This window comes from Alligator sinensis, unplaced genomic scaffold (assembly GCF_000455745.1).
Source record: "Alligator sinensis unplaced genomic scaffold, ASM45574v1 scaffold379_1, whole genome shotgun sequence".
Taxonomy (NCBI): Eukaryota; Metazoa; Chordata; order Crocodylia; family Alligatoridae; genus Alligator; species Alligator sinensis.
Genome location: NW_005842001.1, coordinates 1,773,999 through 1,846,087, shown reverse-complemented (window position 1 = coordinate 1,846,087; position 72,089 = coordinate 1,773,999). Strand labels below are relative to the sequence as shown.

Genomic DNA, 72,089 nt, shown 5'->3' with positions numbered 1-72,089 from the left:
GGTGCCTGCACCACTTCTGGAGGGAGTCTACTCCAGGTCTTGGGGGCTCGGAGTGTAAAGATATTTTTTCTTATGTCCAACCTAAAATAGTCTTGTAGGATTTTATGACCGTTGGTCCTTGTATTTCCTTGGGGCGCTCTGGTGAACAGGCGTTTCCCCAGATCCTAATGTACACCCCTTATGTACTTATAAGCAGCCACCAGGTCCCCCCTGAGCCTGCGCTTTTCCAGACTGAAGAGTCCCATGGCTCTCAGCCTCTCTTCATAAGCCCTATATTCTCTTGTCCTCTGATCATGCGCGTGGCTCTCCTCTGGACTCTCAAGCTTTTCGACATCCTTCTTGAATTGCGGAGCCCAGAATTGGATGCAGTGCTCCAGCTGGGGCCTCACAAAGGCCGAGTACAGCAGGAGAATGACATCCTGAGATTTCCTTGAGAAGCATCTATAGATGCAAGTCAGGGTTTTGTTTGCTTTACAAGCTGCAGCATTACATTGGTGTTCATTTTGTGGTCAATCGTGACCCCCAAGTCTCTTTCAGCAGTGGTGCTAGCAAGTGTAACACTGCCAAGCCTATAAGTATGTTGTGGGTTTTTTTCCCTCGAGGTAGAGCACCTTGCATTTATTGGTACTGAATGTCATCAGGTTTGTGTCCGCCCACTTACTAAGTTTATCCAAGTCAGCCGGGATCACTAGCCTGTCCTCAGGTGTGGACGCTATGCCTAAAAGTGTAGTGTCATCTGCGAACTTAGCCAGTGCACTTCTGACACTAATGTCCACATCATTGATAAAGATGTTAAAGAGAACTGGTCCAAGGACAAAGCCTTGGGGGACGCCACTGGTCATGGAGCACCATAATGATTCGCTGCCATCAACCACGACTCTCTGGGTCCAACCTCAGAGCCAATTCCCCAGCCAGTGGATTCTGGTGTGTAGCCGAGGCTGCAGTTGTCCAATGTTTCCATGAGGAGATCATGGGACATCAGGTCAAAGACTTTTTTAAAGTCCAGATATGACATCAATCTCTTCTCCCATGTCCAGGTGATAAGTCACCTGGTCATAGAAGGAGATGAGATTGGTGAGGCAAGACCTACCCGCGGCAAATCCGTGCTGGCTGTCCCACGGGATGCTGCTCTCAGCCAGCTTATCCAGAAGGGTTTCCTTGATAATTTTCTCAAGAATCTTACCAGGGATTGGGGTCAAACTGATTGGCCTGTAATTCCCAGGATCTACTTTCTGCCCTTTCTTGAAGATGGGCACCACATTGGCCTTCTTCCAGTCTTCAGGTACTTCACCTGAACGCCATGAGTTTTTGAATATTTTTGCCAATGGTTGGGCTATGACACCTGCCAGCTCCTTGAGTACCCTAGGGTGTAATCTGTCAGGACCAGCTGACTTGAAGGTGCCCAGCCTGTCAAGGTGTTCCTCTACTAGATCAACACCGATGCTGGGTATAAATACGCCCTCACCCTGGCCATCCCGCGTCTTGCTAGGCAGGGCGGTCCCATTGGACTGATAAAAGACTGACGCGAAGTACCCATTAACCAGGTTGGCCTTTTCCTGGGTGTCGGTTGTCAGTTGTCCCAGGGGTCCAATGTTACCCTTGCTTTTTTCCCGACTCCCTACAGTAGGTGGGTTGCCTAGATTCAGAAACATTCTTTCCAATTCTTTGACAAGTTCTCGCACCACGTTTACATTATATATCATTGATATTTGGCAGGGAGAAGGCCCCCAGGCTACTAAAGAGCCCTTTCTTAGTCCCATGGCATTTTGTACAGGTTTTGCCGAGCTATCAACTGCCAAAACCCACCATTTTTCATCTCTTGCTTTCATTCTGCAAGAACATTTTGACAGCTTGCCAAAATATGAATTGACCCCTGCATGTGCTAAAGCCAGGCTCATGCTGCTCCCTACGTCTAAGTATCATCATCAGGCCCTATACAGGAATATGTAGGAGCTACTGGAGCAAGTGTGTATGGGTTATACTAAGCTCCCCGCTTTCTGCACCCAGTAGTAGTGTATACCTTCCTCCAGATGTACCAAAGCATTTCAAACCACTTTACCAAGACGGTTCCAGGTGCAGAGTATTTAACAGGCAATTGAGAAGGAGAAAAGACAGATGCACAGTGCTTCTTTTTTATCATAGTATTTGTATCTCAGTTTATTTATGTAATCACTGTCATGCCCTTCCCTTTTTTGTTTATCAGTAGGAGACTGTGGACCAAATTCAAGCATCCTATAAACATGTCACCCTAATTAACTTCAGCTTACAATACATTCATATGTATTAGCACACACACACACACATACACACACACTTTTTTCATATTAGATAGTGGCAGAAAACTTTGCTATCAAGTTTGCTGGGAGTTGATTTACACTCCCAATGTCATTTCCGGGCCTCTAGCCGCAGCAGGCAGGGAGAACGTTCTGGCAGCATTTAACTCTTTGGAAATCATGGCAATCTATCGCTGCTAAAAATCACTTGATTTTTTTTTCCTCTCTTCTACTCATTTACTGGGTGTCTTAATTGCAACCGATATCCCAGCATTATTTACGTACAGTGTGCTTTCCCTTCATGCAACTCTCAAAATACCAGTGCTGCTCTTGTACATCAGTGGGTCTGAAGCAAGCACTGCAGTTAAGGTTGCAGGAGAGTTTCTATTTATAGTGAGTTGAATTTTTTCTCCCTGTTCTGTTCCTTCTATTCTCTTTTCAGCCCATCACCTTCTAATTCTTGTTTTTTACATCCCAGTTTGTTGACACGGAAATAGTAGAAAGTTCTGCATATAGATTGATTATGCCTTTGCTGGGGAGAAGACCAAGTGAGTGAAAAAACAGACTTTGTGGGAGAAATCTGTTTAAAAATGACGTCTCTCCAACAATGCACCGCAAAGCAGGATGCATTTGATTATAGCGAAGAGCAGAAGATGTTTTGACTTGTGTTACAAATGTAGTCTTTCAAAGACATCTGACACATGCTTTTAAAGGCTATGGTTTAAATGAGTAACAACAATGAATAATACTAATAATATCATGGTACTTCAATTTAATAGTGTGACAAGAACCCCTCAGATTGTGCTCGAGTCCCTCCACACTTGTTTACACAGAAGTAAACACCTGCAAGCTGACTCAAAAGCAGTGTTAGTTAATTAGGGCACTGCTTTGTTACTGCACCACTAATTTAAAGAATCATCCACTTTAACTTTACCCTTTTGCAGTGGTTTTAGTACATTTAACTAATAGGTCATCATCATTGTGCTAATGCTTCTGTCTCTTCCTTACCTACTCACAAAGTTGGAGGGGGAGGCAATGGTTCTGGGGTGGAGGCCCTATTTACTTTTGGCTAAATAAAATATATAGGTTTTATCAGGGTGGGTTTCATTTAAATCAAATTAATTTAAATCTCTGGTCAGATAGCCTCAACTTAATCATTTTCTACAAAAAGTGCATTCTTGTTGTTTGATATAACCTTCATACATATTATTCACAACTCAGAGATAGATATAGGTTTCATTTTAGAAGGTATACACTATACATTTTAAAGCAGTGATTTATTTGTGATACGTTTTCAAATTAATTTTGAAGCTACATCAGAAAACTGAATTATGATTTGGTTATTTTATTTACCAAAGCTAATTGAAACAGATACTTGGGAAGTCACTGGGAGGTGAACTGTCTGCAGTTCACTAAATGAATCATAGTTATTTGGGGGATATTTTTGCCATGCTGTATTAGGAAGACAACAATAACCGTCACCAAAAACAACAGACTTTTAAATTGTTTTATTTAACTAAAACAACAAGTTTATCTATTTTGGATATTTTTTTCAACCACAAACATTATTATTTTAACAAAACAAGCATATGTACTTAAAACTATTTTAGTTATAAATGTGAAATGTGTTTTTAACAAAAATTCAATAGATTATTTCAGCTAGGTCAACATGAGAAACTTAAACGACTAGGTTATGCAGAGAGAGATCGTACTTTTGAAAAAAACATCCAGATATACCACACAAAGAATTGCTGAAATACAGAAAGAAAATCCCCACGAGTCGTACACCATTGGTTATGGCATACCATCCTTCCCTGGAACCTGTATGGAAAATCCTCAAACAATTGCAACTCATACTAGACAATGACCCAATTCTTAGAGAGACCTTCCCAGAGCCACCCATCCTAGCCTTTAAACAAGCACCAATCCTTGCCAACCTCATCGCCAGAAGCAAACGTCCTATGGCCCAAAGCACACTGAATGGATCCAGACCAGGCTGGGACAAGAAAGGTAAAACCTGCTAACACATCTCCATCACCCCGCAATGACTACACCCCACAACACAACCGTCACCATTCCTGGATCTTATACCTGCACCTCCAGAAATGTAATACATTTCATCCAGTGCACTAAATTCCCTGAAGGAAAATATATAGGAGAAACCAAAATGACTGCGTACCAAAATGAGCGCACGCCGAAAATCTATCAAAGACAAAAATACCCAATCACCTGTGGGTGCACACTTCTCACAAGACAACCACTCCCTTTCCAATCTCTCAGTTCTGTTCCTCAAAGGCAATTTATAAAACAGATTTTGTAGATGAGCCTATGAACTTCTCTTCATAAATTTACTGGATACAAAAAATCACGGACTAAATATAGACAGTGGATTTATGGCACTTTATAACCTACCTGACACGTGATAACCCCAGGTAACCTGTCTGCATTTTACAAGCTACATTCTACCACTTTCTCCCTCTTCCCCCCCAACTACTTTCTCACACCTATCATCTCCCATTCCCTCTGATCCTCACTGCCACACATTTGCATTTTCACAGACCTGCATTTGGATATTGGCTTCTGTCCTACCCAGGAGAGCACACGTACACCAACAAACTCTTCCTACGCCTGAAGAAGGGTGTTTGTGCCTGAGAGGTTGGAAAGAATAAATTTTCCAACTATTTAGTTGGCCTAATAAAAGTTATCACATCTACCCAATGAACCTTGTCTGTCTGGGTTATGCAGCAAACTCAGTCTTCCTCTTCCTTTTCCTGTTTATTCATAGTCTGGAAAAGAAAGGCAAGCTTTCCTGCTTTTTCAGTTCACAAGCAATTTCTCAATTTAGAATGAATTAGTCCAAAGTGTCACAACCCAAGGGTGTGATTTTTGTTTTGTGAGTGCTTCGGCTCTGCTAAATTGTTCCCGCTAAATTGCAGCTTCCTTGCACGGTGGAGTTTTCTGCTGCAGAGGAAAACCCCGGTGCAAAAGAATTCCCGCCAATTTGTAGCTTTCTTTGCAGGGTGCATTTCTTTGTTGCAGCACAGAAATGCACGCTGCAAGGAGTTCCCGCCATTCGTATTCAAATTTGTGCCCCACCATTGGCTAGTTCTAAATTATTCCCACGTGGCGGCTAGTGATTGGCTTGCTAGCCATATAAAAAGCTTGAGTGGTTTCCGCCCAAGTTGGAGGACTCCGCGAACACCAGGAGGAGGAGACTTCACGTCCCGTGAAGGTCTCTAAGCGCTGCGGAGCCTATCGGACCCAGCATGAATATCAAGAAGGCAACAGGGGTCTGATCAGCCTCTAGCCTCTCCCCGTCGCCGAGCGCAATCCTCGACGTATCCCTCTTCCCTGCGCGCACAAGTTCCACGGAGCCTAGCAAACTTCGTGCGAGTCTATTCAGAGCTCTTTTCTTCGAGTACTTTCTTCGGTTGGCGCGATGGGCTCGTGGTTTAGAGCCTCCAACCGGATGGGCTAGAAGAATGTTCACGGGAAGGAACTCTAGTCCGCCTCTCTTCTTTTCTATCTGTAACCGCAACTCAAGCAAGTTTTCCTGCCTGCACCGCGACCATCTTCGGTGTAAGTAAATAATCTTAAATCAACCATTACGCGTCCATAGCTAATTCTAGCGTGTCGCCTGTTTTCTCTGACCCAGCGTGCCCGGGCTGCTGGCCACAGCCCGCGTGGCGCGAAAAAGGGCCCGGATCGCTCCCGGCCCGCACACAAAGGAAGAAAATATTGTTTCTACGTCTGCAGAAGTTAAAAGCTGAATTATCACTTCAATAGTCTCTGATGGATCCAGGTGCTTATGTGACTTCCACCAGTTCACTGGTGTGCCTTTCTTTAAAACCTCATCAGCAAACACATATTTCTTGAATGGTTCACCCTTAGCCCTGAAGTTTATCGTAGTTGGTATTATGGAGGGATGATTGGTGGATGCCCATGTCATAGCCAACTCCTTTTCTTCAGCAGTTAAGGATTGACCCTGGTACTAAGTATTGAGAATATGAGCAAAAAATTAGCTGGAGATTGTGCTTAATCCATTCATTTTTTAATGCCTGTAATTTAACTCTGTCATTGCATGTTTCTCTTTTCAAGGTCTCACTCAGTTCCTTCCAAATTTCAAAAGCATCAACAATAAAACAGCGATTTCCCTCCACTTTGTTCAAAGCTATGGAAATAGGCTTCAGGATAGTCAGCCTACGTTCTGCATTTCTCTCTAGCCCAATGTGGAGAACTTTGGCTATGACAGTTCCACCTATTTTGTTGCAACTTTGTCCACAAATTGTCATCAGATTAGGCCACTTCTCAATATATTGCTCAGAATGGTCCACTACTGAGTTCCATCGCATGTCTTGTGGGAGAGTTAAATTGGTTCCTCCTGCTTTCTTCAGAGCAGCTGCTGCAAAGTGGTTGTTATGGAAGTATTTTGCAATTTCAATCTTAGCCTTTATTTCTGGAGCACTGAAGTCTTTGGCTAAGAGGCGCATCAGTTATAGCTTTTACTGCTACTTTTGGTAAGAATTCGGCTGCATGCCCTTCCTGATGTATCAATCGTTTCTGTAAGGTAGACAGTCCGTTCTTCTGTTGTTACACAAGCACATATTACCGGATCACTGTGGACATTGCTCCACCCATCAAGACTCAGGTAACCTATTTTCCCCTCTAGCCTTTTTGCACACTGTTTATTTTCTTTCTCATACACTTTATACAGCAATTTGCAAGCTATATCAGCTCTGTTGGGCGGACTGTATCCGGGGTGTAATGACTAAACCATGTCAGCAAAGTATGTGTTCTCAACCGTATGGAAAGGAGAGTTTGTTGCATAAATAAACTGAGCCATTTTTTCATCAGTTACCTCTTGCTGTAATCTGCTGGTTCTTATTACAAACTTACCTGTGGTTGTTTTGGGATGATGGAGATTTTTTTCTTTTTGCTACAGGTGATATACTATGTGATGTACGTTTGACTGGAAGGCTGGCATCGTTAGTAGATAACTCTGAAACTAGACAGTAATGTTGATGTTGGAGATGGATAGTCAGAATCCTGTAAATTGATGATGGACCCTCTTGAACAAAATAAGTCAGTGCAGTCACTACAGTGCTGCTCATTTAGTATTATTCATTGCACTCAGTACTACATTAGAAGGGAAACTGTAAAAGGAAGATCTGCATATTTCAGTCATTATTTTATAACACAACTGCATTTAAATAAGATAGTTCCATAAACTAACAATTATAGTTTTGCTCAAACATTTTTATGAGAATCCAAGTAGTCCAGAAAGATATGGACAGTGAAGACAGGCAGTCCTTAAGAAAGAAGTATGGAATAAGAAAGTTCACTAACCTGGAGATCCTGCATGTTCAGACATACTCTATTCATCATCTTCAAAGCAGCTTCCTCCTGAGAAGGAGCATTCCTCATGATGTTGTTTCATTCAGGCAACCAGGCCTTGTATTTTTGTTGCACTTTTTGCATTTTGCATGCATGCCTGTCTTACCAATGGGTAGAGGAAACTTCATTAAAATACTAGCACACAGGGTCTCTTTTATAGCCTGGCAACCTGCTACCATGATAGGTTTTCCCTCCTACCATACCATTCCCTCACTAGATCTCAAATCAATGGAGAGGGTATACTCAGAAACTTATCCCTCAAGACTTCTGGAATATTCTGCTCAAAATAGTTATCTTTTGTTTCTACTGCTCCTCCCTCCTTGTATTTATATCCAAACTCTTCTTGAAACTTTGTACTTTAGCATCTGCACGGGTCTACACGTGACCAATAGCTACTTTGCTGTAGTGATGTGCTCCCCCGGTATAGTGCACCGCTACAGTGTAATTGCTAAAAATAACTGTGCACCATGGTGCAGTATGTGGTTTATTGTGCCGTCATTTAGTACTTACAAAAAGGCCATGCCCTTAGAGCAGGGGTGGGCAAAATATGGCCCGGAGGCCGGATCCGGCCTGCCAAGCCATTCTATCTGGCCTGTAGGACCCCCAAAAAAATTAGAAAATTCATATTTATTTGCTCCTAGCTGCCTGTCAAAGATGACAAGAGCCAGGGGCAGTAGGACCCAGAGGAAACTAGTGGCAGGACCCAGCAGCAAGGTCTGCTCAGCCCTGGCCCCCCAACCAGAAACTCCTGCCTAGCAGAGGCTTCTAGCCTGGGACCATAGGGCTGTTCCTGCTTCCCTGCGCCAGAAAGGGAAATGCAGCCCCCAACAGTTTGCCAAAACTCAGTAAGCGGCCCTAAGCCCGGAATAATTGCCTGCCACTGCCTTACAGAGAGGTAAGGGATTGACTCTGTGTACCGAAACTTGCAAAGAGACAATAGGGCTGATGGGTAGGTAATCAGGTCTGTTATCTCATCTCCATATACTGCTGTTAACAAGGATGTTATCTCTGAAGACAAAAATCCACAGCTTGAGAACTGAAACTAAGCAACCCATTAATGGGTTAATGGGTTGTTTTAGATTGAGCACTGAGTCCCATTGGGTAGTGTTTTTCTTTAATCTTTACTAATCTATAGAGGAGCTTCTGGGAACCCCGTAAGATCTGTCCCCTAATATCGTCCATGGCTTGTTGTGACCTATTGATAAAACTTTTCTAAAAAGGTTACATAAGTATATTGTCTCAAGTACTATATAATTGGAACTTATCATCCCTATTCCACGCTGATATCTTTGATCTTCAACATATCTTGAATTAAAACTATCTTTATATAGGGTTCGGTTTTTTTAAAGCATCTTTAAAAAATATAATTAAATAAAAAAATCTGATTTAAATTTTAAAAATCTGATTTTTTAAATTTAAAAAATGGTTGATTTTTATCTACCCTGGGTTTTATAAAATAAGTCGCAGCATAAGAGTCATGAAAAATGTATTCCGTGTTACTTATAGAGGTCACTGAGAGTTCTGCTTATGTAAGGAAGGGCTGCAGGTTTTGACTCAATGGGTTTTTTCTTTCCTTGTCTTCACAGGTAGCAAGATTTTACTATTGGCAGGATTTACACTACTAGTCCAGAAAGCTTTGCAGTCATTTGTAAGGTACTGAACTGTGCAGTCTTGAAGGCTGAGTAGTATATGTATTTTATTGTTATAAACCATTATTTGCCTGGTATCTGTGTTCAAAGCTCCAGGGTGGGACTGGAAAATAAATAGTGCCTAACCATATTTGCTTGTAGGTACTCCTGCTTCTCATGGTAGGAAGAGAACGGTAGCTGCCTGGCTGAATTTGCCAGAACTGAAAATGTGCAGAAAAATCTGCTTTGTCCTCACCCTGTGGTTATATGTAGGATAGGTACAATAGGGAATAACGTGATCTTGAACATTTTTAACCAGACAAGACCAAAAATACATTTGAGAAAAATACGTGGCTAGGACTCGATCACCCATCTCTCCCTCCATATGTAAAACATGAACGACTCCCTAACAGTTGCTAAGGATATAGAAGCTATATAAACCATACATATCAAGACTTGAGAGGCCCACTATAATGGGGATATGTGAATCATAGAGAAGGAATATGAATTATTATGGATCTGGCAGGAACAGTTCATAAGGTGAGAAGCTATTTAAACAGCCGGTAACACTGTAATAGCAGGAACCAGTGCATTGACCATAACCCATTGGCCATCATTACTGTCTCAACAGCTGATATATTTTGTGTTGCCTGTATAAATATGAGAAGAGGATAGTAGGGATAGCTGGATTCTGATTCAAAAATGTTCTGGAAACAGATGGCAGTGGTGCTGTAGTGTAGACAGTCTAGTTTACCAATGGTGGTTACACAGTCAGCTGAGGTGGGGGAAATAGCACAGACTAGTATTTGCAGTAGTTACTATACAGTGGTGTATTAAGATTTATTGGGGCTCTGGGCAAACAGAAAATTGGAGGCCCCCCCCACACTCCATTATGAATATTAATTTATTAAAAAACGCTGCACCACCATTTTTAAGTGCAGGGATGCTGATACATGAGATGCTGTGAGTGGCTCTCAGAGCTGCTTTAATTAAAGTGCTCCCCCAACCCCTGGAGCACATGTCAGAGTACCAAGGAGCAGCTGCCTGAGCCTGCCCAGCAGGGCTGAGGGGGAAGGTGTGAGCCTTCCTGGCTGCCCGGCGCTGGGTGGTCTCTGGGCCAGGTTCCCTGCTCTCCTCCCTCTGCCCAGGGCAGGGCCACAGGCCTGGACAAACCGGGCCACTCCATGCAGCCAGGCCCCAAGTCCCAGGAGCTGGACTCTGTCACAACCCAAAGGGTGTGATTTTTGTTTTTGTGTGCTTCGGCACTGCTAAATTGTTCCCGCTAAATTGTAGCTTCTTTGCACGGTGGAGTTTTCTGCTGCAAAAGAAAACCCTGGTGCAAGGGACGAGTTTCCCGCCAATTTGAAGCTTTCTTTGCAGGGTGCATTTCTTTGTGGCAGCACAGAAATGCTCGTTGCAAAGAGTTCCCGCCATTTGTATGCTAATTTGAGTCCCATTATTGGACTTCACGCTGTGTGAAGATCTCTAAGTGCTGCGGATCCTTACGGATCCAGTGCATTTAAAACAGGCAACGGAGGTCTGATCAACCTCTAGCCTCTCCCCGTCGCCGAGCACAATCCAGACGTATCCCTTCCCGCGCGCAAAAGAACCGGACCCACGGAGCCTAGCAAACTTCGTGAGAGTCCTTGCCGGACGACTCCAGAGCTCTTCTACCCGGGTTCGAGTCCTGCAGGTTTATTTTCCCGTCGCCGGAACCCTTTGCGACGTACCCTCGTGTTCTGCAGGTTCGAGTTTTGTTTTCTTTTCTGTCTGTAACCGCAACTCAAGCAAGCTTTCCAGCCTACACCACTGCCATCTCGGTGTAAGTAAACAATCTTTTAAACTACCGCTATGCGTTTGTGCCTAATTCCAGCTCGAAGGCCTTCCCTCTCTGACCCGGCATGCCCGGGCTGCTGGCCACAGCCCGCGTGCAGCGCGAAAAGGGCTCGGGTCGCTCCCGGCCCGCACAGACTCCAGCAGGGGGACGGGCCCCTTCCCCTCTTGGTGCTGCTGCTGCCAAGGGCAGGGAGGATGGATGTGCCAGGCTGGGGGTGGAGTGGCACATGCCCACCTCTCCTTCCTGCATCCCTGCCATGGCCAGAGCAGAGCCAAGGGGCGTGACAGCAGATGCAGGCTGCCCGCTCTGGGCTTGGGGTATAGGCAACTGGTGCCACCTTAGTCGGGGGGCATATGCCCCCCCAGTGACCAGTCAGTGACGGGGGGGGGAGTCCCCCTGCGGCCAATCTCACCAATGGGCAGGGGGGGTCCCCCCACAGCTGATCACAAGGCAGCCGATCACTGCAGCTACTTCCAGCAGGCACTCACAGGGCAGGCACCAATGCCCCTGCCTGCCCCCCCGCCCATCACCTAAGCAGCAAGCACGGCACGTCAGGGGGTTTACATGCACCCCCTATGCATTGCCACTGGCTTGGGATCTCGGCTTTGCTGCTTTTGCCCTAGGAGCCCCATGCTGGCCGTATGCCCCCTTCCCTCCTGGCAGCAGGAGGCACAACTCCCTGCCCCCGTTGCTGCCGGGTGGGCAGGGGGCATGTGACTGGTACGGGGCTCCTAAGGAAAAGGCAGGAGAGCAGAGAGCCCTGAGCCCACAGTGAGCAGCCTGCATCTGCCCCGTGCACAAATATGGAGGGGCACATGGCCCCCCCTCCCCCAGGGGGTGCATGCAGTGGGAGGGAGATGCTCTACCCACACCTCCTGAACGAGGGCTCTGTCCTGCTCCCTGTCCCAGCCCTAGATCCCATGCACTGCCCTGGCTGGGCAGCACCCCCAGGCCCTGCCCCATCCCTCCTTTACCGTGGGGGCCTCAAGGGGAAACCCACCATTTCCCGAGGGAACCCAGACACCCAGGGGACCCCTGACTGGCAGAGGCCCACAGGCCCGTGCATAAATCCACATCTGTTACTATATAAACTGATGGTACATATTTAACCTTGAATGTGATACTCAGTTTCTGTTGTTTCATCTTAAGAAGAACACAAAGTTTCCAGAGAAGGGCACTAAAAATGACAAGAGACTCTTGTGCAATAGATTCAAAAGGCTAGGAGAAACGGGGTGCTATATTCCAGTCCCTGGAATAAGGAGCCCCTTTAGCAACCTTTGTCCCAGGCGCAACCTTTAACAAGTGGTGGGCCAGAACAACTTAGCTCTTGTCTGATGTGGGCTAAGTGGTTTCAGTGGTGAATCAGCAGCAGGGCGGCTTTCCCTGTGCCCATGCTGGGGCCAGGCAGCTGTGCTGCACCACCACCACTTCCCCCAGCTCTTCCAGCTAGTGGGGAGTTGCACCAGGGCCAAACAGCTGCAAACTGTGTCTATACTGCTGCCTTTTCTCCTCATTAACCCCTGCCTCTTGGCTGCGGCACAAGCACACCTGGAAGCTGCCTGGCCCTGGTACAGCTCCCCATTGACTGGAAGCTGCACCCACACTGCAGCTGTGGGAGGGGGAGAGGCAGGGAGAAGCCACGGCAGCACAGATACAGCTGCTTCTGCCCAGTCCTACATGATGCAGGCACAGGCAAAGCCCTCCAGCTCTGCAGACTAGATCCATTGGCACTGTGGGCTGTATGTTGCTGACCTCTGGCATATTTTTCAGGAATTTCATATCCGGATCTGAGTAAAAAGGTCCATCTGATCCACTATCCCCTTTCTGACACTGGCAGGCCCTCAAGGCTTTGGAGGAAGGTACAACATTAAGCAGATGTGGGATTATCTGCTTCTCACATTAGGTCTTCTCTTAAGCCCTAATAGCTGATATTAGCTTAATCCGAAAAACATGCGGTTTGTATCAGAGTTCGTGCCATGCATTCTTACACCTAATACTATGAGGCTCTGATGCTGTTTGGGTATTACTGAAATGAAAACAATATTAATTCAATTAACTAATAGGGAAGCAACAGTAATCTGTGTAATGAAAACCAATTAGCTAATGTGTTCCCATAACAATGAGTCAAAAGCAAGAGATATAAAATGAACTATCATTTTGAGGCATATACTAGGGAGCCTCGTTACAAACTTGGGCTTTTAGTCATGGAAGACCTCTGGCTTGGCTTTAATGGGGCTCTGCGTAGATGCAGAGATCCACTCATATGAATTAGCTTGCAGGACTGGAGGCTTGATTACCATGGTTTGAAGTGTCCTGCACTCCAGATAAATAATAACACAATCATTGTAGTAAATTTACCTGGCTTGTATGATCACTAGGACATGGACCATATTGCAGTTATATTGTTGTACATAAAACAATGTCTGGAGCCTTTAGGACTGGTGCAATGAAGTACCATATGCTCTTATGTTCTTGCATACAGCACTCCCCAGAATATAATACATACCTTGTTTTTGAAAGGAAGAATGAAGTGGCGGGGGGGAAAGATTTCTTCAGAGTTATGGTTGCATAGCTCAGGGACAGAGCTTAATCTTTGTTTTAATTTCACCTTCCCCTTCTTGCCTAACTAAAGCTGAAACCCTAGCTGCTGCTGAAGACTGATCTCCATAGATAGATATACGATCTTGAAAATAGCTAAAAAATCTCCAGGGCTGGGAAATAAGGAGAGAGACCGGGAATAGCTAGTCAATAGCAAAAGTTGCCTCAGAAAAGTTAGCTTGATTGATGGAACATGAAGACCATTAATAAGGAGAGAGGATGTTAACACCTAAGAAATGAAGAACAAAAAGCCATGAAGTGAATTGACTCCCTCAGCTGCCCAAACAGTAATGCTACAGGTGCTGCACAGTGGAGAAGGAATCAAAGCAGGATGCTTCTATCCTGGGCAGAAAATCAGCTTCCCTGTTTAATGCATACACCCCAATTTAGCGGGCAGATTTTTTGGAAAAAGGTGTGTTGTATGGGAAGAAATATGCAAGATAATAGATTAAAGGAGTGTGAATGGTGAATAGTGTTGGCCAGATGGTGCTGTTTTGATTCTGCCCCAAGCTGCAGTGGTGATATGGACCCACCAACCCAGGCAGAACTCAGGTGAATGCCAGTGTTTCCAGGAGGCAGCATCCTTGTTTGAACTTCCCAGCGTAGAGTGCACCTGTACAGCCTGTTCCCATGCATACTTGCTCTTCTCTGCATGTGTGTATGCAGAGGGAAGTGGCTCAATCCCCTTCATCTGCCTTCCCCATTTGCACTGAAGTCGATAGAAAAGCTCCCTAAGATCAAACAGAATCAGACTCTCAGACTAAGGTAAGGTAGGTATAAAGGACATGGTTAATAATAAAAGGACAAATAGTTATTTACTAGAAGTATTTTATATAAAAAGCATATAACTTTCAAAAAATTACAAGTTTTTTTTTAAAAACCGTCAAAAACACAACGAACACAAATAACTGCTACATTCTGCATTCAAAGTGGAGGGAGGGGACAGGACAAGGTGAGCAAATGAGAAAGATCAAATTCACCACTTGAAATGGTAGGTATATCTTTCTATTGATCTTCAAATTATTCTTTTCAGATATTGCTTGATAGTGTTTCCCCAGGATAATATCTCTAGAAGCACATTTCTAGATACAGGGCAATAAAATGAGATTCAGTGTACTAGTCCTTGTGCCATATTCTCCCAAAATGGAGTAGCATGAGAATATATACATACAGGGTGCATCTAACAAGACACTGTCGCCAGAGCGACAAGCTACAGTGACATAGCTCATTGCTACAGTGATGTAATGTCGACAGGCACGAACCATGACTCCGACGCTACTGCGCAGTAGCAATGAGCCTATGCACAGTAGCATCAGAAACGACCCATGCAGCACCAGGACTGCTCAGTAACACCTGCACAATCCAGTGCACGTGTAGAAAAGAGGGGTTTTGTGGAATCAAAAATTGAAATGAGGAAGGGAATTTGGATTACAATTCTGCAAATTATTGTTGTATGAAAACTGAACAGAAAAAAGACTGGAATATAGTTTGAAAATGAGCACAACCTTTACTCACTGCGAATACCTTTTAAGGTCTTGATCTTCCACCATTCAAGTTTTTCCATTGTTCTCAATGGGAGCAGGCTTCAGCCCTCACTCTACAATCCATGTCATTAACATCAAAATGAAACAACCAGCCATCACATATACTTAGCTTCTGTGCATTGCAAGCAGTCCTATTTCAGGATCAGGGTGTACAATACAATGTAATTAAAGCAAGAGTGACAGTCTGGCTTATAGGTAGCTACATATCTAGGTTATGATTCTGGTTTCATGCAGGGTATTAGTCAAGAGTGCATCCACCAGTCAATAGTGACCAGTGTGAAACTGGTCTAAACTGAACTGGTGGATGCACTCTTGACTGCAACTGACTGTGTTCAAAGTCAGAAAGTTATCCAATTAAATAATGTTTCAAATAACAAGCTGGGACTAGTCTTCATACAGTCTGTATGGACTGCATAATGTGAGAGTCATGAGTACAATGAAAGCAGAGGTATTATAAGCAATAGAACAATTCACAGAATTGATTACGACTAAAATTTATACATTTTGCTCCGTATGCAAACAGAACGGACGCGTGTGTTTATACTTCTCCTTGCATTTGCTTCATTGTTCTAACTGGTAAATGCTTTTCTTGGTGCTCAGGGACAAGGAAAACAGTAAACAGCTGGTATACTTACACTTTTGCCTTATTATAGTAAATGTAAGTAAGATGGTTCACGTAAATTCATTTCCTGATCCAAAAACAAAGTAGCAGGATGAACATTGCACATATTTTATCATGTAGCCCATAAGCCAGGTAAGTACGGTGGTTTTGTGGCTTCCATCATTTTATGGCTCCTAAGGCAACCTTATTATATCAAAAAATATAAGACGTGCTTATTCTCTGCTCATTTAATTCTATTAAGTTACATCTGTAGAGAATTTGATTCATATTATCTTCCTTGCCTTACTGCTTTTTAACTGCTGCTGCTTTTAGAAATACACAGCATTATCACTGAAGAAGAGCCGGAACAGACAGAATAAATTGATATAGCTCCACTTAAGTCAGTGCAGATGCTGATGATGACTTATATTAGCTGGCCATATTGCTTACTCCTGGAAACGTTTCACAGTTCTAATCACGTAGCTAACAAATATAGTTTTCAGTTCCAGTAAAAAAAATAAATGCTATGAAGTCCTCGCATGTCCCTATAAAACAAAAAACGAAATAAGAAAACCCTCCCCCTCCCAGCAAATCAACAGCATTAGCAAAAAATCAGCACAGATAGTGATGTGTGTTTTGTCTAGGACTGAAAAGGTTCTCCTAAAAAATCAGTCATCAGAATGCATTTCTCGTCATCACATCCTCGCACGCGGCTGCAGACCGATATACGTGACAAACTCTGTCGCACTCAGTGGACACTTTTACACACGATGCTACATCGCTGTAGCAACCCACTCTGGCAACGTAGCGTCTGCGGGCAAAAACCATGACACCATTGCTATATCGCCGTAGCAACGCACTCCCTCAGAATAGCACATTGCTATGGCAACATAGCAGCTAAAAATAACCGCGCACCACCAGCGTGGCACAGTACGGGCTGTTACTGCGCCATCATTTAGTACTTCCAAAAGAAAGTACTAAACGGCGGCGCAGTAACAATGATGCCATAGGGACACATATAGGTGGGCCCACTGTGTGCAAAATGATACAGTTTTAGCAGAATGCAACATTTAAAGGAAAAATACCTTCATTCTGGATCAAATACTCACTCTCACTATGTATGATTGCAGTTGCTCAATTGAATATATGGTGATGTGGCAAAAGATCTGCAGTCCAATATGCAGCCACAAAGCAATATATTACCATAATGTGTTGGGAACTCAAAATATTGACTGATTTTTGTGGCTCTGCCGTGTCATTACAACATTGGTTATTTGTTTCCTATCCTCTGTACAACATTCGAATGAAGGCACGAGTAATCTGTGTGGTCGGGCTGTGATCCTACAAAGCACTTGTGCACATGTTCAACTCAGCACATGAGTAGTCCACTGATTCCAACTGGGCTAGTCAGAAGCTTCATGTTAGGTATGTACTTAAATGCTTTGGTGGATTAGAGCTTCACTGAATATAAAATGCTGCTGTGTTCTACATTTTGGCTTATCTTGAACTTCTGTAATATGTAGGGCTGCTGTGCAAACCCTTACTTATGACAACTATCTCCTTGATACTAGAGGGACTGCTTTTGTAAGGAGACTTACAGCATATGCCTGGTAGGCTCCCACAAGATGACCACAAGCAACATCCATTTTCCAACCTCAGTCTAATTGCTATGCAAGTAGCCAGTCTCAATCTTGTCACTATGCAAATCATGTGTATATGGACTGCCACAAATAACAGCCGATGCTTTGGTAAAGTTGTACAAACAACTGTGGACAGTGCCTACCTGCACATGATCTGGTTCTAGCTGAAGGTATTAATCTTTGGCATGTTAAAATCCTTCCAACTCAGTTCACTGGCTGGAAATGAGAGATCATGTTTGGGGATCTGCTTGGCTCTTATACAAGTTATGGTCACATGCAGCTTCAGCCATCAGCTGCTCTTCCTTATGGACTGTAAGGACCATTTCTCAGTGCAATCAGACCTTCCACTGACAATGGGGAGTCTCACATTGTCATGACTGCTTTGGAATACGAGGCTTTTCATTCCCTTGTTTAGAGTATTTATAGAAAACTAAGTCCTGAAAATGAAAACCTGATTCATTTGGGGTTTGCCTTTGTCTTAAGCATTTAGCTGATCAAAAAGGCCCCAAAAAAGCTTGCTTCTTTGTCCATGTCAACTATGTCCTCATTACTGACAGAGACAAAAATCCTGTCATTCCTTTTTAGTTGAAACACTCCTCCTTGGTATATGGAGTAAAGTCCATACTCTGCCTTTTTAGACCAGCAGCTACTTCTTGCACTTTTCAGAAGAAGGATGGGTTCTGGATAACTGGTCAGTTTGTAAACATACTGGACCATTTGTTTAGGGTTTCTGATTTGCTCCGATAAATCTGAGTCTGAATCCTCATCCTCTGGTTCACGGAATCGGAAGTAAGTTTGACAGTAGATGTAATAAAACCCTGTTTTGGGTATGATCAACTCCCCGTTTCTCAGTTCCACATTGTAGAGAAAAGAATGGCCTTTCCTTGATGCTTCCCAAGAGTATATTTTCTTTCCGTATCCTCTTCTGAATGAGGAATCTATTTAAGAAGAAACAGAAAAATACAGGGTTAAATAAAGTCCCAAAGCACCAAAGACAGCAACAAACACTGTCCTTTGAAAAAGCAAGTCTGAGCACTAGGCCAGATCGTGGTCCACATTGCCTTCTGATGGAACAGCATTGGGTAGCAGGTTTTTTCAAGACGTTTCATAAGTAACAGCTTGTGGGAATCTGTCCTGCTCATCTGTGTATTACATTTCTAACATGCTTATCATCGTAGCATCTGGGATCTTGTACAATAAATATTTTTCCAAGAAGATACAGCAAAAGGAGAAAGAGAGCAAGGAAGAGGGAAGGGACTTGAGTGAACTCAATGGTTTTTTGTTTTGTTTTTTTTAGCAAAATCGAGGAAATCTTTTTTTTCCTTCTTTTTTTTTAATAAAAAGCTGTTTCCTATTTTCTGACCAGACATTTCATTAAGTCCTTGACAACTAAAAAAAAAAAGTGCACTATAAGCATCATAGGCGACACGTAGGGGGAGCACGGGGGGCATGTGCCCCCCCGAGTTTGGCCACTGCTCAAGCTGCTGCCAGCTTCTGCGGGCAGTCACTGCTTGCACCTGCCCCCCCTCACTGCCGATGCGGCTGGTCCAAGCTCACCACCCCTCTCCCCCGCCACTGACACTGCTGATGGCAGTGGTGGGCGGTCTCCGCTTGCCAGCAGTGGCTACGGGTGCTCCTCGCTCGCTGCCACCGACACCAGCAGGAGGTCCTCACCACCGTGGTGCCCTCCCCGCTCACCGCCATGATGCCTCCCCAGTCGTGGGAGGCAGCAGTTCATGATAAGCATCAATTTGGTTTATTCATTTCTGGAAAACCACACAGCACATAAAGTCCATTATCTTTCTCCATTTTAAAATATTTACTTCCTTTTCCAATGTAGCAAAACGTCTTACTTTGTGTGAATGATGAACTCATCCTATTGCTGTTTCCAGTTATGTGAGCTGCTACTCTGTGCACGGGAGTCTGAGATTCCTGATCTTCAGTTGTTGAAAGACTTAGCGAAGTTTCAGCTGCATGAATAAAGACCACAGTATTTAATCTCAAATTAGAATAAAAGAAATAATAAAGACATTTATTATTTCTGGAAATATAAATGTCTGTCAAATTGGACAGCGTTTTGAAGATACTTTTGTCAATTTTTTTAATTGAACATTAGGTCAGTAACAGACTTAGCTTTAATGGGTGATCAGGTCAAAGTTTCCCCTAACTTTTCTCCATATTCCCTATGAAATATCTTTAAAGGTCTTTTAAATTACATGTTAGCTTGGAACATCTGTTAGCTAGTACCAACAGCCCAAACCCCACTGATAACCTTCTAACAAAAAACTGTGGCTTATAAAGTCCAGGGCTATAAGACTAATTCTGTACTCTTTACTCAAGCAACATTTCCACTGATTTCTGAGGCCAGAATGCTCTTTAATGGTCCTTCCTTGGGCTAAAAAACTGCACCAGCTTCAAAGCAGACCTCTGCTTAGCTTTTGATTAAAGTAGCTCAGTGACAGTGGAAGTGCTATTTGTTTTCTGAAGCAGAGAACTTGAATGTATTGAATAGCACTTGAATATATATATAATCTGGGATTTCTTCCTGACTCCTGGCCCAATACTCTACTTGACACAGTTCGTGATCATCAAGTCCATCTTAAAATGTCAGCAAATGCTAACGGTTATCCATTTATCATGCTTTGCCATGGACAAACTATGAACGGGCAAGAAATCAGGAAACACTTTCTACATCTGGAATGCACGTGGGCCACCCCTGTCCATATACTACCAACACAACTTGTTTTTTATAGGGTAAGGAAATGTGTTGTACTAAAAAATACCTTTCACTGCAGACATGTTTTCTTCATAGTATCTTGACATGATCTGCAAGGATATGTAAAGAAAACTGGTTACTTCAGGTGGATTCAGTATAACCTTGGCAAAAATACAGGAAAACAGCTATTTCAGTGTTGTGTACTATATAAATGATCAAACATCTGAATCTGAACTTGACCATCAAACAAATTGTATTTTGTATCTGAAATTTGACCTTAAACAGAAAAGCACAATTAATTGATCATAATCAAACTTTTGCAAGAAAGTAATCAGCTGGAACATTTTTTAATGGAGCTCTGCTTACAGTTCTTTTGAAAATCTGATCCTGATGCAGTCCCTAAATAAGAAGAAATGTGGAGTCACAGTTTCAGATTCTGTTTGTAATGAGTCCAGTGTAAATCTGGAATAATCTGACTGTGGAGTGAGTCACTGGAGCTTAACCAGACTCCAGTTTAACTGCTAGGGCACCACTGGCCTGTTGAAACGAATGGAAAGACTGCACGTGTTTTAAAGCAAGCGCTACAAACAATATGGACACATACATTTGGAGCTGTTTCAAAAGGGGAAGGTTTCAAAAGGGCAGCAGCTGTTACTTTCCAATTATTATATATGTACAAGCTGGCAGCCATAAAGACTGATAGCAAAACCTCTCTAACACCGAATGAAGTAAATGTACATGTGCCCATGCCCTATATTCACTGTAGTAGCTCATGCCCTGTAGGTAGCCCACAACAGTACCCGCTACATTCATCTTGGGCTGAGATGCGAGTAAAAAACTGTCTCATGAATTATAAGGTTTAAATAAGGTCCCCGGTTGTTTTCATGTAGTTTTGATGGTGGTTCTTTGTTACACAAAAGTGTCCCTTGCACACATTTCTGTTTCTCCACGACAAGGGTTGTCAGGGTTCGTCTCATGGGAAGTGTATACTGAATCCATTGAAATAACAAATGCAAGTTCCATTAGGCCCTGATGTCTCTTCTGCTGAGATTGTAATAAGTCCATGAGAACAGCAAAGACGTTATCTCCATATAAATGCGAGAGACTATCACTGTATATGAAATAAGAGGCACAGCCATTATCCATGGATTACTAAGATTACAGAATGTAATGACTTTAGAAGATCCTTATTCTGCAATTCATTGGCACAACAGGCATCCTTCATTGTGTTTATTGTGGATCCGGGGAATAGCTACTGTGCATAAGCAGCATCTGTTTTGTTAATGCTTTGACAGTAGAGACTATTTTATCCTGGGACAAAGTGCAGTTGTTCAAACATCCATGTCCATTGTCTAGAGACAAACCCTAAAAAAGGTTCATGAGTTAAAAAGTGTTAACACCTTGTTCTGGGACATTGTAAAGCACCTCTGAACAACTGTCCCAAGACTGCATCACTGAATCAACCGCAGAAAAGCAGAAAGCATTCAGCCGCTCACTAAACCCTGATTTGAAGGGTGTGACGCGTACGCACCGCTCCTGGGACTTTTTTGGTCTGGGACAAATGCAACGTTTGTTCCTAGCCGGAGGCTGTTTCAGCACCGGGGCAGCTCTCCCAGGGTGCAGAACCTTTTTGATGAGAGGGTGTGCAAATCTGCATTTTACTTCCCTGGTTGGAGTTCAACTGTTTGAATCTACTGACATGGCATAACCAAGCTCCATTAACCAGTCTGTGAGAAAATTTCTAAATACCTTTTTAATTAACTTTCCTAGCTCCCACTTTACTTGCCAGCAGGGGTCTTGCTCTCTCTCTTCTATTCTGTTTAGATCCAAGTCTCCCATGAAAGTTCCCAGTTCTTCCCCAGTGAGGCAGGCAATGCCACTCTTGGAGTATGTGTCCCGGAGCTGCGTTAGAAGGAAGGACAACTGTTAATTCATGGAATATGTGTTCACAGGTCTGCATATATGGTATGTCACTCAAGTCCCTGTATTTAGAAACACCTTTTTTTGTTCTTAATGTACCAACATGGTACAGCAAGCAGTGAGTTTATGAAGGAGGCTTAAAACTTCCTCCCAACTTTACATACTTATTTAGGTACAAGCAGATATTTGATGTCCAAGAATACACTTACATTGTTATCTTTCTGGTCATAAATCGGATGTGAAGGGCTCAATGGAGTAAACTTTATGCAAATGCAATCTCAAATCACTCAAGTTGTGAATTATTTTAGCTGCTCCAATCCTGAGTTTGTATTTATAAAGTAAATGTTGTGAAGTAAAATGTATTTACTTTACTCAAGGGATCTTTCCATGCAGGCTTTTAAAGATGAACCCAAACAACCACTTCGGTCCTCTCCACTCAACCCTGCAACAGGCAGCTGGGTCTCTCCTAGCCTCCATGAGGGAATGAAATCAGGACAACACGTTCAACCCCTTTCCTTCTGAGGAAGCGGAGTAGGATCTGATTACAGGTTTGAACTTGGTGATCTCCAGCTGTAGGGAGACAATTCTACCTTCTGATGCATAGAAGAAAGGGTGAAATTCTGCCCCCCTCACTGAAGACAGTGCCAAAATCCCCATCGAGTACAATGGGAAGAGTTTAGGATAGTAAAGAGCATTGCCAACAGCTCTGCTCCAGCTCTGGGGGTTAGGAGATGATCGAAACTCAAGCTGGCGCTGTTGCTTAATATAAGAACGCATCTTCTAAAATAAATGCCAACAAATTACACACTGAACTCAGTGATCCTGCTTCCACAACTCAGTGATACTGCATCAACCATGCCGGAGGAGGCAAGAGGCGGCGGGGGTAAGACCTATTATATATTGCCCAAGCTCAGAGGAAGCAGTCCTCAATACTCATTTAAATTCAACTGTTTTCTATACAAGTTCTTCCTTTTTTGATGGATCACATTACTTAGCATGTAACTGGCTCCTGGAGCCTGGGAAATTCTAGCACAGGGTCATGCTCTTCCCCCACCCTCATTGCTTTCCTGTCAGGCTGGAAACAAAGGACAGGAATGATGGATTTTCCACTGGGGCAGGATGAAGGCAATTCACCCCTTCCACACTACAAAGCTCATTTTAAACAGGAAACCTCAGACTTGGACTGCGACTCTAGCCTTTCCACATGTTTATAAACAGTCTTGTATTCTAGGATCAGTGCTGCAAAAGGCCACAGCTGGAAAGGAGGCTACTGCAGCCTTCTGGATCACTGCTGCAGACTGCAGGGGGATGTTTAATGAGGTTGTTTGGGAAATTTACCTTAACTTGACGGCAATATGCTACATGGTTATATGCACCTTTAAAGTGAACCTTTACTATGGCTTTGTACTGATCTAACTATATTGGCTTCTAAAACAATGTGGTTAAACTGGGGCAAAAACTGTAGATCACCCATTACTATCCATTTTCTGACCAGGTATAGAGGGCAGTTTTAAGGTATTCCACAGTTTTCTCTTTAAGCTGGATGGGATGGAAAAGATACTGCTTCCTTTACCTTTTGCTTACCCGTCACACACCTATAACCACCTATACTAGCATTGCCGTAACATCTCCCAGCCCTCAATGGATTAGACCACGTACCATTCAGGAAGAGAAGTAATATTAGCCCTGTTTTACAGGTAGGGAAACTGAGGCACTTTTTATAAGTGGAAAGAAGTCTGTCTTCCCCAGTGCTTCCCTCCAAGGTTGTATCCTGTATGTGCACTGAACTTTAACTTCTCCAAAATAACTTGATATCAGGTAAGAGCTGTACATCATGTGTCTGCTTCACTTTTTCTGCAGGGCAGATTGAAAAGACTCGGGCATAAAAGTCAAATGTCCACACCGTAATGCACAGCCAACTAGACTACTGTTTTGCCCCACCAAGTGCTGTCTCTCAAGTGACTGGATGTACCCTTCACAACATCTGTGCTTGAGTAGCTTTGCAATAAGTTATTCTGGGGTAAGTATTATTGGAAATGATTTACCCAGCCTGGTAAAATAGCACTAAGGTTAAAGGTTAAAAATAAAGGTATCTTCAGAGAAAAGGCAATTAGGGAGAGGTGCAATACTACTAATCACTGGAATGCAAGGGCTGTTAACCCAGGACTTTGAACAGGGTAAGCAGGAGGTGGAAATCTCTGGTGTACAGTACAGCCAAACCTGTTTTCATCAAATAACTGTCTTCCATCAATCATTTCACCAACCCTCAAGTGACCGGCAACAAAAGTGCACTCAAAACAACCTGCAGACAAGGTTCCTTGGGTGAATTTGCTATCGTTTATTAGACCAACCCAAATAGCTGGAGAATAGTTATGAAGCAAGCTTTCGGGTTCAAAAACCCCTTCGTCAGGCTAAGGAAGTTTCACCAGTTGGTGTGTGCTCTTCCTGGCACACGGTTTTACAGCTGTAGTCGCTGGAAACAAGCTGCAACCCTGGAGTTTTGCAGCTGAACAAAGCAAGGGCAGGGACACTGGCTTTGTCTCCCACAAGGCTGGCTCTCACTTCTGTCCCTGCAGCCAGCTCCGGCCCCCGGCCCCGCGCAGCGAGCGCAGCGCAGCGCAGCGCAGCAGCGGGGCTCGCCGGGGCGCTGCGGTGCCGGTCCCGGTGCCGGTGCCGTGCAGGGCTGGAGAGAAACCCACGGGGCTGTGCTGTCTGCTGCACATTCCTCCGGGCTTAGTCACTGTCTGAACACGGGTTTGTTTTTTGTAGGGGGAGCAAAGTATTGTGCTGTTTTTTTGTTTCCCCGGCCACGTGTGCCCGCTGTGCCCATGCCCCCGAGCCCGCTCCTGTGCTGCCCTCGCAGTCTCTGCCCCGGGCTCTGCACGGCTGCGAGCAAAGCAGCAAGTCTTTGCAGCCTCCTGCTGGATGCGAGCCCTCTCCCGGCCCGGCCCCACGCCGGGGGTGCAGGGGCGGGCACGGCGCTGCACGGAGCAGAGCCCGGCGTGGTGAGGCTGCAAGCCCCGCCGAGATGTGGCTGCTACTGACCTGCTTCAGCTCGTTAGTGAAGTAGAGGAAAGTCACAGCCACGCAGATGGACTGCAGCAGCACGGCGGAGATGAGCACGAGCCCGCAGGTCTGCCCGGTGCTGGGGCCGGCCGTGGGCAGCATCATGGCTTGGCCCGGCAGACACACGTGCGAGGACGCGCGACAGGGCCGGGCCGGGCCGGGGGCAGCAACCCTGGCCTGCAGCCCCGCTGTCGCGGAGCCGTGTGCTGCAAACACACAACACAAGAGGCGTTTCCTCCCCGGGGCTGGTCATGGGCGGTGGCAGAGATCAGCCTGCCCCGTGCTCCGCAGTTCCTCCTCCTCCCTCCGAGCCCCTATTTTTGGCTCTTGCTAAACACTGAGCCGGAATTTCCTTCGCCCGTTTTGCACCAGGCTCCCCGGCCTGATGGAGGCTCCCCCGGGGGCAGGCTCACAGTGTGCATGGGAAAGCCAGGACCTGAGCATCCTGGGCTGGGAAGTGAAAGAAATGAAGTGGTGAGGCTTTTTGGGTCGCTTGTGGGCTGCAAGTATCTGAAGTCCCAGGCTAAAGAGGATGCTTGCCTGTGGTTTCTGGGGGCATGTCAATCCCAAGAGCTCTGGGCTTGGGTCTGCAGTAGGGTGGAATTGGGAGTATCTGAAGTCCTAGGGTGAGCGCCGGGGCAGAGGTGCTCACCAGTTGTAGCGCCATACAGGTCTCCCTCGCTTTATGCTGTACACGCGTTCCTGGAAAACGGTGCGTAACTCGGATTCGCATAAAGGGACTCCACTTTCCAATGTAACAAATAGGGGTACGTTCCAAGACCGGGACTGTACTGACCCCCAGACCCATTTCTACCACTTTTACAAGACAATTTTGGTACCCACTAACAGCAGGTGGAGCACACAAGCGCATAATGGGGATGGCAACTACAGAAACACATCGCAGATCCACATAGGAGACTATATTTTGGTGCACGTCACTCCCACAATGCACCGCACAAAGCAGCTGACTGCTGGCTTCCACCACACTGATTGCATCAGAGTGAATTTACCTCACCTAGAACGAATTTTGGGTATAAAAAGGGTCATTGCATAAGAGCAAATTTGCACATACAGAGCCCGCATAAAGCAAGGGAAACCTGTACATGGTATTTAGGACAACTGAGTTCTGCCTGCTCAATCAATACGGTTTTCTGCTCATTTGATATGATTTGGAGCTGATTTGACCTGGAACACACAATATATTAATTTTTAAAAAATTACTGAGAGGGTCCTTCACAAACTGGGAGCGGTGGTGCTTCCCCAGGCTCCCAGCTGTCCCCCGGCCTTTGCTGTGCAGTTCAGGCTGGGAGACATTGCTGGGGCCAGAGAGGGTATGGAAGAGGATGGGTGCCCTTCACGGATCCTTCCTGCCTCCAGCCTGCTCTGTACATCATTGATGACTTAGGTTTGTTTCCCTTCCTCAGCTCATGCAAAAACAGATGGGTGTTTTTTCTCATTCCTTTTTGTGGCCCAAGAGTAAGAGGTAACAAAATGATGCTACAGTACATAATTAGATGTATTAAAGGAGCTTCAGAACTTGGAAAGAATAGACTAGAATGGCAATTAGATGCTGAAGTCCCCTTAGATGACTACTGGGTGAAACAGAACCTGGCTCCAGGTGCCTTAGCCTGTATCCACAGGATTTGCCTGAGCTTAGGAAAGTTAGACTGTCTGTGCAGAATGATCTGTGGGCAACTCATGACCTGACATAGAGAGAGCTTCTAGGTCGGAGGGGCAATTATTTTGGGCAGAAGGCTGCCCACTGAGTTTTGGCAAGCCATCAAGGGCTACATGACAGGCAGTCCAGGGCAGATAAATATTAATTTTCTAAATTTTTTAGGGGCCCCGTGGCCACATTCGGCCCCCGGGCCACATTTTGCCCACCCCTGTTCTAGGTATTTAGATGGGTCTTGCTCTTCTGTCTGCTTTACAGTTAACGCCGGTGGTTCTCACCACATTGAGATGAGCAGACAGATGAACATTGGCTCCCTCCAAATTCAGCATTGACAGCCCCATAGATTTCAACCTCACAAATCATAGAACCATAGAAATGTAGGGTGGGAAGGGACCTCAGGGACATCTAGTCCAACCCCTGCTCAAGGCAGGACCAGCCCCAACTAGGTCATTCCAGCCTAGGCTTTGTCTACCTCGGTCTTAAATCTCCCAAGGATGAAGAGTCCATAACTTCTCAGGGTAGCCTGTTCCAGTGCTTTACTACCCTCCTAGTGAGAAAGTTTTATCTAAACCTAAATCTCCCTTGCTGCAACTTGACACCCTTGCTTCTTGTTCTGTCATCTGCTACCACTGAGAACAGTCTGGCTCCATCCTTTTTGTAACCATCAAAAATACAGTTTTAAATCTGTTTATTTGTTGTTGTTTTTTTGAGGCTTTCCTATTTAAATTCTAAAACCTGTTTAATTTCTTCTGGTTATACAGGTGCAAAAAAAAAAAAAAAGAAAAAAAGGATAGACCAAGTCTCAGAAGCACTGTAGTTTTGAGGACAATTTATAATGAGATTTAAGTTATTACTGTGAGTGACTTTAATGTCTTTGCAGATGGTGCTAGCATAGATTTTTTGACAATGTATCCAGAAATGGTAGATGGTTCAAATCCAACAATAAGGCTTGATTTTACTTGGACACTGATATAAGGCCCTTTTCCTCATCAATTTTTTGGACCCAACAGATGTTCACTGACAATCATGAACTCTTTTCTTTGCACTGATCTGTACTTTAGGCGTGGTGTACAAGCCTTTACAGCATCTTCTATGTCATTATTTATGTTGGGCCAATATAGAGCATCCCATGCTCTCCTTTTGCATTGTCCAATGCCTAGAAGCCTCTCATGTATTCTGTTTAACGTGTCTTTCTTTAGCACTGCTAGAACAAGTCATGAGCCTTTGAACAAAACGCCATGCAGTACTGACAGCTCTTCCTTTAACTGAGAGTAGGGGCTAGGTATATGTTTTCCAGACCAACCAGCACAAATAGGTATAACTTTTTGCAATGTGATGTCCTAAACAGCAGCTTCTGCAATAAGTGCCCACATTTTATCTGTGATAGGACTCCCTCTTTTAATTAAATTAACATGTACTATCTATCTCTGAGTCTGGAATTCTGTCGTGTTCCATTGTGTCATATGCTGTGGACAATGTATCTGCAATAAGTAGATGTGTTCCTGGTGTACAGTATGCCTAGAGCATACATTTGCAGTTGAAAGAAGTCTCTGTGATGTGGGTGACATGTCTGAGAACCCTTTCTTCGCTATAGTTACCAAAGGCTTGACCAGTTTCAGCTATCACAGGCTTCCCGTATATGAGTATGAGACATTTCTTACAGTCACATACCAGAGCTAAACTTTCTTTCTCAATTTGTGCATATAGACACTCTGACTTAGAGAGTGCCCTAGATGCATATGCTACTGGTCTCCAGCTAACCCTATGCTTTTGAGGCAAAGCTACTCCAATGCCTTCTTTAGAAGCATCTGTTGACAATTTAATGGGTCTTTTAGGGTCATAGTATTTTAGTACTGGAGCTTTCATTATTTTTTCCTTCAAGTTTGTAAATTCAGCTTCATCTTCATGTTCTCATATCCATTGAGCATTCTTTTGTAGGAGTGATCTATGGTGTTTGGTTTGGTCTGCTCTGCTAAGTTAGGTAGATATTTTCCTACAAAATTGATCATTCCCAGTAATCTTTGCACTCCTTCCTTATCTCTAGGGGGTGGCATGTTTATAATGGCTTTAACCCTTGCAGGATTGATTTTCACCCCTTTCTCACAGAGCTTTTCATACAAGTGTAAAATTATATGTGTTTTTATATATTCCATAGCCACATGGGGTAGTAATATGATTCCTGAGCAAAAGCCCTTCACGTAGCAGTGAACTATTTATGCATCTGGCTCTGGGTAGATGTTTAATCTGTCTGCCAGAGTCAGACAGTTGAAATTTGTGTAAGTCCAAGACCTATGTTGCATAGATGGGTTAACATATCCCTGAAAGTGAGAATGTGATCTCTTCTGAATGACTTTTCAGTTAGCAAACTGAATGTAAAGTTCGAATTTCCTTCTGGGTAGCTGAGTTCCAGCCAAACGAGCTGCTGGAGTTTCCACTAGAGTTTATCTGTGTCGCTGCATTTCTTTACATCGTTTCAAAACGAAACCTTCCATATACATGAGAAACCAACAAGAAAGTCTGTGCCTAACTCAGCCTTGCATACTAGGTTAGCTAGAAAAGTGGTAGCAGAAACACTTTGTCAGCATGGTAGTTAGAAACAGGAAGCAGAGGTACAATAGGCTTGTTAATAGATGGGCCAAGGGGAAAAATCTGCATGCTAAAAACTGCGGTGTCCAAATTCTTCTTCCACTCATGCTGTTTAGGACAGCCCATCCCATTTCCAGAAAAATGAAACTCTTTTCCAGATAAAGTAGAAACTAAAGTGAAAGTTAATCCAGTGCAAAAGAAAGCTTCGAGTCATTTGTTCCTAGAATGAGGATTTCTTTTTCATCTTTTCTGTTAAGCCTCTGTACTATCCCCACAGGCTTTTCCTGTCAAGCATGTAAAAGGATCTCCTCCTATGAATACCTAGGCTTGTGCGTGTTTGTAAGAAAGAGATGCTTAGATCAGGAAGTAGGAACCATATCCTTTTATTGCTTTTCTTCTCTAAAGCTCCAGGCACACTTAATTAAAAAAGAAGGAAAGAATAACATCCCATTTCAGCTTTTTAAGATCAAATTAATAAAGTTCAGCTTGAATATAGGGCAAGTTGTAAACGATACTCACCTGTGCCCTCCAAAGAACCTGATTGTGCCACATTTTATTTTGGATTTCCAAATATACTAACATCTTCCTAAAAAAAACCCCAAAAACATATTTTTGTGAGTTTTCACACCAGGGTTTGAATGTGTTTGATGTTTACTTTTCTGAAATTAAAAATGTATTTCCGGTAGAAATCAGTTCAGCATTTTGTAGGTTCTAGAGATTATAAATACATTAAAGGAGGTTCACACAATAAAGTGTGCTGATGAAGTTCACACCTGGAAGGAAGGATGAAAGTTTGTTTGCTTGTTTGTTTTTTTTAAAAAAGAGTGCTTTTGCTCAGTGCTGGGCCTGAAGTCGCTCACCAGCAAAACCAATGATCACCTGCTGTCTGGCTGACAAGCAATCCCATCCTCATCCCCTTAACATCTAATCATTGACCCATGCACAGGAAAAATGCTGCACCCTGCCCCATGCAAGACAATAGCAGCATACCAGGTACACAAGAACTAGATTTCTCAGAACACCAAAAACCGGCGCTGCACCTCCACTAGCAAACAGTATGTTTTGCCCAGAAATACAATCAGTAGAAATATACAGTGATATGTATGTTTCTGAAAAACAAATGAAAGCAATAGGAGTCTCTAACAGGGTGCTCTGGCCTTTTAAATGGGGACGAAGGCCGGGTGGTTAGCTAATCAGGCCGTAGTATCTCTCCAGCTGGGAAAAGCCCAGAAAGGAGAACAGAAAGTGGTGAGCTGGAGGAAGGAGGAGTTTGTAATCAGGAGGTGGAGTGGAACCCAGATGAACTCTCTACTAGGAAGAGACCAGAGCTAAATGATCCTTCCTAACACCCAGGAAAGGGCTAAAACAGGGGCAGGTAATTATTTTGGGTGGAGGGCCGCTTACTGAGTTTTGGCAAGCCATTGAGGGCTGTATGACAGGCAGCCAGAAGCAGATAAATATTAGTTTTCTAAATTTTTTAGGGGCCCCACAGGCCAGATACAATGGCCTGGTGGGCTGCATCTGGCCCGCAGGTCGCATTTTGCCCACCCCTGGGCTAAAAGTTTTGTTTTGCTCATTCATTTGTTTGGCACAAGGACTATTCTTTGTGTTAAGAGGGGCTCTCAAGGGAACAAAGCCAGCCCGAAAGACAGGAAGCACACCAACCTGCTTACAGTGCCCCTGAAAAACTCCTTAGCTATACTTCCTCACTCAGTCTAATTATGGCAAAATGGTTCATCCAGGTACATTTTCAAGACAATGAAAAATATGAAGGCTCATGTCTAATGCTAAGGCTGCTGTTCAAGAAGGGGAACATGTATTATTCTTATTATTTATATTTGTTCTGTAATAGGGCCTAGGAGGTCACAGCCTGGACCAAGATCTTTTGTGCTAGGGACTGAGCCCTAGCCCTAACCCTAACCCTGCTCCTGAAGAATTGATGACCAGCCATTGCAGGGTAAGTGTAGGGCAGAGGTTCCCAACCACCAGGCCGTGGCGTGGTACCAGGCCATGAAAGTTATCAGGCCACCGGCAGTCACGTGCTGGGTTAAAGCTGGGCGGCAGGGCAGCCCCGGGAGGGAGGCAGCCGGCTCCGTGCACCCTGTCCCACTCCCAGTGCCATGGCCGCACCCAGCAAGGCACTGCCCGCACAGCAGGTACTGGGGCCCATGTTGGGTCGGGCAGGACCCCCAGCCCTGCCCGCAGCCCGGAGCGGGGGATGCGGGCAAGGAAATGCCTGGGGTGAAGGGCAGGGAGGTGGCTCTACTGCTTGCTCCTGGGGAAGGCAGCAGAGCCCCTTCTTCCTGAGCAGCCCCAGCTGGCTTCCCCTGGGCCACCACCTCCACACTCGCCTTCCCTGCAGGGTCCCCCGGTGCCTGTGGCTACGGTGCCCCAACCCAATCTGATCCTTGCAATCCCCCCACATAAAAAATTAAAATGTGACCATGTAAATTTAAATGTAAATATGTAAATTAGATGTAAATGTGTGAATTAAATTTAAATATGTTTGCCAGTCCGCAGTATAAAAAAGGCTGGGAACCACTGGTGTAGGGGACTATAGAAAGCTGTTTGCACTCTGTCTTCCTGGGGAGAGATCCCAACCTGGTCCTTTCCAAATGTCTTAGACAAGGGTCAGAGAGTTTGATATGGCCCTTGTGTTTTGACGTTTTTTAAACCACTGCAATTTTGTGAGAGTTATTCCAAGTTCATGTTGGTGTGAAAGCAGGGTGAGTACAATGACCTTTTCACCTACTGAGTCATATAAGTAATAGCAATGATTTACGGTTGGCCTGCCACAACATTGGATGGATGGATGAATGAATCTTCAGATGGGGCATGTCTTCCTCTTAACGCCCCAGGAGAAGATTTGATAAATAGTGCAGAGAGTAATGTGCATGCATTTTATGTACACACAAATTCACATCCCACCAATCTGCAGTCATCTCCAAACTTTTGCCTCCGATCATTCTTAGATGTGATAAAATATTGAACTATTTTCATGTTTGGACATTGGGCAAATTTAGATCTTTGCAATTTATTCAAAATATTTGTGGCCTCTTTTAATAATATATTCTTTAAGTAGTACCTTGCATCTTGAAGAGAATGATACTTTATTAGCTATATGCATATATTGCTTCACCCAACATTTGAAGGCAGCCAGCTCCTGGGTAGAAGACAGTAGCTGTCCAAAGAGTCTGCAGCAAAACAATACAATTTTGTAGGACAGGAAATGAAAAGAAATTTTAGTATCTAATTCTGAGTACTAGAGGAATATATGCAGGTAAGTAGAATGAACTTGTGGTGGGTAGTAATTTCTTTCAAGGACCTGACCAGTTTATTAGTGCTAACTTTCTCTATGGTTGTAAAGTATCATGGAATCTTTTACTACAAAGGACTAAGAGTGATGTTTTTGTGATTCATTTCCAGAAGCACAAAGGAAAGTTCATCAACAGAATCCCAAGTTTTCCTTTGACACCTACAAAACCCCCTTCAGATGTAGCACCCGCGCTGCAGTTTCGTGTGTTACTATTAACATTCCTCTGAGATTCACATCTGAAATCAGATCCTTCTTTGATATCGCTGGGTACTGTAGGTAGACATGTGCTGGCAAAGCACATGGACTGAATTGAATGAATCAGTGCATCTGGGCTTGTTAAACATGCCTCGGTTGCAAAGTTCTTGTAATGCTTTTGCCTTATGCTGTTTAATCATTTTTAATTACTGTCAGTGGAGCTGGTCAGAACTTAGAGTGTTGGTTCCACCGAATTTCTGACATTTCACAATTTCCTTTTGCTTCACGGTGACTAAAAGGCAGATGTTTCCCAAGAAGCAATAATTTCACCAAAAATTAGTGTGTTAGAAATTGCAAAGCGACCTTGTTAAATCGTTATTGCGAACACGATATCATTTTGCTAATAGGATATAGCATAACCAAACCATTAAAGTTAGAAAACAGTGCTTTAGCATTATCAAAACGAATCATTTTGGTCTTATCCAAGCGAAATGTTTTAATAATTTCCACGGAAAATGTCAACCAAATCAATATGTTTATTAAATGGTTCGGTTTAATTAAATGATCATTTTCCAATATTCCAGGAGCGCACTACATACGGCTTTTAGGCCACATGCTGCAATCCCAGTAGCCCACCAGAAGTCTTTATGAAACCACTTAATTTGAGAATTAAGTGGATTTGAGAAGCAGAACAGCGAGTCCCGTGCCCTCACTGCACAACGATTTGATGTGCAGTCCAATTTCCTGCCTGCAAACATGCTGAAGGCTGGCATCTGGTCAGAGCGGATTCCATGCACGGCAGCCCTGTAATGGAAAGTGCACCTTGCAAATGGCCCTCAGTACAATGTACGCTGTGCAATATTCCTTGCACTATTCCACTAGTAAACTTTCAGGCAGGTCCATCAACTTTCACTAGGGATTAATTTAGGGAAGAGCAGTCATATAAAGTAGGCAAATGCGGGTACAAGTGTAAATGGGCTAAATCTTTAAGACTTTATTCAACTGATGCTCGCTTTTTATTCAGTTTATTCTTATAAGCTAGTTCAGATTCAGATAAAATCTTCAGGATCTGGCCTGCTTTTTTGTAATTCTTCAATGGGGGTTGGATGATCATTGGGTCATCAAGTCTGGCATCCAGAAGTGACTTGAATTTGAGAATCTGGTTTATCTGTTGCCTTGAAGATTATGGAGTCATCCTGTGTGGGAGGGTCACCCCCCAGGAGGCTGGCAGTTCACATCCACAGGAAGGAATTAAGGATGTGTAAGGCACCTGTGAATCACAGTTTGGGTGCTTCTGAGAAAGGTGGAGGAAAATCCATAATGCAGCTAGCTGCCTCTGTAGCATTTTACAAGGAGGAAAAGTCCTGCTTGATGTACAATAGTACCCTGGTAAGCAATCTGCTTATTCCCCGAAGCATGAAATTTGATTATCTTTATCTTAGATGAGAGACTTTGCCCTCCACGGAAAATGAAACAGATAAATACTGTTCCTCAGGGAGCCAGATATGCAAGCAGAGAAATATGGATGTTTTCAGCAGCCTCCTCCCTCTGAAGCATCTGTCATGTACCTGGCTGTCTTAGCCTAGGATATAGCCTCTACCTGAGACAGATTGAAAAGCACTACGCAAACTGACACTTAGGGAGTGATTGCTTCTGCCTCCCTGAGGGAAGCTGCCATTCACACGCTGATGTCTTAACGATATTTCAACATGCAGCTCCCTCAGAAATAGCCAAGCCCTGCATCCCAGAGTAATTGGGCACAGAAAGCAGTTGGGAACTATTCATCACCCATTGACACGAAAACTCTCTTTCATTCCCAGGAGTAACAAGGGAGGGGCAACCACTTACCAGACAGACATCCGTTGAGTTTATTTGCTTGAAATGTGGCTAGTTTGTCACTGAAAAGATAGGGCTCATCTGTGTGTAGCGAGATTCTCAACTGTGCCTGGTGGAAGCCAGTTTTTCCTGCAGTCTCAGTTAGGCTTGGATGACAGCATTTTTTTGTTTGGGTTTTGTTTTTTCTTTACTAGTGTCAGTTTGGGATGTGATTTTCTTGAAATAATTAAGAGTACAAATTGTAATGAAGACGCAGGCATAAAGATACCTACTACCCACATAGCTTATTCTCTTCCTCTTGGGAATACCTCTCTGAGCGTAAGAACTTTTTATATCAATATAACTTCATCAGCAGTAGGGGAGAATGTCATCACTTGGTCATCTTATTGTATGTAATAATATGCAATGGATGTACACACATGCATATCCATACGTGTGTGTGCGTGTGTATGCACACACAGTATCTTGGCACTTCCTATTGGATGATTACACACAGATTATGGAGTCTTCAACAGCTACCATGTTCCAGAGGTGGCTATGCTTCAGTACTGAGTTAAATGATTTCTGTATGTGGCTTGATCTGTTTCAGCCCTAACAGAGATTAGAGCAGGGTTGTCAAACTGGTTCAGCCCTGTAAACCAGATGAGTGGCATGGGGCTGGTCTACAGGATGGATTTGGCCCACAGACTTCTTCTTTCCCCTCCCCGATCTATCTGATCTGACAGCTGCTCTAGGTAGTCCACAGCCTGCCCTGTGCACGGCACAGATCCCGGAGCAGCCAGAACTCCAGCAGCCACCTCATGCAGCGTGGCTGACGTACTGGGTGGACTGGGTCTCATGTGGCACCCATTCTGACTGCTCCAGGATCTGTGTTGCATGCAGCACAGGTCCCAGGCTGGCTGGAGCAGCCACCAGATCAGACGTCTTGGAGGAAAGGGGAGGGCAGAGTGAAGGAGCGGGTCTGTGGGCTGGACCTGGCCTCTGGACTGGCCCTGTGCTATGGGCATACATCATGCCCCATGTGGGTCTGATCAGATCCAGGGGCAGCACCAGGAGCCACACGGTAGGGCTCTGCAGCTTGTATTCGGCCCACGGGCGATTGACACCTGTTGATTAGAGCAGAGGTTCCTAACCCCCGGGCCATGGCTTGGTACCAGGTCCCAAAGGGTTGGCTGCCAGTCTGCAGGAGACTTGGCTGCCAGACTGGAAGTCTGGAAGTGACCGGCATCCTGTGGACTGGCAGCCAACCCTTTTTTATATGGAGTATACTGCTGGTCTGCAATATGCTGGCCACTTCCAGTCTGCGGTATGCTGGTCCGCAGTTTGCCCATCCACAGTCACTTCTGGTCCACAGTCTAAAAAGGTTGGGAACCACTGGATTAGAGCATCCTGTGGGCTGCTGTAAGGTGTGACAGGTGGCTCGGGCTGTTTATTAGCTGGTAATTGCTAAGGCAAAAGCCTACTCTTGATGCCCTCAAAACACAAAGGTGTCTACTGCCACTTCTGTTCCCACTGCTTGACTCTGGGCCAAAAGAATCCTCCGCTAGAAAGACCTTCCTGCTGTTTGGCCTCTGTGCTCCCCAAACGGCACAAAAAGGACTAGTTCAGGTTAAAGAATACAGCCTTTCAATGTTCAAGCTTGGCCGTTTCTAATGGGGAATGTTGAAGATGTTGGGAACAGAGTCCAGAGATTTCCTGATCCAGAAACATTGATATTGATATTGATCCCCAGAGTTTGGTGAAGTGTAGTCCATGTTTAATACAGTTTTCTCTTTGAATCAGTTGTTATGACTTCAGAGAGGATGGGCTACAGGACTCAGGAGTTATTCAGGTTCGTGCCACCAGGGAGGCTGCCTGAGCTTGATGGGAGTCTCTAAAGCTTGGTGAATAGGTGGCACATTGGTAGATTAAATTAATCACTAGCAAATGGTAAGGGGCAACCAGCATGGGTTTATAGCAGGCAAATCCTGCCTGACTAACCTGGTCTGTTTTTCTGACCAGGTCACAAAGTGCTTAGATGCAGGAGCGGAAGTAGACATTATTTACCTGGATTTTAAAAAGGCTTTTGACACAGTGTTGCACCCAGTTCTTACGAGCAAACTGAGTAGCTGTGATGTGGATTTTCTCACATAAGGTGGGTGAAAAACTGGCTTATGGGATGCACCCAGAGAGTGGTGGTGGATGGGTCGGTTTCTCCTTGGAGGGATGTGGGCAGTGGTGTCCCCCAATGCTCTGTTTTGGGACCAGTACTGTTTAGTATCTTCATCAGCGATTTGGATGAAGGTGTTGAAAGCACCTTGTCCAGATTCGCTGATGACACTAAACCATGGGGTATAGTAAACACACTGGAGGGCAGGGAGTGAGTTTGGGTAGATTTGGATAGACTGGGAAAGTGGGAGGATCAGAATAAGATGCAATTTAACAAGGATAAATGCAAGGTGCTGCACCTGGGGAGAAAGACTCTCCAACACACCTATAGACTGGGGGCCGGGGGGGGTACTGTTCTGAGCACCACAACAGTGGAAAGAGATGAACATGAGTCGCCAGTGTGATGAGGTTATAAGCAGGGCTAACCGCACCCTTCCTTGCATCAGCAGGTGCATCACAAGCAGGTCTAGGGAAGTGATAATTCCCCTCTATGCAGCATTGGTGAGGCCACAGGCCGAGTACTGTGTCCAGTTTTGGGCACCGCACTTCAAGAGGGATGTGGATAATCTTGAGAGGGTTCAGAGGAGGGCCACTCGCATGGTTAAGGGCCTGCAGGTAAGACCCTATGAAGACAGACTGATGGACCTGAATTTCTTCAGCCTCTGCAAGAGAAGGCAAGAGAAGCGATCTTGTGGCTGCCTACAAACTCATCGTGGGGTCAGCAGGTGTATACCAGTACGCCCCTCGGGGTTACCAGAAATAATGGCCACAAACTGAAGGAGAACAGATTTAGATTGGACATAAGGAAGCAATGCTTTACAGTGAGGGTTGCCAAACTATGGAATGGGCTTCCAGGGGAGGTGGTGCTTTCCCCTACCTGGGGGTGTTCAAGAAGAGATTAGATAGGCATCTGGCTGGGGTTACTTAACCCCAGAACTCTTTCCTGCCTGGAGCAGGGGGTCAGACCCGATGATCTACCAGGTCCCTTCTGACCCTGGAAATCTATGAAATTTATGAAATGCAATATCACATAAGTTATCATGAATAATTTGAAATATGTATTTTTTTAAGAGATTTTTTTGTGTTCCAATCCAAATCAGCCAAATCTATTCCAAATCTGTGAGTCAGTCCAGAACCGTAAGTGGCCCTACTACTGACAAATATCCTGCACCCCATCTGGGGCTTCATATATTTCCAAATCCTTTGGCAGGCATCCTACATGCAGGCTCAAGCCCGAAGGCTTGGGGTTTGGATGCCCCCGAGTGTCACTTGCCCTCAGCCATAAGGCCGCAGAAGCAAGCTAGGGAGGAGTCTTCCCATTTCCATAAAGTGGGCATAAAGCCAAGATCTTCCCACTCGAGCAGCAGATGGGAAGTTTACTATACATTACCTCTGTGGGTACTACCCCATGCCAGAAAAGCAGTTAACCCTGGGTGCGACTAGGAAAACCACCTTAGTGACTGTGGTATTTCCCCCTGCCACATAAATAGGCATACAAGTGCTGAGCTATAAATTAATTGTAGCTGCCCAAATAGAAAACTTGGGGATTGTTGTGGACGTTGCTATGAAAACCTCTTCAGAAAATGCAGTGGTGATTTAAAAAAAAAAAAAAGGAAAGAAACTGTTAGGATGTAGAAAAAAATGGAATAGAAAATTATATATTGCAAACATTATAGTATTACCACTTGTCCTTTTAGAAAAAGGAATTATATTTATCTGTATTTAGGATCTCTTTTGAAAGTTTTGTGTTTAATCATGTTGAAACTGCAAGAACGTTACCTCCCAGCCCTGCAAGATAAGAAGTTACAGGATAACGTGGAATCAGACTTCCCTGCAGCCAATGGCAAAGCCAGGATTTTTAAAAGTGTTTTGTGGACTGGTTATCGGGGCGTGAAGCCAAAAGGGGTGCTTAGTGCTGACTTTGCCAAGAAGTGCTGTTTGGCAGATTGTTTGCCAGCTGCAGGATTATTTGCATTGCTTGCTGAACTCCTGTAAACAGCACAGGCAGGAGGTAGAAATGAAAAGGAAACAAGCTCTCGGGTCAAGGAAACTTTCTGCCTCCCTGAAGCTCCCTCTGAGCAGCTTTTGATTTAACTAAAGCTTGTTTTAAGAGCACTTGGTTTAAAAATTACCCAGCTAATCTAACTGAGCAAAAGCAATTTGCAGCGGTTTTTAAACTAAAAGCTAGACTGTTTACTGTTGTGGTTTCAGTCTTTTGGTCTCCTGTGCTGAGTTTTAATAATAAACTGAAATGATTTGCCTTCAGTTAGCAAAACAAGATAAGCTTTCAGTGCCTAGGACTAAGAAATTAAACAAACAAGTGCTTTTTCCAAGCAGGATTTCCTTATTCGAGAAACTGTGCTCAGGAAGGAAATTGGACCAGAACCAGGGACAACTGATATCTAGTGCTAAAGATCCAAGTATATCACTGGAGAGCAAAGTATTACAAGAAAGATCTCCGTGTTTCAGTGTTGTAGCCAAGACATTACAAGTTATTGTTCAATCATGTCTCACAATGACTATATCTTGCATTTCATAGTATTTGCCATTTGGTTTAAAGCCCCAACCCCTTGATTCACATGAGCATATGTGAATCTTAGCTTTCATTGAAAAAAGAAGAGGGTTCCTAGCTCTTATGGTTGAGGAGACAAGTTTGGTCAGACACCACCTATGCACATCTAAGGGCAGCAATGTTCAACCAGGATGCTGTCAGATCCTTTGAAGGATGAAGCACGGTGTGAGGAGATAAGCAGATAAGTGCAGGCTCAGGCTGGTCCTTGCCTAACCAGTCTCCCACCCCAGCCTCACTGCAGAGAGGTAAGCACTGTAATATGGAAACCAGTCTTTGAAATTGGGTGCCACTCAATTCACAAAGTCATGGAGGGGTGTCTTAAGTTCAAAGAGGGTGCCTTGAGTCCAAAAATCTTGAAAACCACTGACCTAGGGGCTCAAAATCCAAAAGGGAAGGGAAAAGGACTCCGCAGATAGTCCATGTAAAATGAGTTGTGACTTTGAAGAGAATGAGTTTCAGTTCTGGACTCGTGGTTTTTGATCCCTTGAGGTTGACAAGACTTACATTTAGAATTAAATCTGTAAACCATACAGGGGCAACGTGCAGGGGGTGCACAGGGGTGCACGTGCACCCCCTGAGAGCGCCAGTGAACCTCCTGTCAGGCCATGCTCTGTTTAGCGGGCAGGCAGGGGGCAGGCGGGAGCACCAGTGCCCCTTCTGCGAGCACCGGCTGAGGAACAGGGCTGCCAGCAAAAGCAGCTGCATCGATTCTGGAAGTGGCCACGGGAGTTCTGGAAGTGGCGCGGCCGCTTTTACAGTGAGTGAGATCGGCCGCCGGCAGACCTCCGCCCCCCCCCGGCCAGCGGAATCGGCCACCGGGGCACATGCCCCCCCTTACTCAAGAGGCACCAGCCATCCATGAAACCATACATTGTGACTAAAAGGGCTCCTCCTGACTAGAAAGCACAACTAGCTAGGTTCAGGCTGCAAACCTAAGATCAAGCCCAAACATCCTCTGCATTCATGAGGATGTAAGGCCAGCATTTCTCTTATCAATGGCAGCAGCAGCTGGTCTTGACCATTGAATTACAAGTATATTATGTTAGAAGCTGTATACCAAAACTTGTTTCCTCCTGGCCAAATTAAAACCTTGGTTTGTCTCTCTGATGGGCACCTAGCTCTCAGTATAAGCTGAGCATGACAAGAGCAGAGTCCTTAATCTTCCTCCCAGACTCTCTATATAGGTGCAGACAGAAGTGCAGCTCCCTGCTGGACCTCATAGCACTTTGCAGGAAGCACCATCACTTACAGCAATCCCCGGACTCAACAGATGTTCACTGTTGGGTCCCAGGGGTTGGGGGATTCAGCTGCAATTTGGAGCAGCTGTGAGTCTGCAGCCACTCTCCCCTAGCCCCGCCCTTCACTCCTCCTAACCCCGGCTCTATGTTCAACTCAGGGGGCTCCAATCCTCCCATTCCACCCCCTAGCACCAGCTGAAAAAATCCCAGGCTCAACTCCCTCCGCTCCCTTCCCCTTTCCAATTCTGAAGATGGAACATGCTAACATATGTTAATGAAGATGCTCCATTTTGGAGCATCTTCACCTGGAACTTCATGCAGTGAGGGTTCATATTGTCATGGGTCCTTTTAAAGTGCTCTGAAGCTGTGCACTTATGTTTGGTCATGGCTGTAGAGCGTTTACAGGGGCCAGATTGTGCGAAAATTGTCACTTCTGTCTGCGCCTCTTATTTCCTTCCTTGATATCACTGCTCTACCAGTTTCAATTATCTCCCTAGGTCCTCACATTCAGACTATGTCTAAGACTGGTAATTTCAGTCTGTGTAACTTCTCTTAGATGCAGCCTTTCCTAGCTGTTCAGATAGCTAAAATTCATCTTTATCAAGATTACCTCCATTTTCTTTTCTTTGGATGTGACAAATGCAACCTTATCCTCCAAATATCTCCTTAAAACTCTCTTTTGCTATGCTGCACCATGGTGTCCTGGACTATTAGGGCTTTGCAGCACTATGAGAATACAAAGGAATAACAATAATAATGAATAATCATCAACAATATTAATAATGATAATGAAGTAAAGGGCTGCAGGCAGACTAGTGGGCTCTCTGCAACAATGATGTACAGTAGGGTATGGGGCAAACTAACTTATATTAGTGAAGGCTTGATAAGTTCTATGAACCCTACTTACTAGGTAGAGGAACAGAGACACAAGAGAATTTGAAATTCACCTAAAGCTGCACAGCACTAGAGGAGAGACCTTGCCCTTAGGTCGAGGTCCAGCTACCAGAGAGCAGGTATTTATATAACTTCCCTGGTATCAATTAACATAGACAGGCAATGCTCCAATCTGTACCAATGCAGTTAAATCAGGATAAACAGAATCATGACTTAAGGTGGCATGGCTTCTCTGTAACAATGCCATAGCAGTACAGGTGGGTGGCTCCGCAGGGCTGTAATCCTGACAAATCTTTAAGGCAGACCAGAGTGAAGACTGTGTAACTACTTAACAGTTCCTTGGACTGTTTCTAACTTGGCTATATAAGCTATGTTATTTTATCCTCTCCTCTGCGATAATTGTAGATTTGCATATTTTTACTGTTCCTCCTGTGGGATGGAAAGTACAAAGTTGAAAGTGTTAAAGTTTAATATTTATGAGAGATATTCAAGATAAAAAACACAAAACATTTTATTATATCTGGGAATATTTATCACAAAAAACAATTGATAAAGAACTGATAGCTGCAAATTGCAGTAATCCCACAAAACGAGCTCTTTGGCACAGTTAGATTGTAAAACTAACTCAATTAGATCAATTTCCTAGGGTTTGACTTTGCTTAAAATAATAAGGAACCTTTTATGGTTTCTGGGAAAGTTGATGAACTTGATCTGATAACATCAGTAAGACCACCATCTGTACAGATGTGAGAAAACTGGTCCTTACATACTGAGGGTAGGAAAATTATTATGCAAAGACGCACCTGCTATAGCAGGCAGATAGTCAGCGATATCAGGGAAGATTAAGTAGCAGTAACGGCTATACTGAAGCACACAGGCACTAAAGAAATGAGAAAGAAAGAGAGAGAGTCGGGGGTCAAATTTGAAAATATGAACTCCACTGCAGCATGAAATTTTGTAAAAGAAATTTCTCTCAGGTGGCAATGATAAAACATCATGGGAAGAATTCATCCCCCTTCTAGCTCAGAACAAAGAATGTGTTAGTGTTAGGGGAACGATTGTTCTTCCGAAGGCTACATTCTCTGTTTCTTCTCTGTTTTGCTACATAATACCTCCAATCCCCTATCAGTCTGGCTTCTTGCTACAATTTTAAACAAACAAAAACCCAAATCCTCACGTTAACAGGGTGTTGAGGTGAACCTGTAGGCCAGACATGTCTCATTCCTAGTACTTCTAGATCAGGGGGCTCAGGGGGATGTGATCTGGGAGAGGAGAGGTGTGGCACAGATAGTATGTGATCTATTATAGGATCATAGAATCACAGGAAAGTAAGACTGGAGGGACCTCAAGAGGTCACCTAGTCTGGGACCCTGCTCAAGGCAAGATCATCCCTGACTAAACCATCCCAACCAAGTGTCTATTCATAGATTCATAGATTCTGTGATATTCATAGATTGTAAGGCTGGAAGGAACATTGGAAGATCATTGGGTCCAGCCCCCTTCACCAAGCAGGAAAGATAATTGGGAGCCAGGTGACCCCAGCAAGGTGACTATTTAGTCTTCTCTTGAAGGTTTCCAGGGTAGGAAATTGTACCACCTCTGGAGGGAGCTTATTCCACAGTGTGGACACCCTGACTGTGAAGTATTTCCTGATGTTGAGCCTGAAACGGTCTTCCAGGAGTTTGTGGCCATTACTCCTGGTTTTCCCCTTGGGTGCCTTGGTGAACAGTTACCCACCGAGCCCTTGATGTACTCCCCCAGTGTACTAGTAAGCTGCTACCAGGTCCCCTCTCAGCCTTCTTTTCCTCAGGCTGAAGAGTCCCTGATCCCAGGCTGAACTCACAACCATTGTGTCACTTCCCCAGTAACTTTCAATAAGTATCATGTACTGATCTACTGCACTACTGAAGCAGGTATTAAACCTTGTTAAGCTATCTAACCTTCTCAAAAATGTCCAGGGATGCAGATTCCACAACCTCTCTAGGTAGCCTGTTCCAATCTTTAACCAGTCTCATAGTGATGAGTTCTTCCTAATCTCTAACCTAGATTTCCTCTGTTGCAGTTTAATGCCATTACTCCCAAGGTGCAGACAGAAGTGCAGTTTCCCAGTCTCACTCATGGTGCTTTACAGAAAGCACCAGGAGTCAGATTGATTTTCCCGACCCAAAAACGTTAGCTGTTGAGCCAGAAGGGTGGAGGAATCAAGCTCCAATTCAGAGCTGATCCAATGTGAGAAGCTGCATGCTGGCAGCCTCTTCCCTTATACCTGCCCCCCCCACCCCTCCACCCCTCCAGGTCCAGTGCTGTCTCAGGATGGGGAGGAGGGGAAGAGGAGAGGGGAGGGAGCTCAGATTAGTGTTTGCCTGAGTGGAGGCAGGTAGATTGGAGCCCCTGCCTCAGGCTGGGCAAACACTAAGCTCCCCACTCTCCTTCTCCCTCCCTCCCATCCTGAGACAGCACTGGGGACAGGGCTGGGCTGCAGCAGCCCGGTTGCCAGAGCAGGCAGGTTAATGAAGGTGCTCCACTTTGGAGCACCTTCATTTGAACCTTCATACAATGAGGATTAATTTGTCATGCAATCAGAGTGCTCTGCAGCCATGCTCTCCTGGTAGGGCATGGCTGTAGAGTACTTTTCAAGTGGCCAGCAAATGTAATTTCTGTCTGAGCCTCAAGTTCTGCCCCCTACAGACACAGAAAAAATATATCTCCATCCTCTTTGTTATCATCCTTTAGATATTTGAAGACTGTTACCAGATCCCACCCCCCCAACCTTGATTTTCTCTTCTTCAGACTAAATAACCCTAGTTCAGTGTTTCCTCATAGGTCATGTTTCTCACACATCTAATAGCTTTTGTTGCTCTCTGCTGGACTCTTTCTGATCTTCCCACATCTTTCTTGAAGTGTGGGTTCCAAAACTGGACACACTACTTCAGGTGAGGCCTCACCAATGCCGGTGGAAGGGAGGTGTGGCATGGCACTCTATAGATGGTGATTGCAGGGCAGTATAATGCAAAGTGTTGGTTCTGTTTCAGAAAGACCTGTGAGTAGGTTTAGAGACAAGAATGCTAGAAAAGAGAAAACAATAAAGACCCCAGAGGAAAGGTAAAGCATGAAAAGGTCTGGGGCACCAGACAGTGGCGTAGGCTTGAAGTCTGGTGTTGGCTCCTGTATTTGCATAGCATGGTGATGAATATTAAAGGTTCATTCTACCCCTTGCACTCCCAAGTACAGAGCTTTAGCTCAGGCTATAGTTGCTCATTTTTAGCTCCAGAGGCAACAGATTCAGTTCCTGGTGTATTGCTGCTGCACTTGCTTAAGGGCCTTACTTGGGACTTTCCAGTGGAAGTAGCTATGCTGGTTCAACAGAGGTGTTTGCTGTACGCTTGGATTGGCCAAAGAAGTAACTGCTTAGCCTGAGAAGAGCTAAGACCAATGTCTTCTGCCCTGCATCAATGAGGTAGGAGATAGTTGAGGCTAAGGAGGATGAAGATCTGTTTTGTTTTGACCTCTCTTTTGTTGCCCAGGAGGACCAAAGCTTGAACAAACAACTGACCTGACTGACCCTGCTGCAGGTAGGAGACAGCATACCAGGAGAGAAATGGGGACACCTTAGGTACAAAAACTGAGGTATGGCTAGGGTCACCATATTTCTAGGTCCAAAAAAGAGGACACCTGTCATGGGGGGAGGGGGGCAGCGGGAATATGATGGTGGGTGGGCAGTGACATGCTGGTGCCCTGCCCCTACCCATTCTGTTGCTCCTCACTGACAAGCCACCCCCCCAGCCCTGCTGCTGCCCCTCACTCCCAAACAGCAGTACCCTGCCCCCCACTCCCATCCTGTCCTTTGTGCCTCTCACTCCTGATCTGCAGCCCCCTGCGCCCCTTCCAGCCCTGCAGGTGCCCCTCACTTCCGACCCACAGCCCCCACCCCCCAGCCCTGCTGCCCAACTCGGCTCCTGCATTGTGCGCACTCTCTCTCTCCCCCTCTCTACCTGGTTGCTAGAGCCCATGCAGGGAGCACGTGACCCCTGATAGCCAATCACCTTGCCCACTGCTCCCAGACCCAAGCAGCCTGGGAGAGCAGGAAATCTGGACATTTGCTCTTCTTTTAAAAACCCGCCCAGATGCAGCACAGAGATCCAAAAAAGAGGACGTGGCTGGGAAAACCTGGACATGGAGGGGAAGGCCTAGGTATGGCAAGGAATGGAAACAGAGTACTCAGTTAAAATCTTAAGAGGCAGAAACCTGACTCGATTCTAGATGAATTTTCTTATTGTTAAAAGCCTCAAATTTAGGAATATTTCTCAGAAAAAGAAATTGTCAATACAAAATTCAGTTAAAACCCCTCTTTTCTTTTGTCACTAATCAATCATACCTCATGGATAGGTCACCTAGAATTGGCTAGAAATCTGTAATTTGTTTTAGACTATCTGCCAGGATGATTGTGGTTGTTGCCCTTGCAAGAGTTTTGGTTTGTTGTGTAGTTCTCAGGAAAATTGCTCTAATGGAACTGAAAGGAGGAATTATTAATTGTCTTGGTTATTTCATGTCAGAGAGGTAATGATCCATGTTAATCTGAAGTCAAGCAGAAGGCAGGGTAGATTTTCCCCTTATAGATTAACTAAATCAGAAATGTATAGCATAAGTCTGCTTCATCCACATTCAATCATCCAAAAAAACATTTCTTGAACATCTCACTCATATCTTCCCAGAAGCTCCCAAAGCACTTTGTGGAACATTGGCTCGGACCCTCTGCCACTCCCTGCAACCAGGCACATTCCTGAGATGGATGGTGGACTAGGGAGGGGAAAGGCTTTCCTCACGCTGATAAAAAGATCATGGAAGAGAAAGTTCCCCAGGAGTTTTAAGTTCAGCTGTAAACAACAGTTTTCATTTAAAACAGGGCATGTGCCAGGGGTGACTGGTGCCTCCTGAGTCTGTAGGGCAGGGATCGGGCACAATTTGGGGGTGGGCCTGGGGGCGGGCCAACAGCCCCATATCAACTCCTATACTTCTGTGCCGCCGCTTAGTGCCCCCCTTCCCACCCCGCCAACATGCTGTTGGCCCACATGGCAAAAAAACTGCCTCATCCTGAGTCGGGGGCCAATCTCAAGGGGGGCATGTGCCCCCTCCATCAGTCACCTCTGGCATGTGCAGACTCCTTGGGTCTGGTTCTTTTCTCACTTCTACCAAATGAACATGAGCAAGAGGATCACTGTCCAGCCAACAGGTTCTCCTTGACAGCAGATGAATAGGTAAGTGTCACTTGAACTATAGAAGTAATAGAAGAAAATGAGTTTGTTATTGCAGAACTAGGCTGAACTATTATCCATGTTGTCTCTATTGATTTGGCCCCAGGTGAAAGAAGGCACTTGAAGTCTGACAAGGGCAATCGTTCAAACAACAAATCATCCAAAACTACGCTCTGTCTTCGCCAGTTGTCTTTTAAAGATGCCTTTGCCACCACAACCTCTATGTGATGTGGAGTAAATACCATTTCTGAAAACATTTTTGTTTGCTTGAAAATCTATCTTGAGACACTGACACTTATTTAGAGATCACAGCTTCTGCTTGGGAATAACGATTTCTTCCTCAGAGGACTGTGGAAGGGGCCGGTGTTTTATGCATACCATCCTAATCTATTTGTTATGTTGATTACAGATAACAAATAGAGGCATTAATTCCAACTAGCACAAAATGCAGGAAGGGAGGAAATAAACAGCACCATCCACCAGTGCTTAACAACACAATGCAGACAGTCCCTTTTGAAGTTAATCACTGACCATACTGGCTTCACCAACCTTGACTAGATACACTTAGTGGGAAATCTAAAACAAAGAGATTAGGCGAGTGGGGGAGGCACAAAGATGAGGGGGAAGCAGACTCAGCCCCAGAGATACCCAGGGAAAAGAGATGTGTATAGGCTGTTGGTATATACTTACCTGCCAGGGGAAATACCATGACCACCAAGGTGGTTTTCCTGCTGTCCTGGGAAAACCACGAACGTGGCAGGGGGGTAGTACCTTGACCAAGGTAAGGCATAGTTAGCCTCCCACTTTCATTTCCAGTGGAAAGATCTCAGCTATATGCTGACTTTATGGAAATGGGAGACTCCTCCCTAGCTTGTTTCTGCAGCCATATGGCTGAGGGCAAGTGAAACTCGTGGGCATCCAAACGCCAAGTCTCTCGGCTTGGGCCTGCACGTAGGATGCCTGCCAAAAGGTTTAGAAGTATCTGAAGCCCCAGGCAGGGGTGGAGGATGCTTGTCGGTAGCAGGGCAACATGTGGTTCTTGAATGACTCGCATGGATTTAGGCAGGAAAGGTTCTTTGTGTAGATGTGATATCTTTTATTAGACCAACTGAGTAGTTGGCAAAAAGTTCTTAGCAAGCTTTCTGGTGTAATCACACTTCTACAGGCACAGGGAGTCTCTGCTGGCCTGAGACTCCAAGGAATGAGAGAAGCTAAAAGTGTGGCAGGATGTCAGTGAAAATATAAATACGTAGAAATGAGAAAGACAAAAGGTAAAGCAGGGAAGGGAGGGGGAAAAAAAGCGGGGTGGAAGGCCAGAGGGAGACACTATAGTGGTAGTAATTCAAGGTAGGAAAGAGGCTGTCTGTGAAAAAGGAAATAGTTGGATATTAGGAAGACAAAGGGCAGAAAAACAGGAGATGGGAGAAAAGGTTAGGGAAAAGGACAATGTAAGAGGTTAGGTCTGGCAGGTACCTGGTGAATCAGATGTCAGGCATGTTGTAATGTGTCATAAATCCAATGTCTATATTGAGTCCACAATTTTTTGTCACGGATTTGGAATTGATTTGACTGATGTAACTTGGGACACGAAAACCTTTACTTAAAAAAAGAAAGAAAGGCTGTTGGTATTAAAACCCCTTTTCTGATCCTTAGATTTTTTCTGTAAGTACAGATTTGTTATAAAAGGCTGGGGTTTCAACTGTTTATTTCTCCTTGGTATTTTACCTACTTCCTCTCCATGTGTGGCCTATTTCTTTATTCCTGGTGTATCTACCTGGATCTACCTCTGAAGTGTATGATTTGTAGGTGGACCTTAGTGTAACCAGCAGGGTTTGTAATAAGGGGAAATCAAACTTGTTCCACCTGAGCCTTTCAGCATTTAGGTTCCACAAATCCAGGCAAACAACATGGTCTGACACAAAATAGGCTGTAGAAGGAAGGATTAAAATACCTGCTCTTTTAGCATTCTTCCCTCTTCTTTTCTTTCTAAAGACTCCTTCAGTGAAAGCACAAAGGAAAGGCAAACAAGGCTAGTCCTGCCAATCTGCTCAAAGCCAAATGTCTCTGGATTAAAATTCTTAAAATGCAGCACTGTGGGGCTATAGAGTTTTTGCTAACTGTTCCCATCAGGATTTCTGCAGCGTTTGCACTTTGCAAATCAAATCAAAAGCTTTGAGGATGAAGTCTACTCCTTTTTGTTGCTGTTCCCAGGTTGCTGTCTTTCTGACTCAGAGTGTTTATGTATCTTCATGGCCAGAGTTAAGCAACCTCTCTATTTATATTAGAAATAAAGCAGGAGGGCAAAATAGAGCTGTGAGCCACAGTCACCCTAATGTACAACTTAATCTAATCTGACTTTCCAAAGAAAGGTGGTGCTAGTCTCCTGTCTGGCATCTATATTATGGGCCACTTCCATGAGATTTTAGATTCACATATTCATAGATGCTCGGGTTGGAAGGGACCTCAATAGATCATCGAGTCTGACCCCCTGCATAGGCAGGAGAGAGTGCTGGGGTCAGATGACCCCAGCCAGATGCCTATCCAGCCTTCTCTTGAAGACCCCCAAGGTAGGGGAGAGCACCACCTCCCTTGGAAGCCCGTTCCAAATTTTGGCCATCCTTACCATGAAGAAATTTTTCCTGCTATCTAACCTAAATCTGCTCTCTATCAGTTTGTGACCATTGTTCTTTTTTACCCTAAGAGGCGCTCTGCTGAACAGAGCCTCTCCGATCCCTTGTTGCATCCCCCTAATGAATTTGTAGGCAGCCGCAAGATCATCTCTCAGCCTTCTCTAGCAGAGGCCTATGAGGCTCCTTACTCCTCATAGGGCTTGGCCTGCAAACCCTTACCCATATGAATGGCCCTCCTCTGGACCCTCTTGAGGTTATCCACATCCTTCTTAAAGTACGGTGCTCTAAACTGGATGCAGTACTCCAGCTGCGGTCTGACCAATGCCACATAGAGAAGAGGGAAGTATCACCTCCTTGGTTCCGTTTGTCATGCATCTGCTGATGCATGATAAAGTACGGTTAGCTTTGCTGATGATTTTGTCACGCTGACAACTCACGTTCATCTTGGAGTCCACTATGACTCTGAGATCCCTTTCCCCTTCTGTGCTGCTGAGAGGGTCACTTCCCTCAGATGCTGCATGGGTCTTGTGGTGGCCTCCTTTCCTTGAAATCTGAGAGCAACATCTTGCCTTTGGTTATAGCCTGGAGCAGGAATATAGGACTGGAAGGGCCTCTTGAATATAGTCTCTTGCATCCATACATAACTATTAGGAGAGGTACACATGTGTTGACACCCCACATATTTAGCAAGCAATATCACTCTTACCAATATAAATCACAGTCTTGAGGCTTGCGTGGCCATTGTATGCACTCCTACCATAGCAACTACTGCATTGAAAAAAATACTCTTGAATTACCAATAGCTTAAATGTAGGGATGAAAATCATCCCTAGATGTAGTACAGTTACTCCAGAGATTAATGAGGTTTGTAAATCTTTTTTATACCTCTTGCTTACGCAGGCAAAATTTCTGGTATTAAAGTTACTTAAGAAAGATAAAGAATGTAAAAGTTTCCCAGTGTAATCCAAGCTGATTATTTCTCCTGGAGAGCATGTAAAGAGCTTAATCACTCTTAATGAAACCCAAAACAGCATATTGTAACACTCCTATAGCCCACAAGTAAAGGACTTTGTTATTGCCTCTCCGTCCTTACGTTTAATAGGGATTCTGACTGAGTTAAACTTGTAAACCCACATTATTTTTCCTATTTTTCACACCTAGGTGTGCAAATAACATCATAATCTAGCAGCCCACCATAGATTCTCCTCACCCTGCTTTTCACTGGACCCACAGAGGTTACTGCAGTCCTGCAGGGCTCCTGTCACGATAGGTGAAATGAAGCCAGCTTGTGGGTTGGTTGGTTTGGGATTGTTTTCCCCTACAAAAGGTGAGGTACATCTTAGTCCTCACAGAACCTGTTCTCTACCCCTGACAACTCTCTCTAAGCTCAGGGGCATCGCTTTCTGTCCAGTTTGTCATTGTAGATGTCCAGTGCCGTCAGCTTCTTTGAAGAGAGAGATTAATTTAATTGTGACTAAAGCCTTACCAATAAAACTCATCTGACTTAATTCCAGAATCTCTGTTCACCACCATTGCTCAAAGAGTAATCAGCAGAGGTTTGGATGCTGTAGATCAGGGGCGGGCAATTATTTTGGGCAGAGGGCCACTTACTGAGTTTTGGCAAGCCATCGAGGGCTGCATGACAGGCAGCCCAGGGCAGATAAATATTAATTTTCTAAAATTTTTAGGGGCCCTGCGGGCCAGATAGAATGGCCTGGTGGGCCACATCCGACCCCCGGGCTGCATTTTGCCCAGTCCTCCTGTAGATGGTTGGGGGTTTGGCTACAGGGAAGACAGCAAAAGGACGGATATTTAACGTATGTGGGCATGCTGGTTAGTGAAATCTGGTTTTCCAAAGGTAAAGAGATTTCAGAAGTAATTAAGAGCCACAAATAACATTTACTCCTGGTTATGATGACAGTTTAGCCCTACCGGTTCCTCCATTTAGTTCAGTATTGTTGACACACAGAAGAGAAGGAACAGCTTGATTTTTAGATACCAGACTCAGCTTGTAGTGCTGATAGCTAGAAAAGTCTTGTCTCAGCTTGCCAACCAAGTAAGCGTTATGAAATCATAATATCTGGATTTCGTCCTTTACAGAGCCGCTTCTCCCTCCTTAACCCAGGGGATGGAAGGCAAAGCTGACACAGACTGAAAACTGTAAACTCAAGCTATGGACAAATGTAATCATCAACCATTTTAAAAAGGTAGGAAGAATTGCCGCTCTGGAACATGCATCACTAAGCCTGCATGCTTCTACAAGGGACTTATATCATAGTAACTTTAATTCTGATTGAAACTGGGTTCAACCTGCAGTGGATTTGCTCCATTTACCTCTGTGGGAACATGCAGATGTAACAGTTATATGGGAATTGTTTGTATCAGTCTCAGGTGGTAACCATAAAACTATTGTGTCTGTCATGATGATATTTACACAACTGTGCAAACAGAAGTATGTCCCACCTCGTGTCTACAGAAGGCACAAACCTGGTTGGGGGAAGGATGTTCTCTCTCTGGGTGAAGCTTCTATGCATGGAGATAAGAGCCCTTAAGGGTGGTGAGACTTCTATGCTTTCGAGGGCAAGAAGTTCTCAGCTGCTACAAAACTTCCATGAGGGTTCACTTCTGCAGCACGCTCTGGGATCTGATTGCTATTTAAATCTGCCTAGCAAGTGTCACATACTAGGGCTATCAATTCATTGTGTGCTGGGGATATGTGCCCCGCTGCCTTTGCCCCAGAAGCCATGTGCTGGCTGCATTGCATCCCCTGCCCACCTGGTGGCAGGAGGCACAGCATGGTCTCCCGGGGTAATGGCAGTGGGGTGCAGAGCCCCAGCCCACAGGGGCAGCCCGTCTCCATCCCACACACAGATCTGGAGAGCACGTGGCCCCTGTGCCTCCCCGACGGGTGCGCACAGTGGCAGAAGCCCCCCGCCCCCCCCCACACCTGGATAGACCATGGCTCTGTCCGACAACCTGCCCCAGCCCCCGGGCCCCATTCACCCTAGTGACTGTACCTGCCTCTGCCCCACTCCCTCCCTCATCGTATGGGCCTCAGTCTTCCTCCCACGCCCCTTCCCCCTGTAAACTTACCTGCTGGATGGTGTGTGCGTGTGTGTGTGTGTTTGCTCTTTACTCACAAGCCACAGCCCCCCAGCCCTGTTGCTGCCCCTCACTCCTAACCCACAGGACCCCACATCTGCCAAGCTATGAGGGAACCCCCCTCCCCAGGCTCCAACCCCCCCCCCACACACCCATAGCCCCCCACACCTTCACAAATTCCCTCCCCACACACACAGACCCCACCCCCAACCATACAAAGTACCTGCATCATTTTGCATAACTTTGAGTTTTTCTGCACATAATTTTGAGTTTTTAGCTGTGCGATTAAAATCACGATTAATTGCAACTAATTTTTTTAATCACGCAAGTAATTGCGATCACATTTTTTAATCTTTTGATAGCCCTATTACATACATATCTTTTCTGCTTTGGGTTATCTACATGGGAAGATTGGCTGGCCTAGCTATTCTGCTATAGCTTCCTTGTGTGGATATTTTGTTCTGGAACAATTATAACTTTTGTTGATAGTCACTTTTATTCCAGAGTAGAAAAGCCACACAAGACAGTTACATCACCATACTGATAATGGAATATCTACTTTGCTATATCTATGCTGATCAGTTTCCCATGTAGACAAGCCAAAAAGACATCACAGTTGGAATAGCCAAAATAGGTTATGCTTTTATAGCTGATTCTCTTTATTTTCTGTTTGGGACTGTGTTTTGGATCTGATCCTGCTTCCATAAAATAGATGGCAAAAGTTACATTAAATTCAGGACAAGTAGTCCATTTTGTGGCTTATTGCTTGAAGGCAATGTGCAAAGTGGCTTTCCAAAAACAATTTGAATGTTATAGCTTGGTAAAGTAGGTAGCCAAATAAACTGTTAATAAGCAGAATGCAGGGCTTTATTTTCCTTTGACTTTTAATCAAAGTGGCTGAATCTTATCTAACTGCTGTCCAACTCACAGCAACATCATGAATAATATATATATATATAGTGTGTGTGTGTGTACATTGTTTGCTAGTATATGAAAACAGAACTCTGAAGTTATTGGAATTGCATCTATTTACACTGGCACAGTATAGGATCTGTAGTACTAAAGGGTCTAGAATATAATAAGTACCTACTATATCATATAATAAAATTAGGACCTGGATTATATGCAGGAGTGGATAGACTGCATATGAAGTGGACTTTTTCAGCATCCTAAATTTAAGAAAGCTAGTCAGTGGGTATTTGCTTCATTATGGTAGCATCCAGGGAGGATCTAGGATTTTGAAAATTGGGGTGCAGATGGTGTAGTGAATCTTCACATATAACTTAACACATTTTTCTCCAGTTAAAAAGAAACTAGAAGCTTTACTAAGATGCTGGGGACCTAATGCTTAAACATTCAGGCTAGGTAGAGACATTAAAAAAGCTGGAGGTGGAATTGATCCAAGTTGCACAATTTTCTGTAAACAGCAGAAAATTTATCTAAGCATAGCTTAGATAGTTAGCAAACAGAACACACATTCACCATTTACGGGGTGGGGGAAATCTTAGACTGGGTTCCAACATTTTTAAACCAGTGTGTGTGCCAAACTTCTGTTTTGTACAGGTATAGATTCATAGATTCATAGACTGTAAGGCTGGAAGGGACCTTGGAAGATCATTGGGTCCAACCCCTTGCACCAGGAAGGAAAGACAATTGGGGTCAGGTGACCCCAGCAAGGTGACCATCCCATCTCCTCTTGAAGATCTCCAGGGTAGGTGATTGCACCACCTCTGGAGGGAGCTCAATCCACAGTCTGGACACCCTGACTGTGAAGAAGTTTTTCCTAATATTGAGCCTGGAATGGTCTTCCAGGAGTTTCTGGCCATAGACTGGTTTCCAATCATTTACACCAGTAAAAATATGTCTTTACCTGGCCATAGTCTTTACCTGGCCTCATAATGTCTTTACCTGGCCTCAATTTAAGATCAAAGCAAAAAACAAATATACTTATATTGAAATGTTACTAGTTTCCTAGATTATATATGTAGTTTAAAAACATGAGAAACTAGCCAGAATTGGTCAAAATTGTCAAAAGTTATTGTTTCATTAGCCCTGTAGTCAAATGTATCTCTTATTCAAATTCATAAAACAAAACCTAGTTGTCTTTAGTGTTTTGACAGTGATTCTAATACTTCACTGTCAGTCATTTTTACACCCGAGTTAACGTTTTTAGCTAGCTAGAGCTAAAAAAGGGTCTATAGGGCTGTGAAATAAGAGAGACATTACCAGGAAAGACTAACTGACAGCAAATTTAAAGACTATTAAAATGGAGAAGTCATTAAAACCTACTCAACGAAGATAAATTAGCAGGAATCAGGTAGATTATAATAAGCTATGAAGTCAGTTGACTCTCAGCATTGTCTAAATAGAAATGTCTCTGCCACTCCAAGGCAGTTGGTTTTAAAGTTTGGGTAGAGCAGGGGTGTACAAGTGCATGCAGCATCCCTACCTGGGTCAGCCCTGGATGGCATCCAAAGGTTCTAATCAGGACTGGGATCCCACTAGGTATCCTGGGTGCTGTACAGTCCAAGACAATTTTGCCCTAGAAGGTTTATACTTAAAGACCTTGATCTTGCAACTTTATGGCTATAAATGAGTTGTGAAGTCAAAGGGGATCTGCAGCAATGAATTTCACCTGTGTTCAAGAAGCTGTAGGTCTTAAGTCACAAAGTACCAGTGAAGGACTAATAAATGACTAATTTCACGCCAAATCTTATCAGTAATTTTTTTCTACAAAGCTTATTCCAACTGAACCTGTTCTTACAGAAGTATCCTTTCTTAAGCCACATTCCCAAGAGTAGGAAAGAGCAGGGAAACTTCATGGCTCAGGGTAGTCTTATTCCTCCTTGATATACCTATCCTCTGTTAGGATGCTTGTAAGTCAGATGTGGATATGGAGGAGAATGATACAGGTCCCACCTCTCTGGACACATTTGACTTAATTTGATACAGCAGGATGGATAGAGACACCTGAGAAATTAATTTTGGCAAACTCTTTAGTGAATTAAACTGCTATGTAGTGATCTCTTAGCTCAAATTGTATTTGCTGCCTACTTAATTTATACTGAAAAGAGGCCAATTACCCTACCTCTTATTTGCCTTGTGCATTGAGCCTTTGGCTACTAGGATTGAATTGGAAAACACAATTAAGAGCATTAACTGTAGCAAACATACCAGAAAAAATCATTATGTGCTGACAATATTCTTTTTCATATTGCTAATCACCTACAGAGCTACCTGCATGTAACAAGGTCGGAGTCCCAGGGGTAGCTGTGATGCCCCTGATGACTCTACAACTGTGCCCCACTCTGCCCCTAGGGCACCTTCCGGTGTTGCCTGCCACACCTTGATGGTATTGTAATGAATAGAGAGGCTGCCCACAGGCCTTCATGTGGCCTCAGTCCAGCTGGACCCTGCTGGCCTCTGCCTGCACCTAGGCCCTTCACCAGGCTTTACTGGTCCTTAGACCCCTCTCTGGGCCTTACTCCATAATTCTGCTACCAGAGGGCACCTCAAGTCTTAAGGGATAATTGCGTGGCTCTAAATCCTCTCCTACACCACACCCCAAGCCTCATGGGTGTTACCATAGTCACTCTGTGGGGCTTCAGCCTCCTTGGCCTCCCTCTCTTTATTTCAACTAGGCCTGCTTGCCTGGGCCCACTGTATCAGACCTGGCCTTGAGGCATCAGCTTCCATTTGTCCTTTCTGGTCACCGGGCCCCTGGCCCTGTCTGCCAGGCCCCAGGCCCCTGTGTGTCTGCACCCCACTCTGGTGTTGTGTCCCAGACCCCTGTCTCTCTGCTGCCTTGCACTCTCTGCCCACTCCAGGCTCAATAACTGCTCAAGCCTTGAGCCTTCAAGGCTATTGCGTGCCCCATGGGCACTAATGGGACCTCCGTAAACCTCCCCTTACAGTCCCAACCCAAAGCACTGGTATAAACAGTAACATAAACATAAGCCCCTGGGCTGTAACATAAACAACAAGAATGGAAACAGCCCTTTGCCCCTTTAAGAGGGCAAAGCTTTCTTCGCCCCTTTCCTGGCACACCTCCCAGCCTGGGCTCCTTGTGAGTTCCCCGAGCCTGTGTTCCTGCAGGCAGTGAAGCAGACAGTCTGTCATCCCTGGACAGGAGCTCCTACTGTGCAGCTGGGAGGGCTAGACTGGCTTGCCAGTCCAAGCCTCATGTTTATATGCCCCCAGGGCCCTGTCTACTGGTCAGCAGGCTGCTTGCAGGTGCCTGGTAATTGCCTCCTTAGGCCTGTTGCCCCTGCAAAACAGGAAATGCTGTCTCTTGCCTAGCCTGAAGAGCTCCCTGGCTGGGCTACTTTTCCCTTAAAGAAACAGAGAGCCCCAGGGTCTCTGTTACACAGTGCTATTACATTTCAGAGACAGATGTTACTTTTCTCAAGAGAATTAATTGGAAGCAGCAAATCGCATGCCCAATTAGATAAGGAGGGAATGGGGAGATGTTCTTTTATTGGAAAATCTTGTTGGGCATGGCTTGAAATGCAGCAGTAAAGGGAAGGTTCCAAATATTTTTGGGTATCTTGATATCGTAACGGTTTTGGATAAACTATTGGTTGGGGACTATGATTTAGAGAACTACCTAAATAGAAGGCTGCAGCCCTGAGTGATTAAGAGTTCATAGGATGTGAGTTAATTACTGCTGACTTGTGGGTCACACAAACAGTAAGGTTGACTGAGTACATTCAAGATCTGAATAGAATTGAACTGACTCCTTTTATTTAAGGTTCACCAGGAGACTGATATACCTTGCAAAGTAGAGCCCAACTACTCTTTCACATATTAACAGTAGGTGTGCTCTCATGAGGCATTCCTCTTGCAATCCTCAGGAGGTGTGAATTTAGGTAGCTCTTGCTTGCTGTCATTCTCGGTGTTCTTGAAATACCCAAGTTTCACAACACAGTTTACCTGTCTTTTCGCCAAAATGCTCATTTGAACTTGTACCTTTGTGCACATGGCATCTTTACTACTTTTATCTCAGCACCTATACTCATTAATTTATTTCTGTACTCCTAACACTCCCTTTTTTTTAATCAGCTTCTCTGCCCATTAGTGTATTTTTATATTTTACATTTCTTATCAACTTATATAGCAGTCAGCAATGCCTGTTCCCTTCTCATTAGGTCATTCACCACACATCAAGGCCTGTTCTTTCCAAGGTCTCTCATAGCTTAACCACAGCTTGAGACCAGAAGTCCCACACCTCCTGTGCTGTCATTGTCCTTGTATTTAAACAGACTAAGATCATACCCACTCAAAACTCTTCAGGTCAGCTGGAAAGTCAGGAAGCATTGTATTTTCAGACAACGCAGCCAGATTTCTTTGAGTCTGTCCCTGTAGCATGATTCTGAGGAAAACAACTACTTCTCTCTTATTCCCTGAGAACCAATAGTTGCATTTTATCAGTGATCCTAGCAATTGCCTTAAGTGTAGCTACAGTAAAAACCACTGTGCTTTATGGCTTTTTTCATCAGTACAGAATCATAGAAGTTGCTGTTGAAACAAATCACACAAATAAGTCTCTTGTTTCATATGCCAGTCTTGCAATGGGCCAAAACTTTTGAAGATCTCTTAGAAAAGCTGTGCACCTTATGTCTGAGACTATGACTTTTATTTGGCAACCATGTAAAGAAACTCAGCATCTGCAGAATGAAAACACAGCACTTTCATGGAAGGAACAAAGGCTTACATTTACACTAGGTATACCTGTAACAAATTATAGAACCAAAGGGCTGTGGAGCTCATTTTCTGTACATTATAAATGAGGGAAGAGAAAGGGTGGCAGAGTTAAAGTAGGTGGGGACACTGTTAGAAAAGGGAAGGGTTTCACTCAATAGGTGTGTCTACATGTGCAATCAATGTGAAGCAGTAAACTCTGGAGCAGTTTGAGCCAGAGTAAACTATTCCCAGCTGCAGCGTCTACATGTGGGCCTGGGACAGCAGCAATTTAAACTGGGGTGGAGCAGCCCCAGGCTGGCAGGGGGCATGGGGGTTCAGCTGTAGGCTCTGGGTGTCAGTAGCCAGCAGCGGAGGGGCTGGCTGGGGCACAAGGGTGATGAAAGTGCAGAGCTGTGTGGCTGGGTGGCAGGCAGGAGCCTGGTGCCTGGCTGGCTGGGCTGACTGGGTGAAATTTATGCCTGTGGTCAGAGTCTACACATATGTTTAATCGCAGTAAATTACCCCAGCCTAAAATAGTCCCCAACAGTATTAGCTTATGCTGGCATAAATTAGTTTACTGTGGCCTAATACTGTTGCATGTGTAGATGGTGATGTTTTAATATATAGTTAATTAGTCCACACTGCAGTAAAACATATGGAGACGTGACCAATATACCCCACATTTCTAACCTTTCATTAAAGTGTTCTTGGAGACATTATGCTTTCAAGGCCTTTTACTTTTTTAAAGCTTTGTTATGGGACTATACATATGGGTTTGTATTCACCATGGAAAGAAAACTCCAGTTTATTCTTGTCAGAAATTCTTTATCCATAGTATTTTTTGTTATTTCTGTTGACATGTTACTTCACTACAACTGGCAACAGGGTTAATGGATAAAACATCTTTTTTTTATCAGAACTTATAAAGAATACGTGTCACCTCCCATGGGGTTTGCTAACCATGATTTACTTAACATGAATCATTGCGAAATTATAAATGAAACTTGGCTTCAGGAAACTGAAACTTAATATATGCCAAAGTGTTTATGCCAGGTCCTTAGCACAGTCCCCAAGATTTCAGTGAAGCTATGCTGATTAACACCAGCTGAGAACTGGTCCGCCCTCCTTTAAAATGACTTTTTAAGAAAAATGCACATTGCATATTCTGATCGAATTTTAGAGCAGCTCTGAAACTCCAAAATCATGAGTTACCCCAGGTCCGAAAGAAGGCAGTATATTTGCCTACCCACATTCATGTTACCAGGCTTGTTAGTGTCCAAAGTATACTGAACTAAGTTCATTTCTATCTAGTCAAACACAAGCTGTACATGTAATAACATCACAAGGAGTGGTTAAAGCAAGTCATGAAAGTAAGAGTCCAGATTCCTATGTTTTTCTAGGTTTCTGTGGACATATTTACATGTTCATTAATGCACTGTAGTTAGTGTGTGTTAAATTTAGTGCTTTGGGTAACCAAGTATTAAATCAACGTGCAATAACTTGAACTACTGTGCAGTAGTGCTGGCGCATGGGTTTTTAGTGACACTTACTGCGCAGCAGCCTAATACTACTGCACAGTAGTATATTAGTACTTTTTTCCCCGGCACACTACTGCGCAGTGTTACTAGGCTACTGTACAGTTAGCATCTTGGGTAGACGTGTCCTGTAAGTGATTAATTTAGATTGCTCTTGGGCAAGTGATTGAAGTCTGAATGTTTTTGGTGGTAATTTCCTTGTCTTTCAATTTACTTGCTTTACAGGGTGGGGTGAAACCTCACATTTGTCTAGACTATTTCTTCTATTCACCACTTAAATCCTGCTTCCTGATCACCTACTAGTGCATTAAATGAAGTGACTATAAATGTGACATAACAGAAGACATTGAATAAAATCTCTTTTAGCCTAGTGACAACCTCTATTACACCTAAACCATGACAGAGCTAATAAGAGCTGATATGGTCAGTGACAATAACCACCTGCCTGTGCTGCTTAGAGTACCAGGGATCCTCCACACTTTTCCTTCAGTCATGGAAGTGGTGATCCAAAGCCCGTTAATACAATATCAGTCTTTCTTTTGATTTCAGAAGACGCTGATTGAGGGCCCAAGACCTCTTATCATCATTGCCTACTCTCTTGTGTAGCCCAGACCTGTATTATAGACTTGCGCTAAAGTAGTTGTGTCAATCAGGGGTGTGATTTGTGACCAACAAACTGTGCCAGTGAAAGCCCCTGGTATAGATGCTGTTGTACTAGGAAACTGTTTTTTGCTTGTTTGTGGTGGAGCTAAGAGGGCTAGGTTAAACTATGCCAAGAAAGGCATCATTTGCTAGATAGCTATATCCTTACCAGGAGTCACACATTTAGCTAGAAAAAAACTGCAGCCAACATAACTAGTTTCAGGAGCATCAAGTTGGAAGTCCCTTTGCCCACGTCAGTGCCACTAACACATCTTCCAGTGCTGTCACTGCCAGTCCTTTTAGACTCAGGACACTAAGTACAGCCCTTCCAGATGCCCGTCCCTTGCTGTAGCAATGAAATATGAGACAAATTGGAATTGGACCCCCTCTCTTGCACAGCGATTGCAAATGCCAGCTTATGATAGTGTCTAACTGGGGTAACTTCCTTAATAAGAAAGGCTGACTTTAATGTGAGCCAATGAGATTCTAAAACATTTTGCTTAAACAATACAAATTTCATATTTAAAAAAAAAATGGTACGAGTGTGGCTTTGTATCAGACTCATTGTGAGCCCCACCCTTTTCTTCAGGCCCAAATAAGTCAACAACTCTATTGTTTTCTGTGGGAGTTTTCTGTCTGAATATAGCAAGACTTGGCACCTGATCACGGAAGAAACTGGATGATACAGAGGACTGTGGAATTCCCCATGTTGTGAGCTGAAATAAGAAAGCTCATATAGTTCACTTAACTGGCAAAAGCTGCTTAGTTCCCTTAAAGTTAATGGCAGAGAAGGTAATGTGGGTAAATGTGGTATCTTTTATAGACCAATTCAATATATTGTAGTTGGAAAAACTGTTCTTTACAAGCTTTTGGGCACAAGTCAGGATCTGAAGTTGGACAAGTCAGGATCTGACCCAAAGACTTTATGCTAAAGGTATATTTAAGAGGATATTAGTTGTCCCTAAAGTGCTCCTCTTTCTGCATCACAAAAATGTCATGTTTACTGAACATTTTAGTCAGAGCAGGGAGAGAAGGTTTAGATATTAATAGGAGTCACATTTTTTACTTTAAAATGTGTTTTTAGTGACTATAAAATCGGTCATCATGAATTCTAACAGCTCTTGGCGCCCAGTGATTTCTTTATCAAATGTGCAATGTGCTTAATTTACAAGTAAAAATATGTTTGTTTCTGTTTTCAGCTTGGTAACTGCTCTTGGATTTGTGAATCAAGCTGGGTTCCTTCCACTTCAGGTATCATCATCACCAGAATTAAAGTGAGTGCTGCCTTAGCCCCATTATCTTAAACAGATTGGAATTTAGCAAACAGTTCTGTTGGTGGTACTTATGAAGGAAGAGAATTCAGCTGTGTTGGCTCTTCTGAGCTATAACAGATAAAACAGTGAACCATTATTTATCACAAAGGCCAGCAGATACCGGTCTGAATAAACACAAGGGGGCAGACTGGATTAGTAAGGAGGTACCTGTTCTCTTTTTTTTTTAAACAGTCTTGTTTGGAGATAGAGCCACAGGTTAAGTAACACAGAAAAGCACTCATAAACCAAAATCTAAAGGCTAAAGAAAAGACCTAAAGGATAAAGGAGGGTGGGACTCCTGTGTGCCTGTTAAGGGAGGGCAGGATTCCTGTGCGTCTGTTGCAAAGTCTAATGCAAACTTTTCTTTTTATTATCGGTTAGATTTGAATTAAACCACATCAAAATTGTGCCAGTCCATACGAACCAGTGAGTGACACTCACTAAAACACTGGGCCTGAATCTAATCCCATGCTGGCATGACTCCATCCTACCCTGAGCTGAATTTAAGCATAACTCCAGAGTCACTCTGCCAGTGAAGTTACTACCAATTTATACTGCTGTAACAAAGACTTGCCTGTGTATTTGTGTATATGTCTTAATTTCTTACTTATTACTACAGCTAAATAAGATATGTAACTATAGAGTGCAAGCTTTCATGAACCAAAGTTCACTTCATTAGATGCTGTCAAAGGACATGCAGAAAGCAGAGTATAAAGTAGAATGAATGATAGAATACAATAGATAGGAAAGTAGGAGGGAGAAGGAGAGGGGAAGGAGGAGGAGGAATGCTATGAATGGCATACAAACAAAGAACCCATAGGAACAAAAGGGTTACAAAAATTAATTATACCCCAGGGAATTATGTGCAGAAAAATTCAAAATTATATGCAGAATAACTCAAAATGATGCAATTTTATTATTATTTTTTTAAATTAAACTAAATATAACACTATTTGAACCTCCTTTAGAAATATATGCAGGTACTTTGTACGGTTGGGGGTGGGTGTGGGGGGATTTGTGAAGCTGTGTCGGGGGTGTTTGTGGGGTTTATGGATGGGTGGTTTGTGGGAAGTTGTGAGGTTTCTGGGAGGGTTGTGAATGGGTGTGGGTGTATGTGTGGGGTTTGTGGGGAGGTGTGGGTATGGGAGTATATGGGGTTTGTGGGTGCGTGTGGGGTTTGTAGATGGGTGTGGGATTTTGGGGGGTTGTCAAGGGGTGTGGGTATGTGGGGTTTGTAGGCGGGTGTGGGCCCCCTCACCACACATCCCCCAATGGTGCACAGCCCCTGCTGGTGGCAGCTCAGTGGTAACAGGGACTGGGCCCTCGGTGCTCATGGCTGTGGCAGGCAGAGCCCCTGGTGGCGCACGCCTCTGACTGAGTCCCAGGGCCTGCATATGCTGGCACAGAGTTGGCCTGGCCCTCTGGCATGCTCCTTTGGACCAGACCAGGCTGGCTCCATGCCAGCATATGAGGCTTGTGGCACTTCAGGAAGGAATCATGCACCATCGGGCCAGGTGGGCTCTGTGCCTCCATGTGCAGCTTTCCACTGGAGTGCTGGAAGCTCCACATGGAGGCACAGAGCTGGCTGACCCAGCCCGATGGCATGTGGACCAGGAGCTGCACATCATCAAGCCAGGTGGGATCCGTGCCTCAATGTGGGGCTTCCAGCACTTCAGCAGACAGCTACATGTGGAGGCATGGAGCCTGCTTGGCCTGATGGTGTGCAACTCCATGCCTCCATATGCAGCTTCCCACCTGGCCCGATGGCACACGGCTCCTGGGTCCATGTGCCATTGGGCCAGCCCTCCATGTGAGGCTTCCAGCACTCCAGTAGGAAGCTGCACATGGAGGTACAGGGTCACATGCCACTGGGCCCAGCACACTCCATGCCTCCACATGCAGCTTCCCACTGGAGTGCTGGAAGCCCCACATGAAGGCCTGGAGCTGGCTGGCCTGGTTTGATGGCACACAGCCCACACCCACCCACAAACCCCACACCCTCCCACCTACACACACACCTCCATGCCCACCTTACGCCTACCCTCCCCCTCTGCAGGCAGGAGCTCCTCTCTCCACTTACCCAGCTGTCTAGTTGCATGGCTCTGTGCCTCCACATCATGGAGGTGGAGGCACAGAGCCCACCGCAGTTAAATTATGCAATTATACATGGTCATGTCTTTATATGCAAAATTGTGCAGGAGCATAATTGCATCATTCCCCAAGGTGTACCTAATCCAGATAACGAGACAAGAATCCGTAATCCCTTTTTAAACCGTACTTAACACACTCCAGTTTGTGCATGGTTTCTTGTTCTGCCGGTTCCTGTTCAAACTGGTTTTTCATTTTTTTCTCCTGAGAACAACAATCCTGAGGTCAGTGATGGAGTGTCCAGGGAGGCTGAAGTGTTCTTCCCCAGGCTTTTATCAGACACATCAGGCTGCAAAGACTAGATCCTGCCACTGCATCTTTTTGGATACAGCCCTGTGCCCTACGTAACACAAGTGTGCCTGAGAAGATCTAGAACTAAGTTTGCTCCCTCCAGATTTTGTTACTGCGAAGGGGAATAGTTCATGGGTGCCAAGAGCAAAACAAACGTGAGGCCCAAACACTTGCACACACCCCTATTGGTTCAAAATAATAGCAACTGGCTATGGTTAAAAGGAAATTACAGCACCAGACATAGGAGATGAGTCATGTTGTGACAGGGTGGACAGCTGTAGCTTTGTTTGCCCTTTTTTTTTAAATGCATTGGCTTGGAATAAAGTGTAAGCCTTGACTGCTGAAATATTTGTGAGTATATGGAGAAAGGCCTATTCTGAACTGGTCTAGGCACAAATTTTCAGTACAGTTCCCGTAAGTTGACTTTCATTTTTGTATTGTTGCCTCTGCATTTTAAGAACCACTCCGGAGCTTCATCAAATCCTCATTTACTTCCACGTGCGCCCTCTGCTGGCACATTCATGAACGTTCAGAAAGGTAAAAGCCTGGAAACCCCAATGCTGAATTACAGCAGGGTCTCAAATCCCAGAGTAAAATTCCTTTCTCCCTCTCCAATAAATGCTGACTCCTCACTCCGAAACCACACAGAATATCATGTCCTGCTCAACGTATTTGTAATCATTGTGTTTTGGATTTTCTTGAGTAATTCCTTCTGAAGTAGCTAAGACTTTATTTTGGGTGTTTAATATCCTCAGATTGATATGATTTAAATGGAGTTATAAAAAATATTACCTTGCTTCTCTGAGAGTAATTTTGGAAGGAGTCAGCTTCCTTCTTTCTCTCTCCCTCTCCCTCCCCCTCCCCCTCCCCCTTTCTCTTTTGAATAGTTTATCAGAAACAGGATGTTGGTAAACACTTGAATATCTTTGCAGGGGATCATTATGAAAATGGACTAAAGTTACATAATTTACATTAGGCAGGAAACTTAGGCCTAAAGATGCTCATGATAGGGCTGCCATAACTATTTATGCAATATTAATGAAAATAAACACATGTAACTGGACTCAGGCCAGGGCTCAGTTGAGTTAGAAACAATCAGAAGAGCTTTGTGCCAGCTACCTGTCAAACTTTGGGTGAGTGCACTGTGGGGTTTTTATAGGTCAATTCTAACTGCAGACGTATTTCCTTTCAGCACATGGTTTGTTACACTGGTGTTGCGGGTGTCTGTTAGCTCCTCCAAGGGGCAACACTGTCTGTGCCTATGAGAGCCCCAGGCCCAAAGGCGTTGTAACAGCGGGAAGGAAGGGAATAGGGGAAGGAGAGCTGTTGCTGGGGTGGTATGCTGTTGGTGAGGCAGGGAGGATGCTGCTTGTGCAGCAGTGGGGTTTGGGCCTGTGGGGGCCTACACAAGGTGCAGCTCATGGCCATGCCAAGAAGCCCTGACTTAGAAGTTTCGGGGTCCATCTTTCTGTTTTTCCAGCATCTAACAGGATTTTGGGCTGAGTCTCTTGGTGTTTCTGTAAATAAGCTAGGAGGAGCCTGAACTAGTTCTTGGCAAGCCCAGGGGTGGGTGTATTCAACCCTATTTTCCCCTTCTTGTTCCCCATCCCTGCATGGAGCTGTGCAATGGAAACCGTCCTCTCCCCCAAATCTCCACATGGGCAGCCCAGAAGCAGCGCATGAGGACTTGGAAGGAACATCCAGAGCATGTTTCCCCATCCCCAGTTCAAATATTGTTGCTTTCCATACCAAACTGCTTGCTCAGTGAGTGCCATAGTAGTCATGGGCTGTGAGCAAACAGAAGCACCTCATATCAGCCAACTCTGCTGCCATAGCTGTGGCAAAAGTAGCATGGGCCTGGGAAGAGAGCACAAAGAAGCCAAGATCCAGTCACAGTTTTGAGAAAACTTGGGTCAGTTTTCAGAGCAGCCCTGGGCTCTGTGACCAAGTCAATGTCTACTCGCTGCCCTTCCACCCCTCTGCTTGTCTTGCATGTAGGAGGGACTCCTGAGATGGCAGATGCTGCTCCCTTCCATGACCCACCAGTTCTTGGTTAGTAGTCCTCTTCATGCACTACTTTAGATAGAAGGTGAGCAGAGAAATGGCCAAGTTATACTACAGACTTTAGTCAGTGGCAATGGTCAGTGCAGCTTCCTGGCTGCACAGTATCCTCTGGTGTCCCATTTGCTTTGGAAAACCTTACGACAGACTCATCTTTTTTTGGGTTTTTTTTGTTATCTCTGGCAGTTCTAGCTGCCACTTAGTGCTCGTTGTCCCACCTCCAGCTTTCTTGCTCATGAGTCAAAAAGCTAGGACTGTGAATAGTAAACAATGTGACTCAAACCTCCATCCTGATTGCCTGCTGCTTCTAGGCACAAGGTTACATCTTCTTTCTCTAAGGCACTGGAGGTGTTGCATACATGTATTTTTCTGATCAATGGAACATTTTTTTAGATGTTAACTATTTTAACATATCCTGCCTTTTTCTTAGAATTAAGCATTTTAACTTTCCACATATTTTACCAAGAGCTTTCCAGCTTTCTAGTCTAGCTAGCCCCATGCATTAATGACTTTTCCTTGTTTCTCTTCCTTTATTTGCTCATCTTATTTTTTCCTCAAGATTTTTTTTTCTAATTAGGACCTTGTTGGTCCTTTCCCCACCCTGCTGCTTTTTAGTCCTCCGCTGGGCTGACTGTGGTTTCTTCCTTACCTCTTGTGGGCCACGATTCCCGGATGGTCCTTGGGAAACGGCCGCAGTTGCACGTCGAGTGGGGCACCGGGTGGTGACACCAACCCAGACACGCTCGGGGATGCCAAGTGCCGGAGGGAGATAAACACCACAGACAACAAGGTGTGAAATAAAGTTTGGTATTTACTTACAGAACTGTCGACACAACTTGAAGGGTGATATAACTTGGAGGCGATGAACTATATACAGCAACGAGGGACAAGCGGTGGGTGGCGGGTGAAGACCGCAGTATACAAGTACGATGTCTGGTTGGGACAAAGTACAGGGCGTTCCGGATTTGGCAAGGCAGTAAACTATAATGCTCGGAGCGACCGGAGCAGCTTCTGCTATAGACCTAGGGGTCTGGCCAGGCCCCAAGTCGGGTGATCAATCCATCCTGAGAGTCAGAGCCTGGGGACCACACACCGAGGCGTGCGGTCCCCTATATAACTTTTTCGGCCAATCAGGAAGCTCCCTTGATGGTACATTCTGGAACCCATGGACATGCTGGCCAGCCAGCCATGCCCATTAGGTGGTCTTTGATTGGCTAGACCACAGGTGATCACACTCTGATCACGCATCGCTCGCATGTTGGGTCAAATTGCTGATACACTCCGCCACCGCATCACTATTTACAATGGTTGCGTCACTTAACACTTCGACACAATAATCTGGCGGGGTCACTTTGCTTGTTGACACCTCTGAGTATACAGTGGCTGGAAGGTGAGGCTGAAACATGCTAATTATTTTGCTAAATGCTCCTCTGGAAAGCTCTCAAATACCTGCATGGATGGAGTAAATCATTGTGCTGGTAATCAGCAGCTCTAGCTGCACAATTTTGCAGCTTATATACCAGGAATGGAAGATAACAATGGTATCTTTCTGCAGCCCGGCTGCATTCACTTCAGGGAGTACAAATCAGGTAAGAATTTGGCAAATGTCCTTGTTTTGGAACAGTCCAAGTGTTTTGTAGACAAACTATGTATGCATGGACAGTGTCCTACATGTTTTAGTACTATGTTTAGCACTCCAAACTATGTTCTGGCATGATTTCTCACTACCGTTCCATGTAACTTTGTCAGCTGAAGCATTTAGGACAGGGTCACAGAAAAAGTGGTTGGCCCAATGTGTGCATAATGGAGCCTTCATGTGGATGGCATTTAACTTTGTACTTGTGTGGGCTGTACAGAATCCTCTTACAAAGAGACACAAAGCAAATGGTAGGGTAAACTAAATTCAGTTCTCCCAGGCCAAACAGCTTAAGTCCCAGTTCAGCAAAGCACTTATTCACAGGCATAATTAAGCAGGACACTATAAGCCCTTTGAAATCAATGGACTACTCTTGTCAGTAAAATCAAGCCCATCAAGTCTTTTTAGTATCTAGGCCTTTGGCCCTGATTCGGTGAGTTACTTAAGCATGCTTAACTTGAAGTACACGTCATGAATGCTTATACTGTTTAGTGATAATTTACCTGAACGTAAAACTGGTAACAAAGCCTCGTTGTCAAATCTAGGGGGTCCGTATCAATTTTGACGTACTCTTCAATCCACATTTGGCTTCTGCTGTTATAGTATCTTGTGGATTTGTATTTTGAAGTCTTCTCTATGTACCCTCTGCTTACAGGTCTTACAAGAATAGAGTTATGTAAAAGTAGCAATGCCCAGCTTGAAGAAGTGATAAAACTACAGAGCAGGCCACTTTCAAAGCAGTGCCATAAAGACCATCCTGGTGTGAATGAAGTAAAATCTTGTCAGACAGAAAGTATGTGCTTCAATGAATACATCTCTGACCGAGTAAAGAAAATACTTTCAAAACACAGGGAGACAATACTGGTACCGGGACCCACTGTCATTCAAACAGAACAAATGGGATCAATGTTAATCAGTTGACAGAACGGCAATCAAACAAGAGAAGGTCATCTAGCAGAACAGTGACATAGGATGAAGGCCTGCTCTTTTGAAAACAAACATCCTGTCTTCAATATTTCTTTAGCAACTTTGCCTTTCGAGACAACCTCATTGTACTGAGTGATTTCCATTCAGTAAACATTATAGCATCAATTTAAGGCAGCCTGTTACATACCTGAAAACTCACATTCTTTCAGTTTTAGGATACAGGTAGTGAAAAGTCCTAAAAGTACACTGTATTACCCATGCCACCAAGAAGACCAACTTTGCTTACTCATTCTGGTAAAAAAAAAAAAGATATACAAAATCCATTTTGTTTTATTTATTGATTCTTCGGTTTGTATTACACACTTTTATCACACCTGATAATTAGACCTTACAAGATCTTTTCCATGGCTGTGGGAAAGAAGCTAAACTGGTCATGCATGCATAAGATACTAAATGAACACACATCAAGTATGTTGTCATTTTGGTTCTTGAACATCTTCACAAGCACAAAAACATTAAACTAGTTGGGTTTTATTTATATTATTACCTGCAGATATTAGCAGCTTACAGAGGCAGGGTTTAACTAAGTTAACCCACTACTTTGTCATTTGCTGTTTATTCAGATAATCATGGTGAGTTTTTGTAACAGATAAACCACATATACCCACAGCTTAAAAACAAATAAAAGTCACAAAATGGCAAAACAAATTCTAAATAGCATTTGAAAATAGTTAAAAACAAATTCTGACTTAGAAACAGAAGTGGGCCCATTCTGCTCTAGTTAGGGACATAATTTTGCAATAGGGAATGCAGGAATTTGAGTGTATAGCATTAAAGGACCATGATTTTCAGGAAGTACTGACCATCTACCTCCCTGAAAAATCAGGCTTTTAAAATGTTTCAAGCTGGACATCTAAATTCTCTCTAAAACTCTGGCCAATGCCCTTCCTGGAGAATTATTACTATCACTTTCCTGATGAGTGAAAGAACTGTAACTACCACTGGCCCTGTTATGTGACCCATCTTTGGTTTTTCAGGGAACACAGAATTTAACATTATTTACAACTATCAAAAACAACTTCTTATTCTGGATTGCTAGGAGCTAATATGCATGGGGAAGAAAAACAGTTAACAGTACTACTTCACCAAAAACCCAATAGCTGAGTTCTTTGCACATTGTCTTTTAAATTAAAGTTTTTTAGTTAAATATAAAACACTGAAAAATATTACTGTTCTACACTGAAAAATAAATACTGGACCTAATTCTAAGATGTGCTAATTGCCATGAATTCCCATTGAAATGAATAAGGAATGGACTTCAGTACCTTCTAGTACAGACCTTGCATGATTTGAGACAGGTAGAGTTCAAGTAGAGATTATTCAAAAATTGCTGATTTACTGGAGTAAAATTGATGCATTGTACATGGATTTACCTTAATCTCTTCCTGGCAGGGATCAGATTTACATACCAATGAAAACTGGGTCAATTGTGCTTTCTGCTGAATGACGCTGCTGTGAGCTGGAGTTACCATGGCCCTACAGCAGTTCGACTAAGAACCAAATATAACCAGTGAGCTTTCAACCAGGGGGTTTGCGTAAAAAATAGAAAAAAAAAACCTAGAGCAAGGAGACAAGAAATAGGAAGAGAGATGAGAATGATCCTAAGGCTTACTTTGTGGTTTACAATTCCTGGCAAGTGTCTTGTGTTACCTTACCAAGATTTCTCAGAGCTGTAACTGACTCCTTGTAATTTGCTACATACAGAACGTGTCCCCTGTCCTTACAGCTACATATCATATACTTGAATTACTTCACAAGGTGAAATCAGTTCAGAACCTTGATATAAGAAGTTGCTACTGTCACTTCTATATTGCTGCCATGGATTTTGCCCTAAGATGGTGGTGACTTGGGGTCAATTCTGTTCCACCTATGGTGCAACTAAGTCTCAGTATTAAACATATGTACTTGTGTAGCATAGTCTAAATGCTCAGATGAAGGTAAGTCACACTTTATCAAAAGTGGTTAAGAGGAAGAGGAAGGACCCATCCACATTGGCTTAATTATTTTTAGGGACTTGAACATGGTGGAATAGGGTCTATTCCTTACTGAATAAATGCGTTCCAGTTATCTACTTGCTTCCATTTCTTGTGCTATGAATATTACATGCTTCAGTGCAAGAGGAACTTTACAACCAGCTCCATAAATATATATTCTAGCTGTGCTATCCACTTCACTAGAGTTACGAAACTTCAGTAGTTCTATTATAGCTTCATACTAGCGATTTATAAGTCATCCATAAACATATGCTAGTCGAAAACTTTGCAAGAAGGTTTCAGGCCAACTTTATCGTCACAGTGCATAACCTTGCGATTACAGAAATATTAACTTCTGATTTTTTTTCCAGTATTATAGTGGCTTAATGTTTTTGGCTGAAATTTTATAAGCCTGTAGGTAACTATATATTTGGTTATTTTAGTGTTATGGTTTTTAGTTTAAGAACAAAGCTAAGTCAAAGCCAAATGTTAAAGTTCAATTTAAAATCTCCCTTTGATTTCAGAGCGCTTTGGAGCAGGACCTACATTATGCTTTGCCATGGCTTTTGAGTGTATATACTAACTTTGGTTGGCATTAGTTGTAAGTCTGAACAGAACCCTGTCCAAATACTCCTGAAGCTGGGGATTTGAAATCCAGAGTAGAGTTTGAACCTTCCTATATCTTGGGATACTTGGATACATTGGCCAAACTCTGCTTCAATATACAGAGATGTAAAGCTAAATTACTGGCCTACTAAATTTTATGCCAGCAATTTATTTGGTCCCTTATGCAACTGTGAACTCAGTGAGAGGTTCATTTAAAGTTGCATGACAGAATATGGATCATGATCTTATCCAATGGCTAGCTTTTCTTGAGCCACACAATCTTAATATCCTGATTTTGTTATGATACAATATAACCCAAGTTATTCTCCTTTTAATTTATGGGCAGTTTGGTCCATCAGGCACATGAGGCATTTTTACATGTGCTCTGGGAGGCATGCGGGGTAGGAAGAGGATGCTTTAATTAGTGAGGACTTTTAATTAAAAGCACCCAAGCGCCACTTGTATCAGCGTCCCCTGTGCTGACAAATGGCGGTAGGGCACTTCAAACTAAAGCTCATCCAACAAACTTTAGTTCAAAGTGCCCTGCTACCATT

The 72,089-nt window shown here is 44.2% G+C and overlaps 1 protein-coding gene and 1 long non-coding RNA gene across 5 annotated transcripts; one reads left to right on the top strand and one right to left on the bottom strand.

The window, feature by feature from the left end:
* Positions 1 to 11,885: 11,885 nt before the first annotated feature.
* On the bottom strand, positions 11,886 to 25,467 carry TNFSF10 (TNF superfamily member 10). 4 transcript variants are annotated; one of them, XR_003093582.1, is made up of 6 exons: positions 25,197 to 25,467; positions 21,981 to 22,133; positions 20,299 to 20,341; positions 19,369 to 19,485; positions 15,255 to 18,453; positions 11,886 to 14,461 (listed from the first exon to the last, which is right to left on the bottom strand). XR_003093582.1 is itself a non-coding variant. In XM_025201767.1 (5 exons), the coding sequence occupies exons 1-5, from the start codon at positions 25,320 to 25,322 to the stop codon at positions 18,002 to 18,004; spliced, it is 891 nt and encodes a 296-aa protein (XP_025057552.1). In that variant the 5' UTR covers positions 25,323 to 25,467; the 3' UTR covers positions 14,542 to 18,001. The 4 variants fall into 4 exon arrangements, 2 of the variants coding, with proteins under 2 accessions (XP_025057552.1, XP_025057553.1); XR_003093583.1 differs by lacking the exon at positions 11,886 to 14,461 and having other exon boundaries at positions 14,542 to 16,079; positions 17,659 to 18,453; XM_025201767.1 differs by lacking the exon at positions 11,886 to 14,461 and having other exon boundaries at positions 14,542 to 18,453.
* On the top strand, positions 24,061 to 47,125 carry LOC112549944. Its single transcript, XR_003093584.1, has 3 exons — positions 24,061 to 24,171; positions 45,202 to 45,304; positions 46,390 to 47,125. It is a non-coding gene; the product is annotated as an uncharacterized LOC112549944 (long non-coding RNA).
* Positions 47,126 to 72,089: the final 24,964 nt, after the last annotated feature.

Bases quoted from the DNA above. Each gene is read 5' to 3' on its own strand.
- TNFSF10 (XM_025201767.1), bottom strand. From the start codon at position 25,322: ATGATGCTGCCCACGGCCGGCCCCAGCACCGGGCAGACCTGCGGGCTC. The intron at 20,342-21,980 runs GTATTTAGAAAT...ATATCCTTGCAG, and splicing joins TAGGAAAGTTAATTAAAAAG to ATCATGTCAAGATACTATGA. The intron at 18,454-19,368 runs GTAAGACGTTTT...CTTCTTAAATAG, and splicing joins GAGTTCATCATTCACACAAA to ATTCCTCATTCAGAAGAGGA.